General features: G+C 33.5%; 1 protein-coding gene across 1 annotated transcript; it reads right to left on the bottom strand.

Moving 5' to 3' along the window:
* Positions 1–4537: 4537 nt before the first annotated feature.
* LOC149784188 (low-density lipoprotein receptor-related protein 2-like) lies at positions 4538–29568 on the bottom strand. The gene is made up of 15 exons (XM_089932954.1): positions 29411–29568; positions 28291–28418; positions 21126–21302; positions 20208–20375; positions 17608–18058; positions 16953–17233; positions 14249–14497; positions 13661–13811; positions 10012–10135; positions 9464–9620; positions 8495–8614; positions 7480–7704; positions 7010–7187; positions 6537–6602; positions 4538–4634 (listed from the first exon to the last, which is right to left on the bottom strand). Exons 1-15 carry the CDS (start codon positions 29566–29568, stop codon positions 4538–4540), a joined length of 2730 nt encoding a protein of 909 aa, XP_089789080.1.
* Between the last annotated feature and the right edge of the window lie 42521 nt (positions 29569–72089).

Genomic DNA, 72089 nt, shown 5'->3' on the forward strand with positions numbered 1-72089 from the left:
GACACGAAATAGATTGATCATCTCCGGACAATGAGGAACTAAAAATGAACCGATGTAAAAATCTCTAAATCTTTTTGTACTTTTTGTTTTAATCCTGACCAAGTTGTCGTCTACACACACACACACACACACACACACACACACACACACACATATATATATATATATATATATATATATATATATATATATATATATATATATATATATATATATATATATATATATATATATATATATTTGCAATATCACCCTAGGTTATGTCCATTGGAACCTAGAAAATGTTGTACCAATAGAAATGAACAAAGAAAGTTTGATAAATGAGACACTAATTTTCTTTCGACAGACACAAGCAAACTCTTTGATCTGCTGTTTGCACTTAAAAACGATTACCGTAAATCATTATATATTATGTTCATTCCAAAATATCTCTGTCGAAACTTACGTAACGTTTAAGATGAAAGCAGATAAACTATGGCTAAATAATAATTTATGAATACTGGTCTTCCTGTGTATTTGTATCACAGCAAGGCAGCATGACTATGTTGGGGTACATTCAGTGCACCCATTTTAAAAATCGAATGTATTGGTGGAGATATTTGACAACAGTCGGGAAATACATGGTCAAGTCTTTGTATTGGTGTTGTAGAGGATACCATTTGATATCAGTGTCGAAGAATATGAAAAACAGGAGACAGATCCATTAATAGTAGAGTTCTCGCCCTTTACATGACAAACACAAATGCAGCATCTTCTGTCTGCAGATGTGACAAATATTACTGAGTATGTATTAAGTTGTGTAGGAATGTTACCTGTACATAGCGTTTGAAGATCTTCAGCCCATCCATCGAGCAAACAGTGTAGACTAGCTACTGTGCGTGCTTTAACAAATCCAGTGTCACACTCATAGCCACATCGTGTCCCGACTGTTGTGGAACACGCTTGTCCAAACGAATCTTGAAGTAGAGCTCCGTTTGGAATCATCTTTGGACAAGTTATCTCTGAAAATCAATATTAAAGAATATGTAATGTCTCAAGGTGTTTGTTTATTATCTACATCTGATATATTTGTCTTATATTCAATTGCAGACTTATGTGTAATTTGAATTTAATATATATATATATATATATATATATATATATATATATATATATATATATATATATATATATATATATATATATATATATATATATATATGGCGTAAATGACAAACATGACGGACATAGTTATAACATTGTGTTTGTAGATGACCCGAACACAAGGTACGAAGGCAAGGATATAAATCCAGAACATCTACGTATCATACGGATTTAACTGACTAAAGTTTGATACGCAAGTGTTTGGTTTGCTGAGTGATTTCTGAGGTTAGATATTTGATTAAATTTGGACGATTATATGTATTAAAGGAGAAGGAAATGGATATAATGAAATCAAGTTATAAAGTCCAAGTGGCGATAATCGGTGTCAGTAGGAAATAGGCGATAAAGTTAGTTAGGTTTAACTAGTTACAATATTTTTACGATGGTAAGTGTGCAAAGGGGTATGAAAATACGTGAGAGACACACAAATGCCAATAATGAAATTAACGGTTGGATAATATAATTACTTTCCATTTAATCAGACCCGTTAACACACACACACACACACACACACACACACACACACACACATAGTTCGTATATTCAAACTGACGGATGGAAAGATCCTTGCACTGGTCATAGTTCTTATTACTACAAAACCGAAATATTTCATATAAACTTACGGTGACAAAGACTATATGTGTCTGTGCTCCACGTGCCGGACTCCATGCACTCAATTCTTGAGATACTTTCGTTTTTCTTGTAACCATATGCCGTGCATTCGTAATCACATTGCTGGCCGAGCATGCCTGCACAAGTGCTTACAATATTTCCATGAATGAATTGCTTTTGACAAGTAATAGCTGTAATGGACAATTCAACGATGAATTAAAACAAATATGAAAGCTTAAATTTTATTTCTTCTTGGCTGCAATATTTGTTGCAAAACGTCATTTAACAATATTCAAAACACAGCTTAAGTGTAATCCTTTGATTGTTTGCATGCACAACATTTCTATATTTCTGTGAATATGGTAGTAATATGTTCAAATAATATCACAAACTTTGTATGTGGAATTAACCATGTAACGTATGTGCTTATTAACTGTATAGGAATAGACAAGGATGAAGACATATTTCATTGGGTTTTGTTTACGAACAAGAACACAGATTTTCTTCTTTGATTTGTAGCTACCATTTATTTAAGCGAATTCTTTGGTAACACCTACCGATCATGCAAAACAGAAGTAGCATCTCTACTTACGTTTACAAAGGGCATCGGTGCTAGCTAATTTCCAGTTACCGTTGATTTGACATTCCGCTTCGGTCACTGCATCGTTCCTTGTGTAACCGTAGTTACATGTATAATTACACGACGTTCCAATTGAAAAATTACAATTTGCCCATTTACCATTTGCAAGTGTACCAGGGCATTTAATGTCTGTAAAGGAAAGCGTGTGCATTTGAGAGTGAAGGACAGTCTTAAAAGTTTTTTAAAAAAAGTATACAGGTTAAAATGATATACTTTTTAAGCTTGCACATTTAGAGAAAGTAAATGTAAGTTTTTGCAGTTTTGAAGAACGTAATCTTTATGCTTGTATAATTCCATAAGGATCTTGTTTGTGATTAGTATAGTTTTAAAATATCTATTAAGTACCGTTTGGAAAGGATATTATTTGGGAAAGTCACTGTTCTCGTAGACAGCAACCTTTAATACATGTGTAGATCTAAAACTGATAAAACCATGTTAAAAACAAACGGAAGTATACAATAATGCATACATGCGTTTCTATAGTACGGGCTGATAGATATAAGGACGAAATAATTATGGAAGACGCACAAGAAAGAATGGAATTATGGGCTTGTTATATACAGCTATATATCTACCAGGAAAACTATGGTTATAATTCAAAATCAGTTGACGATGTTAACGTTGGATGAAGAATAACTAAAATGAAACTCATACGCTGTAGAATGGACAGACAAACTGACATACGAACCTTCACACGAATCTTCCGGTATGTACATCTCACCATTACAAAAAACTGTATCTACACCTGATTTCGCTTTATAGCCTTGCATGCAGCTAAATGTACACTTGCTTCCATTCAGACGAGGGCAGTCGGCAGAAGCTATAATTTTCTTGCTAATCTCAGGGCAATAAGGAACTACAATGAAACAGATACAACTTGATACCAAGAAATATTGGAATCATTGCGGTCTTTAGATTAGGTCACTGTGCAATTGCAGTCATCTCATACTATCACCAAACGTTATGTTCATTTGAACGTATTTCAAGTGGTATGCATCAACGTATAACCTATATTTTGCACTTTGAAAAGAATACTAATTCGCAGTGAAACTTATCACAAGAAACCTTTTGAAAGTCATGTTATAAATTAGAAGAAACTACAAATGATTACTACTTTATGATTTCTGGTATTCCTGTTCCAGATGAGAAAATTTGACAGCTTACATATTCACATTTATATTGCATAATCTTCGCCATTTTGTTTAAGTTATACTAGCTTTATAGACGATTATTTGTCATCTTTGAAGATGCTTTTCTTTTAAATAATCCGTCTGAGAATTCAATAGCTTGTCAAAGTAACTAGATTGCTTACTGTTAGAACAAACTGTTTTGCTCCCTTCCTTAAAGTTTACACCATCTTCACAACCGCATATACCACCACCCGGGATTGGAAAGCAAAAGGTGGAACAGCCCCCATTGTCAGCAGAACAGAATTCATTTTCTATAAACAAATCATATGACATTATTTAGAAACTATCAGACCTGATCGGTATGAAAGGAACAATAAGTTTTATATTATCTTTAGTTAAGGAGATAAATGTTTTTAATTCCCGTATTTTCGATGGCAACGACAACGTAGAATTACTATTGCCGTGATTATGTATTATTGATATTTCCACAAGGATAATTGTTAAGTAACCTTATCTTGGTACATTAAATCTACATGGTAACTTTTTGGATGCATGTCACTTTAAATAGTTATAATATACAATATCGGTGCACAACAATTAAAGAACATTAAATTATGAAACAAATCATTCAGATATTGTTTTTGTACGATTTGTATGGAGCTTACGCCATAAATATATATATGTATAATGAATATAATCGTCATATTGGCTGTGTACTCACTGTTCTGGTCCGTGGAAGAATAAATGCTGATGAACTGAATTGTCCCCAGCTCTCCGTGAGAAGCAAACGCTGCCGTTTCATTCGGGTTGGATATCTTCAGTTTTATTATATGCCTGTTCGTTAGAAATAAAACAATCCTGGATGTATTATGCTTTGCCACGAACAGCGTCATTGGTCAAAGAGAAGTCGTTAATATGTTGCTTTTGATAATGACTACTAGTAACTGAAATCACGTATATTGGACAAATCCTTTCGAAAAGAGAAAACCGACTGTGCTATATGCATCGTTCATCAAAGCAGAGAAAGGAACATGTTAGCAATACAGACGTTGCATTTAGTAATGTAATCTGAATCAAGGTCAAGGCGAATTTCCAGCATCAAGGTACAACTGGAAAACAGAATGCGTGATGTAAGTTATAATGATGATACATCCATTATAGACCTACTTGTAGATCTTATGTTACTTGTTTAAGCTCGAATAAACAGTGCACAAGAAACAGTGAAAACAAAAGGCTTTGCAAAATATAATAATTTACTTTCCTGGAAAAATTATGTTAAATTTAAAAACCATGAACTTACGGGTTTTAAGAATCAAATCCAAAAATAATCCAAAAATAATCCATGAATACAATTTTGGAAGTCCTAATAATACAATTTTATAACTATTTCAAGTTCAAGTCCCGACGTTTCGAAAATCCCCAAGTTGCGAAACCAAAAATGGAGGTTCTCGTGATCGTGTTTATATCATGTATCCTTAATATTACGAAAACCAATCATTTTATTCGAAGAAATAAAAATCAATGTTTGCATCTTAAATGACGTAGTTCCATCATGACCTGGACAATAACCAATCATTTTAAAATAAAAATAGAACTTATTTACGTGGCTGCTACTAATTTTGAATCAAGATCAAACTGTTTTCGAAAAAAGTATTAAGTTCCTAACAAACAGAATTATATTAGTTTGACATATAATGAAATTTAAAAATAAAATAAAAATATTTTAGAACTTACAAACAATTAAATCAGATATAATTAATTCAAATATACATAACATAGAATATGACATCATGTTAGAATCATGCACTTTACGATGTAGCAAATTAATCACAAATATATGTATCTGATGTAACTAGTATATATTATTTTTTACATGTTCTTTTAGTGATTCATCTAAAAAATCCTACAGTCCCAATAAAATGAGACCTTCAGATTATTCCATCAAAATTATACCTGACACTTTGATCACGTCATTTCAAAGTACGGGACTATTCACGTGGAAGGGACTCAAACCTGTTTATCTGCGTCTCGGGTGGACAAATCATAATACAGCTAATAACCTACCTTTATTTCCACACTGGATGAAATGCATTGATAAACACTCTAATTAAGGATTGATTAGGAGAGCCACTCTAGTTGATCTAGTTGTAATACATACGAATGTCCATCGGTGGAAATGAATAGGTAATCGTGGTAGAAAGCTATTCCTTGTAGACTGGTGCCCGGATACTTGGTCAGTGTGTTGTGATTAGTTCCGTCCAGGCTGCAGTATTCGATACTGTCTCCCCAGTAGCTGATCCAGTACAAGTAGTCACCTAAAACCATGGCAAATGTATTGGAATGTACACAAGTGATTTTCTATAGATATAACAAGGTATAGGGTGCTGTGAATATTACATAACGACTAGTATTATACAGAAGCCTATTGTGAATGGTAGACTTGCTTATTAACCACATTTGAAAGCTTGTCTTGTTATAGCCGTTTATCATCAATTTGTATTTTAAAGGAAATAGTTTTATATCTTTCAAGGCATACTGCTTAATTAATGGGAGGCCAGTCCTTGCCTGAAAAAGATACAGATCCATAAGAAACGATTTATTTGATCTGCGACCTGGGAACAGTTTTGAATTGGGTGCATGTTTCAAAACCTGAAACTATCAAAATATATTGTCATGTATACAGTTCACATTATGTTTCTCCTATACCAGAAAAATGATAAATTATTTGAATGATTATGACATCGATAAAAGCCTAAGAGATCTGATTTTAGCAGCAAAGCATGCAACAATTGTAGAGTAGTCTCACAACTAACGCACTCTATCCTTAATGAAGTCATATGGTTATTAATGAAATATTTATCTCTTACACTATGAATCTACAAAAATTGTACTCGAATGCTAGAAAGCGCTTTTGTGTAAACTTTTTGTATAAACTGTAAAAGTCATTACTTTTGTAATCGACGGTGAGATCAGTTGGCCAATTGTTATAAATATTTAGAAGGACTGCTGACTGACTACCGTCCATATTAGCTTGACCAAGATGCGAGCTGAGACCGCTATCAGTGTAAAACAACAGCCTGAAATGGAAACATTAACTCCCAGTTGAGATTATACAGATTGGTACAGTATAGGATTAATATGGAAAATATGGTTTAATCGGAGACTAAACAAAAAATTACAATTTATTGCCTTGGAATTCTTCATTTTTAAACATTCTTTGTCATTATATTTATTCGCATCCAGTTTAAAATGTTAGGATATCACCTTGGGATCAAACCTTAAATGCATCTTTGCAAAATAAGGGTTGATAGTTATTTAACAAATATGAAACTATCTAGGTCTGATGAAGACATGTTACAAAGAGTTTAAGCATTCTAGCTCTGCCACACAAGCCTTCGCATAATACAACAGGAAATGTTGTAATCGTAATAGCTTAATGTGACTATAAACGAATACATACCCCTTGGAAGGATAAACGACCAACCCGTCGGGATTATCCAGCCCCTTAATAAGGACTCGATGCTTTCCTTCCGTCGATAGAACACCGATGTAACTCTCAGATTTGATATAGTATTGCTTGCTGATCGCTGTGTAGTAAATGTTCCCAGTCGAATAGTCCACAGCAAAGCGATATGGGTAAATATAACTGCCGTCAGAGAGTGCTGAAAATAAATCATATGTAATAATCTTAATTTGCACATGAGTTACTACATTATTGCAACATGAATCTGAGCCTGTTTATTTAGCTTGGAATACGGCATACATTACTTTCTTTATTGTAGTGAATTTTGTTTGTAGGTAAGCTTTAGGTAGAATAAGAAAATGAGCATATAATAAAAAGGTTACTGCGTTTGTATGGGAAAATATGATCTCGTTTTTTTTGCATGTATATATTGCACTCAAAAGGTTATATATTCCCATACAAATGCAGTAACCTATCAGTATGATACCTACAATTTGGCAATAATTTCTTCCCTGTGCCGTTAAGGTGCATGATGGATATTTCAGACTCATCTGTGCCCCATATAACCAGATCGTTAACGGGGCTGTATGTAAGACCCGTCAAAGAAACGGCCCCTCGGTCGTTGACTCCCTGAACACTCTGGTCAGTTAAGCTGATTTGGTAGATGTGGTTATGCGTAGAGTCACTAACCAGCATGAAGTTGTCCTTGATAGGGTCTTAAAAATAAAATATAGAATTCAGTGAATTGGAACGTTATAAATACGAAACATGATTCATATTTATATTTGATTTCAATCCAAACTATGCCTAAATGTCACCAGCATAACAAAATCGAAACATAATATTTAAGTCGAAAACCACTATATTGATTGTAAGGTATTTTAGTTTGATTTAAATTTGACTAGGTACATTTCTTAAGACAACACTTTTTTAAGGATTCTTTAGTATGTTTTAGGACAGCATGTATATACAAACCTATTTGTCTTCTTTAGAAAACATATTGTACGTTATTAAAACATTCGAATTCAGTTTAATTAGTCTTATTTCAAGTTTCCTTGGGAATTAACTTGAAATAGATCTTTATCAATGTTATGGAACACACGTTATATAACACGGAAAGAGGTGATATATCTTATGATTGAATTTCTAGGAAAATATTGTATTAGTACTTATGGAATTGACAAAGCGTCAATTTTATATACAAAATAGATGTTTCGGTCATTATAAACATACATTATCAGTCATATTTTGAGACAGGCAGTCATATTTTTGGAAAATGCACATGTAGCAAACCTACACATCAAAACTTATATTTGTTTCATTTGAGGTAGTTAAGACTTGGGACAGAAATTTCTAGGAATTTTGAGTCAAGTAATCTTTTGTTTATGCTATGAATCATATTTGCACAAAAATGTCTTCAAAATATACTTGGTATTGCAGTGTTTATTTGAAACACGTGTGTCTACAAGACTGAGCAGCTAGTCTTGTTGCATTCAATTCACCTACCTGAAGTACATGTCTTTCCATTTCCTGATAGCTTAAAGCCAAAGGTGCACCCACATATCCTCGACTTCCCGTTTGTTATACAAGTCTGCTGACACTCTCCATTCAAAGCGAAACACGGTCCTAAAAATATTTAACTTTAACTATAGAACATGGGAATTAGCGTTCATTTATTAGACAAAGGGTCTAATGAGAGGATGTAACACCTTTGTGATAATGGCTTAAGTGAATCGATTATTATGTTGCGTTGTTGAGGACTGATTAATGAATATTAATAAATATTTTTACGTTTGCTAGCACTTTTGAAACACGTTCAACATTAACACATTACGAATGCTTATGACTACAAACGTTTCGCCGAAATCAGCACTGCATCTATTAACATATACTTTAAAACTGGTTCGACAAAGGAAGAAGAGAAAATCTCCTTATCTTTTACAATGCCAAAGAAAACCCAAGCTTCAGTGACACAACGGGACAATATATAGAGGAATGTTGATAAATTTCATCTTGGGCATTCAGTAGGTATAAATTATGTGCTGATATTATTTGTGGCGGAATTGGTGGTCGCTACTGGCCATTAGAAAAAGGATAAAAGAGGAGTGTCTATTCATGACGAACTCACCATGCAATAAAGATACGTAGTAATAATAATTTAATAGTAAATCAATGCTTCAGTTTACAATACAAAGTAATAAAACTCTTTAGGAAGAGCGCTTGCATAGAACATGAAAATCCGTCGTCATTGTCCTCTTCTGCAGAAGGAATGAAAAATTGTATGGTGGTACTACATAACAAAATCGAAGATATAGAACGTACTTTCACTTGCTCGCCAGGCGTAATTACCGTTCAAAAGTAGGTTCGTCTTTATAGAAAATATAATCATTTTAAGTTGCTCTCTTAGCCGTGGAAACGGTATCGTGATTGAATGAGTAACGTAATACAGAAGTTATCGATTGTCGAAATCTTTACCTGTTTCATTTTGACGAACATTTTCATCAAAAACCTTTATGCTTGAAATAGTTCCTGTACCAGGAAATATACCAGATGTTGTAAGTCTCCCAAGATCTACGGAATAAGACATCATTAAAGTACCCTTGACATCACTGGCAGTAACCAGCAAGTGTCCCTGAAATAAAGATCAGTTTTGGTTTAGAACAATACTTTGGCAATGAAAACCCATCTAGATATAGAAACCAATGTTTGAAAGTCAAACGAACGTCTTCTGATCAATATATACATATATAGGTTTCATAATGTTTATTGTAGATATAGAAGGTCAATGTATGCCAAATCTGAATTGGTTGATTTATCATAAATTATATTCGAATACAATATATGGTTTTCCAAGATATTCCTATTAATTTTAATATACTTAATTGAAGTTGGATAATAATGTATTCCATAGAAAAACGATTAGGCTGTAATAATAATAATAATAATAATAATAGTAATAATAATAATAATAACAACAATGACAATACTACCAGCATACGCGCCACGTAAGATTGGACATTTACCCTGTATATTTCAAGTTCTTCAAGGCTTTTGTCAGATGAAAGAAAATTGACCAGGTCTGCGCCATCTAGGTCACAAGAGCTAATATAGTTGCGGCCTACAGGCGAGGTGCTCAGGAAATAGATTCTAAAATTAAAAACGAAAACAATACTGATATAAATATAGAAATAATAATTTAAATATTTGCGAAGGTGTCTTGTGCGTAAATTTATAGAAAAGTGAATGCGAATTCAATCCTTAAAATTTTTATTATTTATCTAATAATACGTTTTTCTGACTGGACCATATGTTTACTCAGATCGTTTTGGTTAAATCTGGTATCAGCTAAAATAGTAGGGAACCGACAAAGTGTTAACAATTACTGGAAGTTTTAGTTCTGTATAACATAATCTGCAGTAGTTATATATCCTTACCATTTTGTCTGATTCGCATTGATATTTTGACGGCAAATATTTTCTATTGTAAAGGTAGATAGAGAGGAAACATTTGTTGATTATATATATATATATATATATATATATATATATATATATATATATATATATATATATATATATATATATATATATATATATATATATATATATAGTTTAAAATTTGTCTCTTCCAATCTATTGAAGAGCATATAGTGTGGGCTAGTATTTACTCTGGTTAAGGTTGTGATTTACGAAAAAAGATATCATTGAAATTTCGTTTGTAGATGATACTGAAATAGAATTTGAATATCAACATGGAACATGTCTCTTTTTAAGTTAACATATCTACATCTCTTCGTATCTGTATTTAAGATACTGTAATTTGTTTAGCATATTTATGTTACTTTCCTCTGGCTAAAATTACTGTCCTTGTAGTACCTAAATTAGATCATCCAATATGCATTATAAAAATAAAAAGCCATCACAAAAAACAAGCATAAATAACGAAAATAAGTGATCGGCATCCTTTAACAGACGAGAAATATATCAACGTGTCACCTGTTTCAATAGTTTAGCAGTAACCCAATTTCTCTTTTAAACTTTTGGAAAAAACCACCCAACGCAATATACTCACAAAACCAAATTCAAGGGTAGGTATTAATGCAGTCGCCATTTCAATTCCTGCTGTATTCATTGCTCCCAGAACTGTTTGAACTGGAGCGTCTGTCCAGCTTAAACCTTTGGATTCTACATTACATTCTTTGGAATACGTCTTTTTATATTCGATGTTGTATCATTAAATCATAGTAATCTTATCTTTCATGTAACTTGAATTGATGCCATTATTATTGTTATCCATCAAATAGACATATACATAACAGAGATATTTCACTAGGAATGGTAAAAGGTTTTATTAACTCTAGGGATGTTTTGCATAATTTGCTGAGCTGTTTAAACTGAACTGCAGTGCACATTTTGGTACAGATTGACTTTATCGTCAGAGTATGGAGAACCAAATGCACCGATGTTGCAAAGGTGATGGTGGTTTTGGGTACTTTAATGGGGCAAAGGCATGATGTTTGAATGCCACGATTCATCTGAGATGCTTGTTAAAGCTGTGCGTTTCCTTATGACCAGACTAATTATATTATGAATGAAGCTTCAAGGTTTCTCCGAATGTGCAGTCGTTTATCTGTAGGCATAAATTATGACCTTTATTGAATACACTTTTGGCATGTAATAACCAAGAGCTATTCGGTAGTCTAATGTGATCTGGAGAAGAAAAAACCTAGAATGGTTTGCGTTAGTCGTCAATATCCATATCTCATGTAGGATCATTTATATACATAAGAAGAATTTTGCAGGGCATATAAAAGGCAGAGTTTGATGATGCCAGCTAATGAGTTTTATTTGTTGTTTTCAGTTTGCTTTTCCTTGCAGATAGGTGCTATGCTGTTTAATTAGTCATTATAAATAAACCATCTTTATAATCTAAGTTATATGTTTTTGGACAATATTAACTTAAAATTGTCCCTGTCCCTGATGAGCGTTAATGCATCGATCAAAAAGATTGGTGCAATGTGAACTATATTAGTGGTATGACTAACAGAAAAATACATATTTACTGTTTACAATTATGCTATGCATTTCCACTACTCAGTAACTTTCGTATAAATCGGTTTGAAAGTATTAAATATGTTTCCTTTAGAGTAAATCAGTACGTTTTCTAACATTAACATGCTTTTTTGCGTCACCAAGCATTAGTGTTTGCAGGATTTGGCTCATTAAATAGGCATCAAAAGGTATGACATATAATTTCCATCTGCGTGTTCAGTTTACGAGGCTATCATCATTTTGCAACAATACACATATATCACTCCGAACATATTGGTATATTTTTATTTGTATGCCTGTTAATAGACCACAATAGTTCCTTTTGTTTGTATTTGCATTTCGTGCTTGCCTTTTAATGTGTAGGTTCATTATTTGGTAAATGATCGCTACATTTCAGTGTATTTTATGTTCTATCATGTCTTATTAAGTGGTTCCTACAATTGAATGGCATTCGTGCAAACATCTGACTTGTAGTATCGCAGACAATATTCATCGTTGTGAGATACAAAACGGTATAGAAAAATAAAAGAAAAACAAATACATTGAGCTTGAGATATCGTGTTTGCGTGCCATACACCAGCCAACAAACCACCCACCTACATCTGGTACTTCATTCACAACAGTCTGCAACGTTTATTTCCACTCTTGGAAGTATCAAGATCATGATTATCAAATTTACAACACGGTTGATATCAGTGGTGACATTGCAATTATCACACTTTTCTTGATTTCGAAACGAACTTACTTCAATAAAGGTCACACAAAGCACAAAGCTTCTATAGCGGGCATATTAAGCAAATTCTTAAAGGGTTTGTCAAGAACGGTTAACGAGGCCTCACATATGAAGACCGAGCAATACGGCTGTATGTCTTGCATACATATCTGAATACAACTTGTCACTTGTCATTTGATTTGTGAAATGTAATTATATAGTGACCAATACAACCAAATTATGCAAAGGTGCGCATGGAATAATCTTGCTTGTATGTTTGGCTGAGATCCAAACCATAAACTGATAAAATAGGTTTTTAAAGAGGCCGACTTTAAAGACAAAGCCTAGAGATCTGGAAGACAGCAACGTCATGATACACCTCTTTTTGTGCGGGTCATAGCTGAGTGATTTTGGATCCATTAAATCGCCAGAGTTCAGTACAACCTGAAGGTTTCTGCCATCCATGCTGGAAGATTCTATTGTGCTCCCGTTCCTGTCTGATATCCAATACACCAGGCTGTGAAGTTAAACAAATACGAATATAACGGCATATCTGATTTAACTATGTACTTACGAGTGAAGCTATACTGAAGGCAAAAGAATACAGAATTATTGGGAAATTAAGGATATTGAAGATATTATATAAGATTATAAAATGAAAAATCATGTATGATCAAACAACCATGCCAGCGGTGTTTGGTTAGAAGACACACACACACACACACACACACACACACACACACGCATATATATTTACGCTCTTGAAATTTATTTCCCATGAAATTAGATAAAATCCAGTAAGAGACACCTGTAATTGTCATTTGCATTGTTGAGGCATGCCGTAATATTGAAACACCAAGAGCAAAATACCATATATTTGATGAATATAAATACGTCTAAGTGTCTTACCGCTCATGTGGCAGTATCAGGATATCACGTGGGTTATTAAGACCTTCTAGGAAAACTTGTGCAGTTTCAGATCCCCTAGACAGTCTCCAGATGATTCCCGTGTTGCTTTCAGTCCAGTATACGTTTCTGTCGTATCCATCCCATGCAAGACCTTAAAATACATAATAAGAAACAACACTATTATTATTGTTCCTAAACGCCATGTACGCGTTTCTAATCACGGTCTGTGCTGACAGATCCTCAAGGAGGATACTCATGATTGTTTGGTTTTCCTTTGATTTGGACTGGCAATCCCAAAGCCTGTGTAGTGCATGTTACAGTTGGCTTTGTTGGTAAACCTTACATAAAGAAAAATGTTAATTTCAAATAATAAATCTTTTGTGATCTCATTGTCGCGAAGTTTATAGATTTTGTGTACTGTATAATCAAAATTGGGATTAATTTTCCAACCTTTTTCTACCTATGATCATCTTGAAATATACTAAATGAACTCTCGGGGCAATAGTAAATAGGAAAACTATCATATTCAATACAAACACCTTACAAGTTGACGTTTAACATAATGAATTAAATTAAATGTAAAGTTACCACTAATTGTTCCGGATGGTTCAGTCAGTCTATGCAATTCGGGATCATCTACTCTGACCCAGTAAATAGCAGTGTCATTGGCGAGAATAATCTGCCTATCGTCTGTATCCAGAACCATATATTTAGTGCCATTAGTTTTCAGTACACAGTTTGGATAGAAGGAAAACTGGGTCACAACTCTAATATCTACGATACAAATACTGCTTTCGTTACTATACAACAGTCCGCGATGAAAGAACTCGTTGTTCACTGAAAATGGAGAGGACAGGTTTCAGTGATGTAAGTAACAGTGACGTTAATCAGATCAAATTATATTTTATCATTATATACGTCGTACAAGAAACATTTTTGATTTTCGTTCAATATTAAATGCTTTCATTATATGGAAACTTCTTTCCCCATAATAAATGCTAACCTCGTCCTGTACAGGGAGACTTAGTCCCAGTATTTAGTCATGTATCATAAATCATATTCTAATTTAAATATATTTGACTCATACTCAAAACATTGCACGATGAAACATGGATAATTAAGCAGTATTCATGGTGCAAGAACATTAAACTTCACACTAATGCATGTTGTGGTTGATAATTTATATATATAACTACAAAAAGATTATACTGTGTGAACTATAAAAGGTTTCCAGTTTAAAGTCGGTATTATTCTGGATGATATATTAAAACGTATTGGTTTGGCAATGAACACACCATATAAACATATGTTAAAAGAATGTATTTCAGATATAAGCAAACTCTATGTCGTACAACATTCTGATATATATGCATGTTCTGATGGATAAGTAATATAAGAGGTGCACCATTTAGCTAAATAAAGATTTTTAACCTTCAGAATCACATGGCATTTGATATTTAGAAGATTAAAATTATTTCTTAGGACACATGCCGAGGCAATATGACATAGTCTGGGAATTCTTCTTAGTATATTTACATGAACATGTTTTCATGTCTTGGTTGAGGGTGTATCCATCTTTGCAAAGGCAACTTGCGCCATTTATCTCCGTCACACAGATCTGTTCACAACCATAGCTTAGACAGTGGGCTATTAAAGGACATAAAAAGTAATATTTCAATATTACGTTGTAATATATAACTCAGCGATACGATCCCACATTAATGCATTGAAAAAAATAGAGAGAGAGAGAGAGAGAGAGAGAGAGAGAGAAGAGTGAGAGAGGAGTTGTTGTCATGTTGAGGAAGAACTCAGATTAAACCACTTTAAGATCCAAAAACTCAAGGAAAATTACTGGCAGGATAACACGCCGACAGAGGTCTTATGTCAGTGCTCAGTAAGAGCTTTACTCCATTTGTCGTTATTCGTAATAGAGGTTGTTATATAACTTTATTTTTTTTTGTTGTACTTGACCATTTTATGGTTGAGCGTTCGGCCGTTCAGTGTTGTATATATTATTCAAAGTTACCGAGATGATTATGTAGCGATGGTCCAGGTCATACATGTTCGCAAAATGACCAGGCCCATTACTTTTTGCGACATCAGGTCCAGAGAAATCTACCGGAGTTGATTCATTTATGATCTTTCTCTGGATTTGTTTATAACTTTTTATTATAGATATTTCGAGAAGAATTATTTGATCAAATTATTGTTTTGAATTACTAAGTGTTCATTGACTTTGTGAAGTAAAACACTACTCAGATTCGAAATAATACAAACATACGAACCCGTGACAGATGTGTTTTGGGCATCAGGATGGAAGACAGTTACACCTAAGTACGTTACACCTGCTTTGGACAAACCCGTGTGTAACTCTTTCCCATTTGTTTTATTGAAGAAATAAAGCGTTTCATATTGCACTTCAGTCACATACAAATAATCCTGAAAATCACAAGAAACGTTATTTGAAATAAAACTGTATATTGTCAGACTCCAGTTTTGGAGAGAAAGGAAATGTATGAGCCACATCTTTCATATTACAGAGCCCTCATATGTGCTAACGTTTCTGAGAACTATTGCTTGACTTTAAGCACGTGTAAACGGATAAACAAGATTGAAAAATCCATTGTTTTGAACTGAAATAATATATAATTGTATAGACCATATTACATTTTGTAAAAATTAGTAAACTTTTGTGGTCCATTGTGCCAGGTGCTTGTTATCATTTAAAGCATCCAGGCATGTTTTAGCTATGCTAACCTTATTATTGTATATGTTTCATTACTGAGATATTGTGTATGCTCCTGGTATAAATTTGGACGGGTTCCGCTTTTATTTTTCTTCGGTTTTATGAATAATAACTGGCAGCGTTTTGCATGTAACACCATGGGCTGAGAATCATATTTCAAGTAAAGTAACAACAATTCATCTTACTTAATAAGGTTATGAAAACAAAAACAGTAGCTTTTCATCTAAAGCAAAGACATTGCAAAGAAAGATTTTTCTGCTCGAATAGGATTATTGTTATAGAAATGAAATACAATTCATTAAGAAAGGAGGATATATCGAACCATATTAGGGCAAAATGCCGTTATCTAAAACACAAGATTATAACCTTAATAAATAACAAGGTAGACAATCTGGGTGCAAAGAGGCGTTGGATAAAATACAAATTTAGATACCAATGCAACAAGTGGTGTTATCCTGCGAACATCACCCTGTAATACGAGTAAATCGGGATATAATCTTTGTCATATATTAAGAGATTTGCACTAGCAGCTAAGGTTTTGTTTACTGTGCTCTGAACTATTGGGTTTGTTTACCTTGTATACTGCTATATCAAAGAAGTAGCTGTATGTTTTCTTAAGCAAGACTTTCCTATCCTTGCCCTCGTAGGTGACAGTTTCCACGGTTTCTCGACCAGCGTCGACGAAGTAGAGGTGTCGGGATTCGTAATCAGCAGCCATACTGTATGGGTGCAATAGGTTTGAATATATCAGGGACTTCCGGTTCCTACCCGATAAGCTGGACACCTCAATCTTGACGAATTGTCCAATATCGCTCCAGAAAAGAAGGCTATTGCATAAGGAATGAACGTCATTTAGATGTTGCAAATTCTGCTGCTTAATTGTTTCATTTCTTTAAGGAAACCGTCAGTATTTTTATATTTCATGCATACCCTAAGCCAGTATCGGGAAGGAATATATACTGTATATAATGACATTTAAATATTTCAATTAATGTATAATTGGATACACTAAGGAACACAAGATTATCGCACTGTTTATTTATCATTTTCAGAGAATATATGGGTGCCGGGATTTGGCAATGCGAGTAGAAATTATTTTACCTTTGACGATGCAATGGGTTTATTGACCTTGTTCAGGGTGTCAATACCTTAGTGAGGCTATCTAAAAGTAATCCAATACCTTTACAATATGTTCACTTACGCTTCCATCGGATCCAGAGCCAAGGCATGGGGTCCTTCAAGATGTTCATGAATGAGAACACGGCACAAGGATGTATCGTTGCCTAAAAGTGACTGAACCATGATCCACTTGTACTGTGGGTCGGTCCAGTAAATGTTATGGCTGATCCAATCCACCGCCAATTTGACATAATCCTTTGAAAGTCCTTGATGTAGGGTTGTCCATATATTCTCACCTGAGAGACCAATAGAAAAGTTGGAGTCCTTGTATATGGATTTAGTGTAGTGATCGTACACGTACGCCTGGTTTAATCTGTAGTCTCCTTCTACGCTGAGAAACTCAACGTCGATGGGAAAGACAAGAGACCGGGTGTAATTCAGGCTGGGTGTTCCGTCTGGAGCCGTTGGTACTGTATGAACATGTTCTTGATCATTTTCTGGGATCAAGGTAACAATCAAACCCCGATCATTCTCTGGAACATAATATATTCTTTGGTAAAGGCTGATAAAATACATACATTAAATTAAAAGGAGTCAAATGTGAATAGTCTTTGCATACATGATACCCTAAATAAAAAAAACTGTAAACTGTAATGAAAATATAATTCTGCAAGCTTAAATTATGATTTTGTACAGACAGGAAAGATGAAAATGTTTGCGATAAGTATTTTGGAAACCAGAAATATGCATATTTGGATGAGTGACATGTTTGATGTAATTAAATGTTCATTACGTGCCATATAATTTTTGTTATGTGAGAAACTATAACCCAGCACTAACAAATACATAGTCCAGCATACCTTTGCAAAGCAAATGTAGGTCAATATTCCACTCCGAGGATGATGTACACGTGATATTTTTTGTGATGTTCTGGTTTTTATCAAAGCCACCATCACACTCGAATGCGCATGTCTCATCTGCATTAAAATGACAATCATCTGCCCATTTACCATGCTCGAAGTAGTTTGCGCATATTCCTTTCCTCTCTGAAATAGTCAACATAAGTCTTTGCTTAGAATGTAGGGCGCTAGACAATCGACTGACATACTCTAAGTACTGAAATACATTTACAACAATAATGTCTTTCGAGTGATTGCGAAAAAATATTCATCTCCCTTTTTTCTCTGAATGTTTAGAATGTATGGATCAAGACATTTGATTTGAATCCTTTGGGTGCTGATCATGTTCTTCGTTTGACAATCTTCTCTCAGGCATAATACGAGCAGTATAGTTCTCACGATTGGCCATAACGATAGCTGATACTTCCAAGTACATCGATTCTTACTATTCGGAAACCTTTTTGTATCATTATTGATGGACTATTAGAAGACGAGAACTTCAATTTCTAGTAATTATATTAATATGAATATATCAAAAACGTTGATGATACCTAAACAGTAGGGTATATTAAGGTCGTCCCATTTTCCATTTAGTTCACAGAAGACCTTATTGTTTTTGGGATTAGGGTCAAATCCTTGATTGCAGATAAATGGACATTCCGAGTAGACGCGTCTATCACACACAGTCTCGTTAACTGTTCCATTTGGAATTGTGATTGGACAGAGTACCGCTGAAATAATAGGGATGCAAAAGAAAGAAATCATTTTAAAACACCATGTTTACTATATATATATATATATATATATATATATATATATATATATATATACTGCAGTTTTAAGACTTGAAACCGATTGTTCTTCTGTCTTTGTTGAGTATGTAATAGAAAGAACTCTACATAGAACGTTTTTGTGAAACACGATTGTTCATATATTAAATTTCACTTTTACATGCAAGATCTTTATCATGTTACGGGTCCAGCTAACGAAATTAAGCACGAACAGGTTTTGTAAAATGTAACACACAATTTAGTTGGCAATATTATAAATTAAATTAAGAGGAACTTACAGTGTTATGAAATGATTCCTTTATAAATATGAAAAGGTTCCATTAAAATCCAAAGAAAGTCATGTTCCGTATACATTTTAGACACACGAATATACAAGATCGCCAATGTCCCGACTTGTCATGGTGGCGTTGTTCAGATCTCCGTTGAATAATTCACCATCATCCCAGGACAATATTTAAGCAAATAAGTCTTTTTAATTACACTGAATAATCCAAACTAATGCTGTCCCTCGAATAATATATAAATCTAACTTACATTACGCTTGCGGACTTGATGTTGCAAGAGATAATGCATATACAGGGAAACGGTTAAAACAGACATATCATCACCACTTCTACGGGACAATTTGTAAATCTTCAACACCTTAGAAACTCATGTAATGTAACCCTTCCTGTAGGAAATAATTATATTCTTCATATATACCATCCGACCGACCTTTCCAATGTGAAAAACGTGTGACTATTTTTAATACTAATATCATTAACAGGAATTGCATACACGAACGGAAACATCTAGTTATAGATCCTATACTATGTTACATTCTATATTCATTTAAAACATCCAAAGTGTTATTCTAAACAGGACATGCTACAAGCATCCAAACATAATAGCGGGCGATATCAATCTTTGTATAATATAACATACCGATTGCTTATATACTAAAGAATGTTGTGAGGGGCCTAGACTCCTGATAGTCTTAAGAGTCCTTTTACCTGCACAAGGCTCCTCCGGCGCCCATACACCATTTTCCTGACATTTGACTGTAGTGACACCAGTGGCTATCTCAAATCCTTGCTCACACTCAAAGCTACACACATCACCAATTTCAAGTGCACATGATGAATTTAGAAAGCCGTTTTCGATTTCTAGATCACATCTGCCTGTAAAGATACATTTTAGACCCAAAAAAATCACAAATAGCAATAACAAACTGTAAGCAATATAAGTATAGTTCACACACTTTAAAACAATATATTGATTTATTTTTTGTTATCGAAAAGGAAAATACTCATTGATCAGTTGTATCTAATATAATTATCTGGTTAGTTTCCAATTATTTGAGCCTAATGTCCAATGAACGTAAAGAGAATTAGTTCTTTTTTGTATCATTAACTTCAATTTTGCATGACTTAAACAATCTCCATCCTGTGATTCCGTTTTAAACTTACACTCATTATTCAATAATCGTTATTGTCTATTTGACATACGTCTGCAGAGTTGCTCTGTATTCCGGTTCCAGGCGCCATCTGGTCCACATGTTGCGTTCTGTATTTTCGGGTTCTTGTGAAATCCAGAGAAACAGCGGTACGTACAAGTATCGTTCTCCCTGTTTTGACAGTTGTCCCATCCGCCACCTGGGAATTTGTCTGGGCAGACGACAGTAGTTTCTAAACATAAATAAGATATTCTAAGGTAACTGTATGCAATTTTAAGATTAACGTAGGATTCGAATTAGGTAAATTGTATGTAGCATCCGATTAACAATTGTTTCCAACATGGATCTATGCCGCTTAGATGCACGTTATAAACTGCTATCATTAGCTAATATTAATTCTTGCAGGTGTTTAAATAAGGGATCAACATAGTGACAACAGAACAGCCGTAAGCTGTGATGCCTCGACGGTACTTACTTGTACACAGGAGCGTAAGGTCAGCATTCCATTGTCCATCCTCATCACACTGGATACTGGATATGTTGGGGTTCTTGCTGAAGTGATCATCACAGTAGTAAGAGCAGGTTGAACCACTATCCAGAGTACATTTGATTGGCAGGGAACCATTGGGAATGGTGGCGTTACATATACCCACTGTAATCAAACAAACCAATGACTTGGAATTTAAGTGAGCATTTCGCCAAACGTCTTTATGATACGCAGCCCAAAGTGTCTAAAGTAAAATTAACAAGGGAAATAGTACTAAAAAGAGATACCTCTAGTTTACGAAATAAATGGGTATTACCTCTATTAAAATATGTACAGGTATCGTGACAATAGGATTGACACTTTACATATAGATATATAAACTCAAATTGAAACATAAAGAACAGTTAAAAGTACACTTATAAGTAATACCACCAATGGCAAAAATCAAAGTCACAACAGTGAAGGCAGAAAATGACCAGGTCACTTTGTTTTATAGTGGAACATAAATGACCAAGTCACGTCAGCCCGTAACCAGGAGAGGAAATGGTACCTCGTCCATATTTAGGAATGTGAACCAGTTTAACTGGTATTTATGGTACGATTATCCTTGTCCTATATGTCAGAAAGACGTCTACTTCTTGGGATAAATTAATACTCTTGTGGCGTAAAATGCATTTCGTGATTGTAAGATGAATAGGAGCTGTTCTTGAGAGATGCAAACAACAGCCATATAACTTTCATTGCACTATTAAAAACCATAATTTCAAAATTACTCACCTGACACTTTTCACAGTAAGTGTATCTTATTATCTACTTACTTGTTTGACAGACTTGTTGTCCTGTTCCCTCATTAGTAATAACCACATGTGCCGGACAATCTATAACCATGAGTTCCATCTGACCACATAACCCAAACCATATATAGCAATTGTCTCAATCTAACCTCATGATCCGGACAATTCCTTACCAATGGGTTCCAACTATTAATCTAAGTTCTGTTAATACTATGTTTCAAGGAATATGTCTTTTCTGTTCCGTTTACATACTTTCTGCAGACCATTAAACACAGGAATAACTGAAACCAGCTTAGGAAATAAAGAATGGAGTTGGATGGTTTGTCACTTTGTCATGATATAAATTGAAACGGATTTATATTTATTTTTTCTCATCTTAATGAAGTAAATAGAAATGTGATGGATTTGGAATAGAATCAGCCAGACAAAATGAGATGCACCTCGTGAGTTGAAATACGTAACAAAAATGCCTTTCAAAGACAATAAGTTGGTTTTAATCGTCATTTCACATATCCGCATATGTGTATGATATATTGAAATAGAGAAGCAATATACGTGAAACGTGGAGAAACTAATAAAATTAGGGTAAGTGAAGCAAATATTCAAACACTAGTTTACATGTTAATTATGCTTGAATATTTTGGTTTGGTGCTTTACGGCACAGAAACACAAGTAAGATGTAAGATATTTATTTTCTATGCAATAAGAGTATGTGCATAGCTCATATAAACGCAACCATAGATTTTACATTGGTATGACTCAAACCAGCAACATTTTAATCATGAGTCTGACACGCCAACCTCTGATCATGGATAAATGAATGCACTGGTCCTAACATATATGATGGAGGGCGGAAGGCACCATTACTTTGAAGAATAACAAAAATATGACCGCCATAACTTTGTGTTAGTAAATATTGTCTTCTTTGAATCAGCAATATTACCAACGATGTTTCTTCGCATGCTTCTGATTCATTTACGAAATCAATGTTGATTAAGATAGCTCTTTATCAGGTTGATACTAAATGAATTACGCATCATTCGAATAGCTGACAAAGTACATAACAGAATGACTGTAAATTTAGTATCGTCTTCATATTCGACAGTATTAAACATACAACCTAAATTCTAACATATTTTGGAGGCTGTATTTTGGAAACGTAAAGGTATGGCTATGAGAACGTGTTCATGTCTTAGTTTCCCGATTTTAATAACTTTCTCGTTTTCTTTTGTCATATCTCGTTTGAATGTTTGCTGCTCCATTTTGTATGTGCATGCGGTTTGGAAATGTTGAACTGTTGTTGTCCTCGTTTTCAACAATCGAATATACTTTCACCTCGACTATTTCAAGATATTGTTATTTTAATTTAGTATTGTACTATCCAGTGTGCTATATGGTAATCAATCATAACCAGTCTGAAATAAATCGTTGTAATCAATTACATTACTTCCTTAAATCGATGGAATCTGATGAGCGAACTAAAATTGTAAACAGCCCTTCAAAAGTACGACGTAACGTATTGTAACAATTAAGCTAAGGCTTAGATTGTCGACATTGTAAATTATATTGTTGTTTCACTTTACATTCAATACTTTGAAATCCGAGAAACTGTTAGCTTTGCTTGAAATCTTTCTTTGAGAATCGGCTACTTGTGTACTGTTGAACTTGTTTTCTTTTCTTTTAAAACATATTTCAGAAATTTATGTTAACTTTTTGACCCACTAATCATTGATGTGTTTAGTTTACACTTATCGAACTTGTGTCATCGTCTGTAGTTTTGTGCTGCTTATCTCAGACTGAGTTTGAAAGAAGCAATGGTCAGCAAAAGGTTTGTCACAGGGTACTTAAGTATAACATGCTGATAAAATTAGGATTACTATAACAAATGGCGTTAAGAGAAGAGTACATACTTCAACGATATCCAAGGGCAGAAGCGTATAATTAATTCGCATGTCATGAGTTAGATATGTACGTGCAATAAAACAATAACGACTAAGATAAAACGTCATATATGGCAAAATTTGACAGGTCTGTATATATGAGGAAAAAAATCAACAGTTAGATTATATAATTCCATTCCAGCGTTTCCTTTAAATTAATATGACCAAGCGACAAGGCAAGGTGTGCCGTACTGGTCAAGCATTATAAAGACGTTATGGATTAAATCTTCCTAGATACCAACTGACGGGTCTGTTCGATGTGAAACTGCTCTATTAATAATAGATTTAACTATATCATATACAGATCACCCAGTACTAAGAGCAGTGCTGACAACGATACTATGTTCCAAATACAAGCACGCAGTATATATTTATTCATCAACATTAACAACATACCAGTTTTCAGGCTTGTTTGAAGTTTCCTTCCTCCACTGTCATTGAGTTAATATCAGTGATCTTAAGCTAATCTCAGTTATCTCGAGGTAATCCTAGACAAAAATAGTGTAGTAATATAATATATCTAACCTAGTTTGGTGTCATAAAACATCTGAGAATGACATAAAACAGACTGACATGTATACTTTGGTCACAGAATCGTTCCTTGTGTAACCGTAGCCACATTTCGTTTCATGTCTTATTCGTGGAAAATCTGCAGTTTACCCATCTCCTATCTGCAAGTGTAGCAGAGCATTTATTCTATGTCAAAGTAATGTATATACATTTCCATGTTTAGCAGACTATTGAGTTGGGATACTATATACTTTTGTACAGCCCCACAGGGCTACTTCTTTAATTATAGAATATTTTTAATCAACCATTTGTTTAATATATAGTGACATTTAAAGGGATACTCATAGTTCTAGCAGAAGGTAACTTCTATCCTTTATCCGGGTTAAATACTAACAGATCATGTTTAGTAGAAAGATAAAGGATGGTAACAACTATGAAAGAATGATTTACGTGCCTACGAGTTTACGGAAGAAAGGACTATATATTTATGGAACACAGTAGTAGACATGATATGAATAGTACAGATAAGTATTAACAGCTCTCGTACATCGTATAAACGCTTATGGTGAACTAAACTATATCATCAAGAAGATCAGTAACTTCTGAAATAAGTTACTCTAGGTGACGGTTGATAAAAACAGATCGGTGCTACAATATGACTTATTAGATTCCTTTTCCTGATGAGACTGTTTTGATTTTGTTATGCAGATTCGTTGTTATATTGCTTAACCTTTATCGTTTTATTGTAAAAGTGTTGTGTATGTCTGTAATTCAATTTCCAATGCAAATATTGCTTACTGTTTGAACACTCTTTGTCACTTCCTTTCTTAAGATCAACGCCATCTTCACAACCGCATACACTACCAGCCGGGGTCGGAAAGCAAAACGTGGAACATCCTCCATTACCAGAAGAACAGAATGCATTTTCTGAAGAAAAGCACGCAGTAAATTTGTTATACAAGATCAGCTCTTACTAGTATGAGTGGAATATTCATTTATATTTGGTTTTGAAGACAGATATTAATATTGTTCTTGGCAAAACACATTCAGTATAATTCGTAGTGTCATCAGCATGTTTTATTGGTCTTGCTACAAAATTGATAGCGACGTAACCTTATCATGATATACTAAGGAGCTCACAGTATACTGATGGATGCATTCTACTTATATTAAGTAAACCACAAAGCTCGGTGATGATGATGATGGTGATGATCGTGATGATGGTGATGGTGGTGACAATAATAATAATAATAATCATCTAGTAATCTAAGATTTCGTTGGGAACTAAAGATGACTTCGTCGACGATTCTTTCTATCTTTTCTATTCATCACTGCTATTTGGGAATCTACGACCCCATGTCTGTCCACTCTTCCCACCTTTTTTCTGTGTTCCTCTTTTTCTGCACTCTCATTGTGACTTGCAATATTCCCTCTGCTTATCCAGATGATCGTGACCACTCTACTTTGCAATTTTCACAGTGTTCAGGAGGTCTTCGTACGATCCAGTGACTGACTCGCTGGATGCTATTGTGGACCTATTTGTTTCATGGTCAATGTATGAAATGCCCAAGATCACATTTTGAAGGAATGAGTTTAATTTTGTAGATCTGACGTTATCGTCGATGATTAACAAGCATACATTAAAAATGGATATGATACTGGTAAATATCATTTTAAATAAAATCGGAAATTATATAACAAATCCCTTAGATTTGTTTGTTACAATCGTATGGAGATTAAACCATGTATATATATAGACAGGATTTTTCTCTGTACATGTCAGTTTACTTACTGTTCTGGACCGTTGATGAATATATACTGATGCCTCCAATTGCTCCCAGTTCTTCGAAAGAAGCAAATGCTGTTGTTTCGTTCGGATTGGATATCTTCAGTTTTATCATATGCCTGGTCGATACGAATAAGAAAAACAAACTGCATGCATTATCAGTCCTATTAAACTCCTGACGAGGATTATTCGTCAACGATAACGCTTTGCGAATGTTTCTTTGATAAAAAAAGTTTGAATAATTGTAATAGACAAAAACGTATGTAACATTGGATGTTAAAATGGTGCACTGACTAGACAATCGAAACAATCATGAAAATATAGCAATTAGCTTATCACAGAGTAGAGATCACATTTTGCGAGGGATCCTCAATCAAGGGCAATTACAATTTAAGAGTTACGATAAATTCTCGTAGATTGTCGATGAGTGGATCGTGAATTTATGTTATGATGATACTTCTTTTTCAAACCTACTTGTAGGAGGGAGGTTATACATTTATAGAAGATTGCTTTTTGAGAGGAAGAAACGTTGAAAAAATAATGTAGTAAATTAATCAAGTGTATATATTTTGAGTTGTTTGTTGTTGCCCCTAATTGAATAGCAGATGACCGATAAACCTATATAATTTATGAAAATGAAAGAGATTAAAAATATCGATCTAACCATCAAATATGACGTTACTTTGCTGTGTCATGAACTTCACACATCGTCAAGGTCATTCCATATCTTTTAGTCTAAAGTTATTTCAAACTGAAGCGCATTATGTAAATATTCTAATCATGGATTGATTGCGGAGGACTCTTTAGTTCATCTATTTATAATACATACGAATGCTCCATCGTGGAGATGAACATGTAATCTTGGTAAAGAGCTAGACCACTTAGACTGATGTCATGATACTGGGCCAGGGTTCTGTAATCTGTTCCGTCCAGCTTGCATGTTTCAATACTTTTATCCAATTCGTTTATCCAGTACAAGTAGTCACCTGAAAGCACGGCATGATGCAAAGTATTGTAATCATTGGCAATACTTATACCGTTACTATAGCAATATATAAGACTAGAAATATTACATAAAGTATGCATCATATTATGTTTTTTTTTAATGTTTTTTTAAGCACATACTTTATTTGGTGGAGACAGATCCTTGTCTGATGAAGAAAGAAAACTTAGCCATTAGAAAGTAATCATCTGATCTGCCATGTATGTTTTCTTTTTGTTACTGTTTCAAACCTAAAACGATGAAATTTTATTGCCATTTATCCATATCACGTTGTCCTATATCAGAAAATGATAACTGATTTGAATGAGTATCACTATTATGTATATTTAAATCACATTGTTTGGTTCATATTTGTTCATAATTGATGGTTGTAGACAGATTTTACTTATCTGACTTATGCCATAGAGTTATGTAATCAACCATATATAAAAGACATTGTACTGAATGGTTAGTGTACTTTCTATAAGGATTATTAGTTTTACAGAACATTGAAACCTATTTCAATTAGAGATGCTTAAAAACTAGACAAAGTAAATAATTATTCATTCTTCTTGTAACATTAGTTCATGGATTCACTTACAGCTGTGTTTAGACATAATTGTAGAGAAATTAGTTATTTAAATTATTCTTTGAAATTACAAAGTGCTAATTGAGTATGAGTCATAAACACTACGTTGAGATTAATAAATCCCGGATTTTAACATTGTTATATATAGTAACATTCAACACTATTAAAACTCATTCCGAACACTTGATACTTTTGGACTTATAATAGGACATTAAGGAATATATTGTTTAAATTCACAATAGCTTAAGCGTCCCTTAAATTGTCATAATGTAACTTTGAAACATAGATTATTAGCGGAATTTCCAACACGTGTTGTTTTCGTGTTTTTGTGCTATTTAGTTGGAGACCTTTTGAGGTAGCCCTCACATATATGGTACACATTTCGAATGCAACATGGGCTTTGTTTTGAATTTTGTGATTTAAGATGCTTTATTCATGATTTAGGTCCAATGAATATTTGCCAAACCTTTATCTTAAACATGTATGAATACGACTCACATACTAGATAGCTGCTTTTGTAATAAAGTATGTTCATATGGGAAAGGGAATTACTTCTGTAATCGATGACAAGCTCAGTGGGCCATTCGATATCAAGGTCCAAGAGAACAGTAGACTGACTTCCGTCCATACTGGCCTGGCCAATATGAGAATCTGTTCCGCTCTCAGTGTAGAACATAAGCCTGAAATGGAAACGTTAAGGTTTTATTGAGACTTCACCTGCTGCTAAACTGTGAGATTAATAAATAAATAAATGGTAAGGATAATATAAATAGAAAACAGCTTTTTATTTATTATAATTATTCACGAGTAGTATATAGTTTTGTTTGTAACGAAAATTCCTTTTCTACGTTCTGTTAATAACGCTCAGATGTCAAATCAGATCAAAACAAAAAGCATGCTGTTTCAAAAAGATCCCTTAGTTGTTTGGCAAGTATTCAAAAAAGCGTATGAGCTTTCTCTGATGGCATACACACTTTTGCTGTCATACAAGTCGTTGAATATTATAAAAGGACATATTTGTCATCTTAAAAAGGACGTAAACCGCCCACCTACCCCTTTGACGGATAAACTACCAGCCCGTGGGGATATTCCAGGCCCGTAACTAGTACTTTGTGCTTCCCGTCTGGCGATATAACACTGATGGAACTAGAATTACTCAAATAAATCATATAGTCGACTACTGTGTAGTAAATGTTTCCAGTTGAATAGTCCACAGCAAACCCATTTGGAAAAACAAAACTGTTATCCGAGGTTGCTGAAAGAAATACGTGAGATGATTTGAAAGTGTGTTAGATTTTCTTCAAGATTTCACATAATATTTTCTGTATCGTGTTTCTCTATGTATGGACTTTTAAAATGTACTATCCAAATTCCCCCACCTTCATGTCTGCTTTTTTTGTGTTGCAGAATTTAGCAAGGAAAAATATGTCCACCACATGTGTCACATGCCGGAAAAAACTGAACATGTGATAAAATTAACACGAAATCGTTGGAACTGGATTATTCATTTTTGACATATAATCGTCTACTGCAATAATGACTCTTCCTTTTAAGTTCCAGTGCTGAACATTCGCAACAGCTGTTGCTCCTTGCAAATTATATTTAGGACGGTACATAATACATTCTTTGATGTTTGCGTAAATAACTTTCGTTATAATACTTACCGACTGACAATAGTTTCTTATCTGTGCCGTTGAGGTGCATGATGGATAGTTCAGACCCATCGGTGCCCCAAATGACGAGATCGTTAAGGGGGCTGTATGCCACTCTAATCGGAGAAGACATCGTTTGGGAGCTGATTCCTTGAATGCTCTGATCCCTCAAACTCATTTGGTAGATGCTATTATGCGTATAGTCGATGATAAGGATGAAGTTGTCCATGACAGGATCTTATAAATAGATTATTTAATTCATTGACTTGAATCGGTATCATGCCATGTCCGAATGTCAGCACACGTCTAAGTATCAGAACCTTACGCTGAAAATCTACTGATTTGATTGGCTGAAAGTTCACTTTGGACGTGTTGTACATTTTTACTTTTTCGTTAAAATAAAACAGTATATATTCTAGATCTAAAATGCTTAATATAAAATTAATTGATTTAATTGACTGAAGTTTTAGTTTAGTTTAATCTGACCAGAACAGTTTCCTAAAGCTACACTTTACTGGGAGGATCAGCTAGTCATGTTTTGGCGTGATAGTATTACAAAAGCTTTATGTTTTCTTTCCAAAATATAGTTTTTAAGAAATCTATGCTTTAAGTTACATAATATAACTAAAACATAAACTGCTTCAAACTTTAAAAACCAAATGCATTTTCATAGAATAAAAAAGTAAAACGTTTGAAAGAACATACAATATTGTGAATTAAGTCCCAAATAGTCCTAAATCGTCTAGCACATGTTTAAACAAAAGGATGTCCACATGAATTCTAAAATTGTTTATAATAACTCCGAATATTGAATCTGACGATGTGCCAAAAGCACCGAATGTGCTAATGTGCCAAAAATCTTGATCTATCACAATACTATAATCCAAGTAAAATTATTTCTAATTAATGATTTAGTCCAAGAATTAGTACTAAGCAGAGTGTAGGTATCGTGAAGATTTTAAATAAAACTCTCCAATTAAATGTCTACACAAAAACAATTTTGGTTCTGCTGTTAAGATAGGAATGAGTAATTTGGAAGTAAACAACATTATTATAAAAAGGATGCTTCACAATAGCAGAACCAACACGAGGGTTAACTTACTTTCTAAAAGTTCCTAAACTGTCAACAAGGTCATCAATTTCCAAGTGAAAAACTAGTGCTCTAAAGTCAGAAACAACTTTCGGTATCTCCATTACTAAATATCTGAATTTGTTTTATCTATAATTATAGTGAAATATTAGCTCTGCAATATGGGTTGTTTGCAAAATAACTGTCTCTAATCAATTAGGATGTCAAGGTCAATCAAACACAATAGTATGATGTCTAGATGAAAAACTCACAATATATAACATTTAGCGGAGCAAAATATAATAAATATGCCACCGTGACCTTTCAATTTATAAAAGAAATTTTGGTCATTAGAAACAAATGTTATGTATTAATCGTATTTCCAGGAAATGCACATGTAAAAGAATACATATAAAAAATGTTATGTTTCATTTCATTCCTAGCAATTACTCTGGAGTGTTTATAATTGCCAATGTTAAGTATTTTGCGTTTGGGACCACGAATTGCATTTACACAAAACATTTTTTAAATATATCTGCTAAGCTTACTTTTTGTCTCTGGGGAAGATATATAAGGATGACAAAACAGCATATTTGGTTCTCTGAATGTGTGTCTGCAACAGACAGCGAAGAGTCTGTTTTTATCTTTAATTTACCTACCTGACATACAGGTCTTTCCATTTCCTGCCAGCTTAAAGCCAAAGGTGCACTCACATATCCTCGACTTTCCGTTGGCTATGCAGATTTGCTCACAATCTCCATTCAAAGTGAAACACGGCCCTGAAATAAAATTTCAACTTAAGACTGAGAAGGAGGTTAATATTCAAAACTGTGTTCATACAAGTGTTGTTGTGTCCCACGACCTAATGCCTACAATAAGAACTAAGCTTTAATACGAAACGTTACTACGGAAGTTGCTTACACATACTGCAGAATGACGTCTCATATCTCCTATTATGATTCTGCAAGTAGCAAAAATAAAATTCTATACTGATAATTGCTTGTGTAAATCAAATTTATTTCTTTCCTAAAATGTTTGTAATGAAGATTTATACAAAAATCTCAGACGTTTGATGGAAGCAGTGATGTATGAATGAGAATAAAGGTTCATTTGATTCTAACAATCTTGCTGAGATCAGCACTGTATCGATCGGCATATCGTTAAGTGCTGGTTTGGCATAGACAGACACACAAAATGTTCTTGTATATTTTATTACATTATAAGATCACATTATAGTGATAAAACAGGACAAAACATACATGAATGATGACAAACTGCACCTTCAGTATTGAAAATGTCGTGATATTTAGTGTGCCGATATTATTACGAGACCACTATTAACTGCTTCATATTCAAAATTGAATAAACTGAGACAATATTATTGATCAAATAACCAATTAATGCAGCAATTAAGAATACAAATTAATGAAATCTTTAAGAAGAATATTTGCTACAGCACATGAAAATCATTTGTCCTCGTCCTCTTGAAGGAATGGAACGAAACATTGTATGTATGTATTTTTATTTATGACTGAGGGTTATGTACCAAAGGGCTTGCTTGCCTGACTTTGGTCATGATTTTCGGTCGTAAACATCATGAACATTCAAAAAAGTTTCATTCTGTAAAAAGATAATTTTAAATAAATATAACTTATTTCATAATAATCTAAGCTTCCGAAAAAATTTCACTTTGTAGCTTAGAGAAATAATTCATTTGTTGAGTTTTCCACAAATGTTTGATTTTGCTGATCTTTACATAGTTTGAGTCCTAGTGGTGTACGTGTTTTGCATATCTATATTTGCATAAGTATTGGTATATTATTTTACCTAATTGTTTCCCCCATTTTATTCATATATGTGAATCGTACATAATATATTTAGTTATATATTTTTACATACGACACATGAGTATCTTATTGGAGGTGTAATTATATACGACCTATATATAGATGCTTTTGCATTTGTTGAGAATGATGAATGAAAATAATCGTAATAATAGGAGTTAGTGGCGCCTATGGCTTAATTTTACAGTGTCCGATAGGTTTTCGAAGTGTCTAGAATAACTCTTCAAATTCGCAATGGTTGGTCTAGTGCACATGAATACGCCAAATCTACGCAAAATGTCTAGTGCTATTTGTCACGTGGAATATATTGCGAATCATAGTCGCAATAGACGAGGCATATAGAAAGAATAATATAAATAAGTTTCATTCCAATTTTGGAGTCATTGACCTTTCTTTTTGCTCCTGTTCTAAGTCTAAATATTTGTTGTATGTTGTACCTAGATGTTATTCGAGATGAAAAGACATTTGTTTGGACTGTACAGTGGAAGCAGAAGGTGCCCATTATTCGGACCATAATATTATTCTGGAAGTGTGACAAATTGTTGGAAGGATTTATGGACAACGTCATCCTGACAACATCAAGGTGCTTGAAAGACCTGCACATTTCCGGTTTTGAACATTATCAGTAACTTTTCATTCATTTAGGACTTTCATAGACCTTTATAAGGATTAGTTTGAATTCGATTCATAATACTATAAGTGATCCCAAATTTATATTTATTACTTAGATAATTAAAGCATTTGTTGAAGTTATATAAAACTTGCTGGTTTCGCTTTTTTCTGTTAGTTACTTTTATAGTTGTGTCAGTAAAGAAATGACCGTTAAGAGATTTAAGAAAGGTTTACCAAGTAATATTTACCTGTTTCATTTTGACGAAATGTTTCATCAAAAACCTTTATAGCTGAAATATTTCCAGAAAAAACGCCAGATGTTGTTTTGCTCTTAGAGTCTATGGAATAAGATTCTAATGATGTTCCGTTGGCATCTTCAGCAGTCACCAACAAGTGTCCCTGCAAGAAAGACCAGAAGGGGGCATGCAACAATACTTTCTCAGGACAAGCAAACATATAATACCCATTTAAAGAAAGCTTTAAAATATTTAATAGAATGATTAAATATAAACATCGAGATAAGATATGCCAAGTGTTTAAGGCAAAACAATGAAATCTGAATTATATATGTAGCACTATCTTCGATAACGTTATTTGTAAAGTGAAATTACTCGTGTGGGGCATTACTGAAAATATTGAAATACTTAATATTATAATCGAGGGAAGGAGTTGTTTAACATTTACTGAAATTCAATCTAAGTCGTGAAATATTATTTGAGACGAACGCATTAATACTACTACTACCATTACTACTACTACTAATAATAATAATAACGAAAACAATAATAGGAATAATAGCAATACTACCCGCATACACACTACATAAGACTGCACATTTACCCTGTATATTTCCAGCTTTTCAAGTATTTCAAGAGTTGAAAGAAAATCGTACAGATCTGATCCATCAAGCTTGCAAGAAATAACATAGTTAAGCTCTGGATGTGAACTATCAAGGAAATAGATCCTGCAATAGAAGTAAAATTATGTTTGAAAAGAGAGACAATAATTTAAGTATTTTGAAAAATGTCTTGTGTGACTAATATCCATACGGATGTATTTATCAAAGAAAGAAAGAGTGGATGACGAAGAAATCTTACACTGATTTAATTATATGTTTAATATTAATGGTCTTTAAATGTAACATGGATAAACACCTTGTCTACCGCTCCGAGGTCCTAGTGGTTTGAGCGTCCGCCTTGGATGCTGGATGTCGCTGGTTCGAACTCCGGTAGAGACATACCAAAGACATATAAATGGTACTAACAACTGCCTCTCTAGGCGATCATACTTAAGACGTTAGTGTTAGGATTAGTCGGCCTGGTGTCAGGATAATGTTACTGTTTCTGAGACATCATGCTACATGTCTGCGGCATGATGCCCCAAATCTAGACATCACTATAAACTTCCACACTGCTGATATCTTAGCTATGTGACAGAAAAAATTGTAAAACTACGTTAAAATCCAAATAAAAAATGAAAAAAATGATACCATGTGGTTGACATGAACTGTCCAAGTTAAACCTAGGTACATATAAAGGGAACGAGGGATTCTGTCCTGTATTTAGATTAAAATCCAAGGTTGGTAGGCATTCTTACCGCAATGATTAATTTTCATTGATATTGTGATGGTAAGTCTGCAGTGCTAAATGTGGGAGAGAGAATTATTTTTTACATAAGATAAGACAGATGCATATAGTATTTTATACATTTTATTTAAATGTGCTTTACTTTTGTCTGCGATCGATGGTAAAGTGATTATGGCGTTCTTAATTTTCGTCATGTTTATAAATTATAAATAAATTTGTTACTGATATACGATCTCAAGTATAGACATTTGTATGCACTTTATTATTCTGGAATCGATTTTCGATCCATTGTCTGTTCAGTTTATTGTCTCCAAATAATTAGCACCATGTCTTAATTATTAACGTGTCTAGCTACAATATTCGATAAAAAGTGTACGAGACATACTTCCAATAACAAAAGATTTAGTCGAAAAGATTTCGTCTGTTTTAAGGTTTGTATGAAGAAGAAAAATAATCAAGCTAGTGTAAAATCACCTTTGTATACTGTATTGCGCTGGCAGGTTAGAGTATCCACAATGAGTGTTATACGGTATTGTTTTAACAACCTGACGAGGAAACGATGGTCCGGCAGGTTATGCAACAGTTACATCGGATAAATCATTGACGTTGAAGCTAATGCCAGTGAAAATTATTCTTGTCTAAGTAATAAAAGTCGACAGATAGATATCACATGGTATAAACTGCATTATATAGATATAATTAAAACATAATTTGTCGAGGTGGATGAAAATGATGTTAATTAAACTTATTAACACATTCAAGACCTGAGGGTTGAAGAGGTATAATATGCAATGTTCATTCAATATGTCCCGTGTACGTATTTGGTACATATGCATTTGACTACTGAAACGGCAAGGTGGAAAATATAATCTAAGAGATGTAAAGCTGCCCTTGAAGAATGTCTTTATCATGAACTGAAACAAATAAAACCTGTACACCGTTCATTGTAAAATGTCGTTACCATGTCGTTCTTGTATGTTAAGGATTACTACAATAAATGAATGACAAGAATCCGATGTTAATGAAGCCAATTTAAGAACTAGGCCAGATAGTCTGAGACACGGTATCTTCCTGACTCACCTCTTTGCATACGGGTCATAACTGAGTGATCTTGGGTCAACTAAGTTTGCTGAGTTTAGGACCATCTGATGGCTACTGCCGTCCGTTTTAGAAGATTCTATTGTGCTCCCGTTTCTGTCTGATATCCAGTATATCAGTCTGTGAAGTTAAGAAACAAAACGTGAATTATGCGAATAATTTATTTAAATTATCCGATTACGAGTTATTTTAATTTTTTCTGCTTATAGAATAACAATCAACAGTTATAATTACAAATGAACAACATTTGTCATTGAATTGTTTGCAGTGGTATAGACACGTACGCTTCCAAACCACAATTAAAGATAAACTCATGAATTGAAATGTGGTCATAGGATATTATATAAACTATCGATAGTTTCCAACATACAATATAACTCTGCGATGTATGTGGAATGGTCAAGGTCGAAAAGATCCCACGTATCTGATTTGCATGCTGTTGCTCTGTACGGTAATAATGCTAGTGTCGATGAAAAAACGTTTCGGTAATGTAAACACCTAGTCTAACATGACTATATATATATATATATATATATATATATATATATATATATATATATATATATATATAACGAATAGTAATATGTCTAAATATCATACCGCTCATGGGGCAGAACCAGGACATCACGTGGTCTATTAAGACCTTTTATGAAAATCTGTGCAGTTTTTGATCCTTCAGACAGTCTCCAAATTATGCCCGTGTTCTCCTCAGTCCAGTACAAATTTCTGTCGTATCCATCCCATGCCATACCTTAACGAAGAAATGCAATCAAGGAAATTATTATTATTTCCTTAATTTCGTGAATGTCTTTTCTATATCAAACTAGATACTCTTTACCTATCTGTCTAACTATCACGTATTGGTTTGTCCATACCTTAAACCTAAACAAATATTTCAAAAGCAGTATATAGATTAATCACACAATGTTCTAACTTCACTGCCTTATATTTGGCAATTTTGTTTTTTGTATATTGTTGAAATTATACCATCATATAACTGACTCTCTCTCTCTCTCATGCGATAGTTCTCTTCAATCTTTTGTGACGTAACCAATACCAGGTAAGAAAATTCCATGGCCCTGGGTCTTGTGTCAGCTAAAAATTAACATTTTTCAACCATTTTCCCTGTGTTTTACCTCGGTGAGTCATCAGAAGAAACATCAGTATAAACTGTTCGTGAAAAAATTAACGGAATTGATGCATCTATATATTCCGTTTTTGAGCTATAGTTTTGTGTTGTTGGTAAGTAGATACACTAATCGACATATATTGCTTATTGTTTGATTATGTAATCAGTGTATGGTACCATTAAATCACGGAAGAAAGACTAGCTAATATTTGTCGTTTGTCAACACACATACATTTGTTGTTTATCTTTGGATTAACACATTAAATACCAATGTAAAGCCTTTGGCAGTTTCCTTGTTGTAGCTATAACAATACGGAAACTACGTAAATAAACCATCAATATATATGCTGTTTCGTACTACACTGGAATTTGGATAATATCAGAACAAAATGTCGCCGGGATCGTAAACATGTCATTGACAGGATTGATACATAATTAATCGTGTAGGATTAGCCGTTACAACATATATATATATATATATATATATATATATATATATATATATATATATATATATATATAGATAGATAGATAGATAGATAGATAGATAGATAAATAGATAGATTAAGCACCTGCCTTCTACCCACTGAACAGACGACACAAGTCCAGTATTTGTTCATTATTGGGTTTATTATGCTTTGAGGTCGACTGTTATTTACAATTGAAATCACTAAAAAATTCACGTGCCTTTTCCCATCCTGACATGTATTAAAAAAACTTTCCGTACAAAAAATATAACGTCGGGAGAATATACTATTCAATAAAATGTCATAAGATATAAATTGCATAACATTTAACGTAAATAACGAACGTATAGACAATCTTACCACTAATTATTCCAGATTGTTGAGTCAATCGAAACAGGCTGGGATTATCTACCCTTGCCGCGTAAATAGCCGTGTGGTTGGCGAAAATAATCTGTCTCTGATCCGTATCAAGAACCATGTATTTTGTGCCATTAGTTGTCAGTACACAGTTGGGACTGAATTTAAAATCTGTGACAGCTCTAATATCCACAATACAAATACTGCTTTCATTACTGTACACCAGCCCGCGATGAAAGTACTCATTATTCACTGAAATTTTAAAGCAGGACAGGGTTAAACTGTCATATAAAAGGAGGTTTAAGCGATTTTCCTTGGTCGTAATCATTTAGGTAAGCAATACCTTTAATATCGTAACTTTCGATATTAAATACTATCCATGCACTGAACATACATTCCGTATATGGAATACAAGAATTTTAAGTTTCCAACAGTTAGAAACTTACCATAAAACAGACTTTAATTTACTCTGTGCTTTGTATGGAGTAACATGAAAGATTGAGCAATATCCTTAGCACATCTTTAAATGGCATGATTACATTTGTTCTTCTTATAGTTTGCATTTTTAACGAAAAAGAATATAACATGCGAACCATAATCAATTTTAAGTTTAAAGCTGGTGTATTTCAGGAGTAGATAACAAAAAATGTTATCTTTCGCACTGCAAATTTCTTATAAAGATCAGCAAATATATCTTTTTATATACACGCAGAATCTATGATATGCAAAATCTATGACACTACCAGATACATAAATTTTGTATTAGCTTCTTCCATTAAGATCTGCACAAATTACCGGAGCAGTATACCTTTAAATAAATAAATAAATAAATAACATAAATTATTCCTGATATAATTCGGCACGTTTACTTAATATATTTACATGAGCATGTTTTCATGTCTTGGTTGATGGTGTATCCGTCTTTGCAAAGGCAGGTGGCGCCATCTTTTTCCGTCACACAGATATGTCCGCAACCGTAGTTTACACAGTGGGCTAAAGTAAACATACATGCATACAAGTGTTATGTTGTAACATGAAACAGTAAATCTAATGCATTGAAAGTGTATCGCTGGTGTGTGTGTGTGTGTGTGTGTGTGTGTGAGAGAGAGAGAGAGAGAAACAGACAGACAGACAGACAGACAGAGAGAGAAACAGAGATATACAGAAAGAGCAAGACAGAGAGACAGAAAAATGGGTGTAAATCCTGTTTCAAAGAAGTCTGTCGGAGCAGAGACTAACATCCGAACCTGTTGCAGATGTGGGTTGGGCATCAGGATCGAAGAAAGTTATTCCTACGTAAGTCGTACCTTCTCCGTGCAAACTCTTTTGTAACTCCTTACCATTCGTCTTATTTAAGAAATAAAGCCGACCATATTGCGCATCGGTTACATACAAATAATCCTGAAAACGAACAGGAACGTGGTTAGAAAAAACAATAATATTTATTATCATTCTCCAGTTTTGAGAGAAAGGCAAGTAAGAAATCCAATATTAAGAATTTTAAGAATTACCACAACATCTCAAGGGAATAATTAGAAATCATTGATTAACTTTACATACACTAATTATGGGTAACAGGTCTGAGAAATATTTTATAATGAAGAAAAAGATAATGGTTAAACATAATACATGTGACAAAATGACTAAACATGTGCATCACGTTGTACCAGGTTTTTATCATGCAGCCATGTAAAAATGGTTCCATTATGTCCTCCTCATTATCGTATTAGTACTGATTATTGAAAAATTGTCAATTCTGTCGGGTATATGTTTGTCAGGATTCTACTATCAATCGTCTACTAAATGGAGACTTTATTTCGAGTTTAAGATCGCCGGATGAGAAGTACATTCCAAGTAAACAATTCATCATATTTACTATGTTTGTGAAATTCAGAACAAGCTTAGGTTTATTTCGATTAAAAATATTAGAAATCAAGACATTTCTAAGAGTTTGTCATGGAAGTAAAATTCATGTATCATTGAAGAACATATGTGTTAATGGAAACAAATTGATTTATAATTTGAACGGATATCTAATCTCATTATGTCAAAACACTATTAGCTATAATAACAGATTTCCGATCTATCAGATCCATAAAATAAGAAAATTGCATACGAAATTATGTTATGTTCTTTCTAATTCGGAGGATTCTTTCATAAGCATTGTGATATGTACAGGCAATGGACTATGAATAAATTACATAATAAGCTATCACAGTAAAATTGGCGTTATCTAGGAACATTTTTATGTCTGTAAATATATATATATATATATATATATATATATATATATATATATATATATATATATATATATATATATATATATATATATATATATATAAACTTTGCTCAGAAGCTATCGGCTTTGCTTACCTTATATATTACTATATCAAAGAAGTAGCTGATTCTTGTCCTATGAAAGACTTTTCTATCCCTACCCTCGTAGGTGACAGTTTCCACGCTTCCTCTACCAGTGTCAGTGAAGTAAAGGCGTCGGGATGCGTGATCAGCAGCAAGACTGTGCGGACTCGCTAGGTTGGAAGATATCAGAGACTTCCGGTTTCGACCCGATAAACTGGACACCTCGATCTTGGTGTAAGTCCCTATATCGCTCCAGAAGAGTAGGCTGTAGTGTAGGGAATAATGTTCGGTTAGGCTTTGTACAATTTGGTTGCTTATTATGAAGGCTCATTTTCGTTTTCTCCGTGAAAGCATCGATACTCGCATCGTTCGTGCTATCAAAACTTATTTATAGTCCGAGAAAAGTTTAAATGTTTCATCACTTATTTTTATAAAATGGTTTCCTATATCTATCTTGCCTGATTTACCTTTAGTTTATAATTTAATGCATGTCTTTTAAAGCTACGTTTGACTTAATGCTTAATAGCCATTTGCGCTCTAACCAGTGTTGAGATTATCTTCCAGCTAAAAATACAAGACTATATCAAAAATAACTCAGACAACTCGATCGCCACACCTTTACGACTCGCAGTCTATAAAACAGTGAAATGTGTCGACTAATTGCATGCAGATACGTCCAAATAAAGGCAACGTCTGGTTGCAGAGAGTGCGACCAGACGTTCGTAATATGTTAAGCCCATTCACTGCTCACAGTGATTGATGCCAAACTGGAAACTACATAGACGACCTCTGGAGCGTACAAGGTAGCACTGTTTTAACTAAGGACTGAGACTTTCTTCTTGAAATTATCTCTCGTGTTTGCACGATAGCATTAAACAGTTCGAGTTTGATTGACTGGCTCTTGATAAGTTAGCAAAGCGTCTTTGCCAAAGTTGATTGCTCTTGTGCGCGCATCGTCTAGACCTTCTGGACAGATTTTAACATTAATTTATATTTTTAGAGTCAATATGCCTATAATTATTGCATGTAATGACATAAACCTTTCAAGCAGAAAATCAAATCATAAATCAGAAGTGCAAAATCATTACCACAATTTAATTTGTTTTATTTATTTTATTTGCATTATTAGTGATAGCTCTTATAACAAATTTAATTGTTTTGTTCTTGATTTCATCACTTCAAAGATATATTGGCATCGTGAACATCCTTATTCCGTCTGTCCATCCATCACAGTAATACTATAGTTCCCTCTATGTTAAACTATGTCTAGTACGATACACCATAATTAACAACTCCATACTTGATGCACCAAACATGAAACTAAATAATACATACACAACAGATGTCAGTACGTTTTGTTCCTTTAACATATTTTACAGGACGAATTAAAAAAAATTAACTATATTTGTAAAGAAACGACTAAGAAGTTCAATTACTTTTAAGTCAAATATATTTCAAGGTTGATGTCATCACAGACGGTTGGTATTCAAGCTGAACATATTTCATTGAGATCAATGAATACAATATAATACAGGAAACTCAATCGACATAATAGGTGAAAAAAAAATCAGTGACACCGGAAAAGTAGTCTATAGCGAATTAAAATCGGAATGTCCAAAAATGAACGATGTTAACAGATGTAGACTGTCATTATTTCATAGTTATTATTTAATCTAATACATGCAAGATACTCTCAATGAAAATAATATAAGCCACCGTATCATCTAAGAGGCAAATATGAAGGTCGAGCAGATGACGAGTAAAAATCGAAATTTAGATAACAATGGAACACTGTTCGTTCATAACCTTTCCATATATGACAGTCATATTCTAATCACAACAATGCTCCAACGAATACAGTTAAATATATTAAAATCATACCAAAACCATACAAAATTATATTTTACTCAGTGCCGAAGTTGCAAAAGAAGAAACATAACCAAGACTGATAGGATAGTCGTACCTACAAAAACTTTTAGGATATGGAGCAAGCTATACAATTATGGCAGAGAATGCTTACAAATGTTACATTCACATAATTAATAATAATAACGATAATAATAATAATATTAATAATAATAATAATAATAATACGATTAATAATAATTACAATAATAAGTAGAAATAAGTAGAAATAGTATTCGTAATAAGTTCAGCTGAACTTCATGGGTCTCAAATTTCTGAAGTCAAGATGCAGATTACAATTCTGATCAAAGATCCTTACTTGCGTATAACATAAAGCTAACTGCTGTCTTAGAACGTTTGAAAGTTTTTGACGCTAGCTTCTGTTTCCAGATTAGAAAGTGCCGATATGTGAAAGTGTAAGTTCCTTATGTGTGATCATGCTCGAATGTATCTTGATATTTTCCTTGATCCTTGAGATCTTTTGTCTGCAGCTCACGTCAACAAGCAAGTATGTTGCATGGTCATTATATATATATATATATATATATATATATATATATATATATATATATATATATATATATATATATATATATATAATTTTTTCGTTTCCTTTTTCTTTTGTTTCTTTTTAAGTGTATTATGTGTGCTTATATACCTAAATATAACCAGTACTGTACGTTATCCAATTTTCAAATAAAAAATAAATATGTTACTAGGAAATAACTTTTGAACTCGTCAATATTGGACGCAACATTGTTAAGAAAGTCGACAACGCGACACATATACATATAGCTGCACAAGATTTGGAGTTTGGCCACTTATGTGATATGGAAGTGATTACATTAATATATTAACTCCACAATTTTTGAACGTACCCTTCAACTGGATCGAGAGACAAAGCATGAGGTCCTTCTAGATTTTCATGAATGAGAACACGGTACAGGGATGTATTATTGCCTAAGAGTGACTGAACCATAATCCATTTGTACTGTGGGTCGGTCCAGTAGATGTTATGACTGATCCAATCCACCGCCAATTTGACATAACCCTTTGAAGTACCCATGTGAAAAGTTGTCCAATCATGGTCTCCAGAGAGGACAATAGAAAAGTTGGCGTCCTTGTAAATGGCATTCGTGTTTTGATCGTACACGTACGCTTGTTTTAACTTATAATCTCCGTCTACGCTGAGAAACCGAACTTTGGTAGGAAGGCGAAGTGACCGGATGTAATCCAGGTTGGGAGTTCCGTCCAGAGTAGTAGGCATCGTATATAAATGTTTCGTATTGAATCCTTCGAGTACCGTAAGAATCAAACCACGGTCATTCTCTGTAATATAATATGTTCATTAGAATAGTAGGTAACACAAGTAAATTTAGATACGGAATCATAAGTAAGTACATGAAGATTGACTGACATGCAAAATACCCTGAAATGAACCATTTCATAATGGGAATATAATCCAACATGCATGCAATATGTTTAAAATAATAATGCAAAACAGAAAGTAGCATAAGGTTTAAAGATAGACAGAGTACGATAAAATTGAGGAACATAGTTTCCCATGTAAGACAAAATTTATTTTGCAACAAAATAAAAATCGGCCGAATACAAAACTGGCGAAAACAGATGTTGCTTCAGCGCTAAATTAGCATTCACAATGCATATTATGGAACACAGAAACATGATTATTTGAATAAATGACAATATTTATTCACTTAACTGTTCTTTATGCGCCATAAGTATATTTGCGTGTGAAAGATGACAGCAAAGCGATATTAAACATACAACACAATTTCATCAACAGTACAACATACCTTTGCATAGTAAGCTTAGGTCAATATTCCATTGGGTGGATGATGTGCATGTGATATTTCCTGTAATGTTCGGGTTTTTATCAAAGCCACCATCACATTCAAATGCGCATGTGTCGTCTGCATTAAAATGACAATCATCTGCCCATTTACCATGCTCGAAAACGTTTGCGCATATTCCTTTCCTCTCTGAAATGGTCAATATAAGTCTTTTTTTTTTTAGAATGTAGAAAGCTAGACACTCGACTGGCATTCTCTGGGTACTGAAAAACGTTTATATCAGGAAGGCCTTTTGAAAAATGCTTGCAGACATTATCATAGTAGTTAGCTCTACGGATATGTGGAAACGAGTACTCAAAGAGCACGGAAAACCTTTTTAGTCTAGATAGATGGATTATAAAATAGGACTAATCATATTTCTAGTAAACGTATTATCATGAATGTATTGATAACGTTGAAGCTACCTAAACAAGAGGGCTTATTAACTTCGCTCCAGGTTCCGCTGATCTCACAGATGACCTTTCTTTGGTCAGGATTCGAGTCAAATCCTTGGTTACAGATAAATGGACACTCTGAATAGATGCGTCTGTCACATGCAGTCTCATTAACTCTCCCGTTACTAATTCTGGTTGGACAGAGTACATCTTAAGTAAAAAACAAACAAGCAGAACACAAAACATTCAAAGGCTGATTCATAAATAGCATTGCCCTCATTGCTCCCTAAATAAATTGTATAGCACAAAAGCATGTAAAACATGTGCAAGAAAATGTTTTTGTCATATACTCTATTCAGATGTATCACTAAATCTGAAAATATCAAAATAGTTATTTGCAATGAATTTATTAAAGAACAAGGAGCATAACAATTTTGGTGCACACTGATATTTTGCACATCGCTTTGAGCACAATCGAAAGGTCATGTAAATGTGATTTTGTAACAATGATTTGAAAATGTCTAGTCTGGAGTCTGAAATTTAATGAACGGAGTATATTTTTGGCTGTTTTCAAAATTCCAGCCCTGTTTACATGTCTGTATTGCTTATGTATGAAATAGTTTGATTTGATTTGTGCATTTAGAAACACATTCATTTGATGATTAAAACATTTAACATAGTCATGTAAACTTGAAAGGAGCATTTTACAACAGTCTTAAAATACAAAGATCCGACCATCACAGGGAATGCAAGGAACATTATGTATGTCTATCAAAAAGGACCTTAAGGACTGTCAATTCTCATAGTTTATAAGTACTCATGTAATCTTACTTCTTACCGTCACACGGTTCCTCAGGCGCCCATTCGCCATTTTCCTGACACGTGACTGTACTGATACCAGAGATTGCTTTAAATCCAAGCACACACGCAAACGAGCATGATTCACCAATGTCTAGCGTGCATATTGAATTTAAATAGCCATTTGTGATTCCCATGTCACATTTACCTGTAATGATACAATTCAAAACTATGAAACAAAATTCAAATAACAAAGAAAACAAAGAAAACAAATAAATATGCGATACATGTCTAATTCATTCATTTTAAGACTGTGCAAGTAATTATATTTCTTATGGAATAAGATACTCACTAAATGAATGGATGAATGGTTGTTAAGGAATATACCATGCATCTGGAGTAATTTAGAAAGAATTCGGATATTGCACTGTTCTTAAAATATTCCAAATATTTTGACTAAAAAGCTTATTCAAGGAAATAATTATCAATAAACGTCCCATATCATCTTGATATGAAGATTATATATTAAAGATGCTTTACTGCTGCGATTCCTCCTTTATTCTGATGTTTATTCTGATCGTTCAATAAAATCGTCATTGTCTGTCTTTCTTACGTTTGCAGAGTTTCTCTGTGTTTCGGTTCCAGGCGCCATTGGGCAAACACGTGACGTTTTGTATTTTTGGATCTTTGTGAAATCCAGGTAAACAGCTGTACGTACAAGTCTCATTTTCCATGTTTTGACAGTTGTCCCAAACGCCTCCTGGGAATTTATTTGGACAGACGACATTGGTTTCTGAAACATCAGGGAAGATATATAAATATAATTGTATACAATCTCAATTTTATATTGGTCTAAAATTGAAAAGAACTCATATATGTACTTAGCGTACCTTATTACAGCGACCGTAAATATGGACATGTGTTGGTTAGAGACACCTCAAAGAGGTGCAAATGCAACACATGAAAGGATGGTGAAACGAAAGGTAAAGAAATATATCACATTTTTTTATTTATGTGTTATGTTCAATCTATTTTAAATCAAGGTTTTGAAATTAGTAACAAGTAGTTTGATACTGATTTGTTCTAATGAATTGTATTCCCTTAAAAATATCATAAAGCAACAAAAAACAATTCGAATAGAATGAACGAGCACTTAACCTTATAGGTACCTAACTTGGGAATCAAAGTTAGAAGTGTACATTGGCGATAAGCTGCGAAACCGAGATTTAGGCTTACTTGCACACATGACTCTGAGGATAGGATTCCATTGTCAATTTTAATTCAATTGCATGCTGGATACTTCTGGAGTCCATGATGAAATGATCATCACAATTGCAAGAACAGGTTGAATGAAGTTTCAGATTTTCATGTTTGGTATATAAAACATTTCGATAGTAGCGCTGTATGTAGCATTTGTAATCAAATAAATCGCGGATGTATTGGCAGCCAACCTTCTATTCAAGAAATGAGTATAACATTCTTTCAGTTATTTGAATACAAATCTTTCTTGCAATAAATCTATTCAAGTGTTCGACATTAGCAAAGAAACATCTATGTAAAAAGACACACCATATGTGCAAGATGTAAATAGCAGTATCATTCTTTACATGAATGCCAAACGAACCAATAATTTTTGCAAAAACACATCCCATGGAGCGTTGGACGGTACCATACACAAATAAATGCTCTAAATTGAAACACGGATAAAAAGCACAGATATCGTCCCCTCCCACGCCGACAAATAAAGCATATTTAAGACAAGAAAGCGAAATGATGAAGACATATAAAGACCATATCTGTTTGCTTCCTACAAGATCACATATTGCCCATTCGTTTGCGGTAAATATATAGTTTATCCAAATATACATCCTGAATCTTACGGAAATGCAGTACAGTTTATCGTTGGTCAAATTTATTTATATTATGTCTGTCCTAGTAGTTTACATTAATAACACGCCATGAATCATTCTTAGTGCTTATAGTGCATTTATTTGACCTTGAAGTCTTGCGAAGGTCCAATACAATCCATGCCATTTAGTTTGGAAATTTAAAAACTTAAGTGAAACATAATTCGTCAGACACTTTGATCAGTAATGGATGTGTTTAATCTGCTGGGCATCTATACAAAGGATGTGATGGTTTATTTGCTATAAACCGTGATCAGGACCCTCTATAGAAATGACTTCAACTATTACTTGAAAGCCATTTACAAAGTATTGTTTCAATAAATCGGTTTATTATGCTAGGTTCAAACGTCTTGCAGAAATTTCGAACATGAGAACAGTTATTACAACTTTAGTGAATCGAGATCGATATGGTTTTGCTTTCACTTTGATGCAAAATGAAGCAGTTTGTTAATTATCTTAGATACCTATTGTTGACTAACATTGATATATAGACGAGTATCATAATTTCGACAGTATCAGCCCGGTAAAATATATTGTATTTCGTTTGTTAAACTGATTGTGGTCGGTAGGAAGACAGCTATTTTGTATACCAATTCTTTCAAAATATTAATTGTTGATGTTTTACTGTAAGTCATCCTATGTCATAATTTATCACATCTTTTTACAATTTGATCTAGTTGATCAAGATCTCCAGGTCACATTATCCTGATACCAGTCCTAACACCAGCCTCTTAATACTGAGAGCAAAGCGAGGCAGCTGTTAGTACCATTATTGTAAGTCTCTGGTATGGCTTTGGCGGGGGTTCGAGCCCACGACGTCCCGCATTTGTGGTTGACGCTCTGACCGCTGTGCCACCGGAGCGGTCACTTTAAAACCCATGTTATATATATATATATATATATATATATATATATATATATATATATATATATATATATATATATATATATATATATATATATATATATATATATATATAAACAGTGTTTGATAGTTGAAAGCTGTTTTATTGAAATATGTAAGTCTGTCTACATTAATAGGCATACAGCCAGGAGAATGCCCAGATGGTATATATTGATCTTTAATCTCATTTTGAAACTTCATTTCGAGAGGAGTCAATGGGGAATAACTGATATCACCATTACTATTTCAGTTTACCGGTTGCCTTTGATAAGGTCATCAGCAATTTATTCAGTTGATTTGTCATGTCCTTTAAAGCCATCACATTGTTTATGAAAAAGGTTGCTATATACCCACTGGCTAAGTTGTTTATTGTTATCATCCTCCAATCATATCTTGTCCAGTCAAGCGTTTGATAAACTTTCTTTATAGCGTTAGTGTTCGCCTCTCAATAAAATTTTATTCAGTTAAATGATTATGTTTTAAGACTTTATTTTTGTTATGGCCACATCAAAATTCTATGCAATGGAAGTGTGGTGAGAGGGTTTGAATCATTGGTCTTATCGCAGTTAATGTGGAATATAAATCAAAACGTGATTTTGCAATTGTTTAATAATAATAATAATAATAATAATAATAATAATAATAATAATCCATCCTATTGTAAGTATAACAATCCATTATGATCTGAATCAACACTTATCCATGATTTGGGATTAATGATCTTGTATATTTAACATGTGGAACCTGTGTCCTTGTTACCACTGACAAAAAACAAAAAATAATCATTGTGCCATGGCTTTTTCCACTATGTTAATTCTGGAGCGTTTCTCTTATCATTCAATTAAACAAATATACATCATTGATAAATCAGCATCCTTTCAATTGGATAAACGCACAACAGATGAACAGACAGGAGACGGATATCACAGCTTCTTGGTACCAAGTTGTGGGGTAAATAAGACCAATCCACATTTCCTTACCTCTGCATTGGACATCAAAATAGACCTCTGCACCAATATCCTCAATAATCTTGTTTCTGGAACCCATTTCATTGCTTGCATTTGTTACCGACTCTTTTGAATATAGAACCTATAGTCTGCCAGACCAAACTCCTTAATATTCTATTTTTGATACGGGACACACGTTAGAGCAACGAGGTCATGCGTTCTTTTCCATCCTCGCGTAATAGTCTTGTTCTACGTACCTCCATCGGAGGAGGAAGGTATCCTTCCAAAACAAGACTAAAGTTGATTCTACACTGCATATATTGTCAGTTGTACTAGACGATTATAGTGCAGAGGAAAGAAGAAGAACAAGAAAATAACAGAAAATGACAAATATTTAATATAATTAATACAATAGGATTTGACGCGTCATCATTTAGAGGTGGGATAATATCAGTGTGCTTTGGTACGAAATGCTAATCATTCAACCATATTTCTGATCTTCATCTACAATCTAATGTGGGTAACGCGGTTGAGTCAGAGTGTGTTCCCACTAACTTAACACTAAAAAAGCTAGATATGACTTAAAAATGGTTGAACCAAATCATATGCGTTAGTAGGATGGTTGATTCGGTCCGAGAATTACTAAGTATATATACTTCACATTAACGACTTTCAAAGTTTGTCATAGAGAATAGTCCCTGTGATAGTGCATTATGATATGATGTACTGCTTAGTGCTGGAAATGACCAATGCATTAACTTCTCCTCGGGAATAAATAATGTTCTGATGCTTTTTAACGGAGCTCCATTTAACACACAGTGTGTCCATCTATACTTTTCAATTCCAAGCACACATTGTCAGGTGATATTATTAAATCAGATTTGATGCTTTTGTAAGGTGATATGGTATCGAAAACTATTTGACCGAGGTCAGTCCGTACAATAAACTCCTAGTTTGGTAAACATTTATTTTGTCATTGATAATATGGTGGCTATATAAGGTCATTGGGTTCATGGATTAATTTAAGACAATTTTCTTATACCATGTTGCTAATAATCTACGGAAACATCTGACCCGGGCATTTATTGAACCTGCGACCCTTGCATTTTGAGTGCGATGCCCTCGAATCTGAGATACAACGTTTCCGTGGCCCTTTTGTAGAGGATCAAACAAACTTTGTGAACCCCGAACACACCTTGAATGTTACTTGCAGTATTTAGATTGTTGTTAAGTCGGTTAAATTAATGATTGTCTTTGAGTTAATGCCAGGAGGTGTAATGTTCGCTGTCGCAACTCGTGATGTATTAGATTGGCTTAGATCTGTCTTAATTAAAAGATTCTACATTTCCTGTCTTGGTCAATCGTTATTCTATCTAACAAGTAAGTAATATACACTGATTGTTATATGTGCTTACAATTCGTAAGCAAAATTCTATCTTTAATCCGTAACATGAGTTTTCATAGTAAACGTCCATGGATGTATTATTTGCAATCACCGTTCAGCTGAAGGCAGTTGCGCAATTGATAGAGTGTCTTTACATTTTACCAACGTCAAAGATGTGAAGGTCCACCTGACATTCCAATCGCTTAATTGTTTGCTTATGTTCTTAGAGTTGTTTTTAAAAATATGGTTTTAGCTATTTTTATGTTTCCTGATTATTATTGTCGAACCTGGAAAGATTTATTATTTCTCTAGTAATATCCCAGTAGTTAAAGAATAAATATGTCCAAATTCGTTATGAACATATTGTTTGTATTCATAAGTTAGTTGTTAATTATCATAAATTTCATAATAGTGGTAGTAATATTTGTAGTAATCTCCCTTCACTGCCCACTCTTCGCCTTTAGATAATTAGTGGTTTATTATAACCAGTATAGATTCCTATTTTACATAAGTACTTGAAGAGATTGTAAAAATGAGCGAATAGTACAGAATGGACGTTTACTTTTTGTTATCTTCTAAGCATGTATATACACGATATTAGTTTTTGTACATTTTCTATGTGTCAAAAGATTTATGTTTACACAAACGCTAAAATGGAAACAATTAGTCTCAATCTTATAGTAAAATGATATTATACTACTTCTGCAAATATATTAATTAACTAAACAAATGAAATTCTTTTAGTTCACAAGTATCAAGCCAATAGTTAGATAAATTATGTCCAACTGTTGACATTTTGCAGAAAGCTAATTTGATACAATGTATTTGGAATATTTATATAGTTATTAAATCAAGGGGGTAGCTACTATACAGCGGGAGTATGCAAAACATAGGGCGAGAGGAGTTTTGTGTAACGTTATTTATTAGCAAGGGGTCGCCCGCCGGTAAGCTTTACACTGGGACCCGTATAGGGGCCGAAATATCCCAGCTACGCAAGAAAATCAAATTTAAACACAATCTAGAACAACCTTATTTATGAATGAAAGATATTGACTCACCTATTGTTGTTCCAAACTGAACTGCCCAGGTCGCAAGTATAAACGTCTTTTGTATTAATATCAGCATTTCTTAATAAATGCTATTTCCCTAATATGATCGAATCAAAGCAGAGAATTGAATGAATTTGATCTCATTCCACATGCATTCAGCTGACACAATGTATTTTATATGTGACTTCGCCGATCAGTAGCTGTGAGATTGTAATAAGGCTGTCTGGCGCGTCATAAATAATCACACCTACACGCTTCACTACATTACAATAGGTAGCTATTACTGCATTTGTATTGATCGTAAAAGTAAAAGTATACTATTTAAATTTGTTTATAATGTTTAAGCTAAGTTAAAAGCAAGCCACATTGTACAAAATAAACAGGACAATCCTATGTATTACATGTGAGGTGGAAGTCCGATTGATGTGATTGATGGATATTGGTTGTCCTGTAATAAAACAAAAATAGCTAAGAGCTAATTGCTATACACGCGCTCTAATGTAGACACAGGGTAGAAGGGATACGTGCATGTTTTTCTGTGCATCATGATCAAATTGATTAATTTCGTCTTCTTCTTGATATCATTGCTATGATACAATATTTCAGAAAAATATATATATAATCGACACTTATAGTCTTGTTTTTGTTCTTGTTAATGTTCATCTTGCGTTCTTATCGTTCCATGTTTTGTTCTTGCTCTTCTTGGTCTAGTTTTTCTGTATTGTTCTTGTTCACCTTCTTATTGTTCTTCTTCCATTTGTCCTTGCACTTATTCTTCTTTTTCTTGTTTTATATCGTGGTTTTTTTTGTGTAGTTCCAGGTGGCCGAGTGGTCAAAAGCGCACGACATTCTTCATCTCTGCCATCTCACCTTTATCCGCGTGGTTTCGTGTGCCAGGCTCGTCCAATGTATGTATAAGAAAAAGCTTGCAGTTACCTTCCCCTGGGCAGCGTTTGTTACTGAGATTTTCCAGAGTTCTTCCCCCAGCAGTTATATTTGGCGCCATGTATCATATAGAAAATGGCATCACAACCAAACAATAACCTCCTATTCTTCTTTTCCATTTGTTCCTCTTCTTTTTTCTTCTCACTTCAATTCCTCCTTTAATTCGTCTTCTTCTTTTTCTTTTTCCTCTTCCTCTTCCTCGTCTTCTTCTTCTTCTTCTTTTTTTTTTTCTTCTTCTTCTTCTTCTTCTTCTTCTTCTTCTTCTTCTTCTTCTTGTCTTTTATTAATATTAATTGCAGGTAACTAGTTTGCCAGCTAATTCCACACGAGTGTTTTTAGTATGATTCTTACTCTCCCAATCGCCCCTTTAATCATCTATTATCTTTATTCAACGTTCAAATTTAGCAATCCCAAAGCAAGACAGCTATATCATTTAATTTTACCTTTAACGAATATCAGCAATATATGTTATTAATATCAATACAGTCAGTTTCGATTGTCAGTAACCCACTTGATAAAGTACGGTCAATAAAATCACTTCATTTGATATAGGGCGTTAGCGCTTTGTTTCGAATACGAACTGACCTAACGTCTTGTTCGATAAAACTGACACATGTTTTTCTTGTCTTTGAAATCCCTCATTCGTAGATAATGTATATTTTGTTCCTATTGTCCTTAGCTCAACTTAACATTCTACACGAGCGTGACTGCAGCATACGCGGTGTCGATTTTGGCGACAACGTTAGCATCACCGTCAACATTCATATACATAAATAATAGTACCCTTCTCGTTCATCCATCAGTTAAGTTGTTTAACCAGTGGTAGCCTATATTTGGCATTCATTTTTGTAAAATTGTTATTTTGTATTCTCTGCGTTTGTGTAAGTTCGACCTTTAAACAATCTTTAACGCCAGTTTAACAGCTAAATTATTCTTTTACTACTTTTCGGGTAGAGCTCTTAATCTACTCTGTGCTTTTATCATATTCATATGTAACAAGTCTATTTCAATTATTTTATTTTATGTCCAATAATTTCATTACATCTCTAGATTTATTAAGCTCTTTGGCAGGTCGCCTATTTGCCGAAGGGTTTTTACAGTAAATTATAAATGTATACAATCATTCATCTACCAGATATCCAGTATTGTGTGAAGTTCCTAACATGTACGATGACGGATGGTACAGTTACATTCACATCGTAACAGATCTGACAAAGTGTCAGATTGTGGCATCAACATATAATCTGGATATACAGTTTTTATTCTAATGGAGGTCCTGTGAAATAATATATTTTCCTCCACAATTTACACCGAATTCCACATTAATGTAAAGGCGTTTTACTTCAAGAAGTTCCTAGCAACTGTCATGATGTACGTTTGAACACGATATCACTCAAATTTCATCGCATCATAAGTAAACAGATTTAACAGATAAAATATTATCATCTTATAAGTGTTATTATCTGGACAAACACCAATTATCTTGAGATGAAAGAAACGAAAATATAATGTCAGCTCAACCGAAAATCATAGCTTTTCCCATCGACATCCACAATTAAATGGCAAATACATTATCGAAGATCTATTTGCCTGAAATTTGTATACGGTGTATTCTAATTGCGTAACTCTATCTAATTCTATAAAAAAAACATTGTGATGACATTAGAGATCCTAATGACAAAGGTATTAAGTGTTCATAATGAAGCTTAAACCTTTTTAGATACACTGTTAGCATAATAGGCAGAATGCAAACTGCCTTGCTTGCCGTTTATCAGAGAAGTCCAGTAAACGTAAAACACTCGACAAACTACATACATACATACCTATTAGACTTGATAAAAGTGGAAAGATCAGAAAGAAAACAAGTGTGCTAATCAAAATCGTAAGTTGATTCACAGTCTTACAAAGGAATACATATACTCAGTACGTTCAAATAGGTTAGTAAATAACTAAAATGCGACGCGTTTTGTTTTAGTTTTTCAATACAATTTTTTTTCCTAATGTAGGATTTATCAAAAATATGTTACACAATGGTCCATTCGCTGACCGCGTATGGATTCCATACTCCTGTCAAATATGTGATTAAAAATCACGAATAGAATTATCTTTTGATATATTTGTCATTACTTGGTGAGAGATACAACATGTTCGTAAAAAAAGATCAAATGTTGTGCAATTTTTTAATAAAATTAATACACTGATAAAATTATAAAAGTCGTAAGAAGATTCCTCGACGATTTCCTTACATTCCTTATTGATATAAACTACCGACGTTCTGGTACAGATAAAATATGCAGCAGTACTTCCACCGATATAAATACCGCTGTAATCCGGCAAGCCGGTTATACCTCGCACGCTTGCTGCTCAAAATACAATTTTAATGGTGATGTAGATTGCGCGAAATTGTAGACAAGATGCGATATAATAAACACTTCAACGAATTATATAGAAGACAATGGTGTACCATCTGCTAATCACATTGCAACATTCATTACACTTCTATGTCTTAATTTGCTAGATTTCATCCCCACTCATCATCAATGAACTGATAAACCAAATTGCAAGGATAAAAGTAAACTTCATACAGAATAATAAGGTAAATATGTTTTATGTAGCGAAGACTGCGGTTGATGGGATAGAAAACAATATTAGAACATTACGGGAGAAAGTGGTATTATCTGTTAAGGTATCATTAGGTATTAGATATTTCTGTTTGACAGAAATTATAAAATCTCAAAATATTAAATAATGATTACCAATATGAGGACAATATTATATAACACTTAACCTGCACACCACTGTATACTAGTAATAGGAGTGTAACTAACGGGATTGTTGGACTGAATGATAGCACTACACAATGTGAGTGAATAGAAGTATATGAAATGAGAGTTTTTCAAGACAATACATACGCAATTAGACCCACAAACCCACCCACTACATACGATATTAGACTACCAATCCGAACATTTATAAAAGAAACAGATTAATGTACCAAAACCTATGAATATTGTTCACAATACATAATGAAAAGGCATAATCACGTGTACGATTCACGAAATCATATGACACAACAAATAAGTATGGTTCACATAACCATATGATACAAAGGAAAACAAGATTGGTTCACACAACCATATCGGTTGAAATGGCTTCGCTGCCACAGTTCAGGTCATACCTTCATCATTCTGGTTCTTCCAGGCCATTCTTCCATCCCGGTATAGCTATTCCAAGCTATACATTATAATAAAGTAAATGCAGAGAGGAAATCTATAAACACACGGTAACGTATTGTTTTACGTCAAAATAATTCCTTTGGAGATAAACTGTAACAGACCAACAATTTTGTGTGTTTTAAATTAAAAGAATGAAAAATAAAACATTATATTTAAGGGAGACACTGAGAAGTGGAAATATATCACCTACTTTAATTGATTCTTTGATAGCGCTCGAAGAAAGATGAAGTTGAAATCCGGTATTTGATTCTAAAGCCTTATTTAAATGTTTGAGTTGTGTCTTGGTTAATGATACTTTGTTTGGACCACCACCAGAAATTTGATCATTTTTAGTGATATTTTTATTCCACATTTACTTGGAGGTTTTAATTGTAATGTTTTCACCAGACCCGGAGCCATAGTAATATTAACGTGACTATACATTTTTATAATATGATGAGTGATTAAATTACATGTTTGCTACTGTTGCGGCAGTAACTCGCATTCGTCCACCAACACTTTCAAGTAACATTGCATTATTTGAAAGAATAACTGCAATTGCTCTGTAGTTAGGAACAGCTCCAGCGTCTCTATTTATACGAGCTCGAATATAAACATCAACGAAATATTGTCTAGATAAATCAAGACGTTTAAGTGAAAATTAATAAATCGGATATAGATTTGTAACATCTAACTGTGATATGTGTAAACCAGTATCTGCATTTTGATCACGTCCCATACAAGTCACTAAACGATGATATACACGTGCTACATGATTTAATTAAAAAATAACAATATATCTTGAAATGGATCTTGATGTCCATTTATCCTCAGTGAGACTTATGAAACTCCAAGTTTGTCGAATATCGTTGGACGTTTGTCCTACGAGTTTACTCGTTCCGTATTTTGAAAAACAGTAAAAATATATCAATGCACAGAAACTCTGAGTTATTTGCCATGTAAATAAAAAATTAACATTATTCTGAACACTATCTGTAGCTACAGTTAAACATGATAATAATGATTTACCGCCTGAATCCATTAAAGAGTGTAATTGTTATTCTTCGGTGATCGTTGGAGTCATGCCCGGCATCCACAACGAAAGTTTTATTAGTAATAATTTACCAGCATCGCCTGGAGCTCGCCATATATCATCGTCAGTAGCTTTTTAACAAGTACAGCTGTATGCTTTACCCCAAAAAATCCAAAGATGTGAGACAGTGGAATGGTGCATGAAAATAAATTTTTACCTGTTAACATCGATCAACATGTTGTAAACCCTACGTTGAAGAGCGCATTACCACTAATCATTACAAGCTGAGTCAACGGTGTTGGCAGCATTTCTTAGTTGTCCTATATTATACGGTCTGTTGTCAGGAAAGTAAGAAGTGTCATTAGCAAGCATCATTGACGAGCCGGCTGATCTTGTATAATCATCAGAATATCTTGCTAGACCTATTATTGTTGCAGCAACATCGACATGGTTTTGAATCGTTTCAATATTTCTTCCATCAATCATGTATGTAGCACTGTCAAATAACGCAACAATTCCGTTATTAACAAAACCTTTTCTGTCAACGGCGTTATATTCAATATCGTCTGTTTTTATAATTTCACCTTCTACTTCAATAAATGCTTCGGCGGGTACGAGATTTATACTTGTATCTTGATCTTGTAATACGATTCTTTCACTCTGATTTGCTTGTCTGTGTCATAAAAATAAAACTGATGATCGCGTATATACTGATCTTTAATGATTGGTGCGTCTATATCAAACAGTGGATTAAATATATGTTAGAATATTTAATTATAATTGTTATCGTCTAAAACGAAGACCATTTCCTGCTATTAATCTTGCCGTTATATTTTTTTCTGCTTCACCAGCCAACTCTGATACTTTTTCATTTGCGGTTTGATTTAATTTGTTACTGACATTTGCAGGCATAACTCAGTGCTAGGTAATTTTACTAGTTGTGGCTTTCGTCTAATTAACAGTGATAGTCTATCCATAATTGTCGAGAGCGCTTTACCAGCAAGATTACCAATAGCGCCAATGCCTTTATTACGAACGGTATTGCTTTTCACGCTATCCTTCTATATAAACGATGAACAGCATCTCCAAGTCAATATCCGTAAGTCGCTCTGTAAGTTGATAATCACGAATTTACTACACTATAACCATTACAGGTCCACGTTTTGCATGACGCATAATCATTTTATGTATTACTTATTTATTTAGTGGTCATAGCGTCCGCCTCGGATGAGGGAATCGTGAGTTCGATCCCCGGCCGAGTCATACCAAAGACTAACGAAAAATGGAACTAACAGCTGCCTAGCTTGGCGCTCAGCATTAAGGGGTTAATGTGACTGGGTCGGACATCATGCTACACGTCTGCTGCATGATACCCCAGTGCTAGACATCACTATAAACTGCTACACTGCAGACATCGTAGCAATACGACTGATATTTTTTAAAGCTACGTTAAAAATCCAAATCACACACACACATTTATTTATCAAATCACTGTGATAATCATCATCATTTATTTCATCAATGAAAGAACAATAAACATTGATATCAATAATACCTCCAGTAAATAATATTTGACAAATATCAGATATTTCATTAATGATTTCTGGAGAACTATTTCCAGCACGTTTTCCTCCAATCAGAATTTCTAATATATCTATGTTAGAAAGAATATTGTTAGGACAAGCAATAAAACCGCTTCCTCCTGCAGTAGTTGAGTAAAAATCAGTTCCAGTAGCGCAGGGAGGATCTTCTGGATCATAAAACTCTTCTTTTTCAGCAGTAGATAATTTTACTAACGATTTAAGAAAATCGAAATCTCTTTTATATTTTACAATTTGTTGAAATTGAATAAAATCTGGATCGTTAACACTAGCAGATGTTATCTATCTTTAGCAGCGAGATATAAGTTTTTCTTTAAGAGAATCACGAACAGGTACAAACTTTTTGATTGCTTCTAATCTTTTTCGAGCTAATCTAGCTGTATAAGATTCAGTACCAGGTGCCATTATTGATATAATAATGATTTAATTACAGCAGCAGAAAGGGTGCGACCTCAATGAAACGTCCTATGGGTAAAAAAACAAGCAAGCATACAATATTTAGAAAAACGCTAAGGACAACGAGAAGGTATCAAAATAAACTAACAGAACTCGAGAAACTCTCAGTAAAGTTAGAGGCTATGGTTTAACGTTAGTGACCTTATTTATTTTTCCATTTTTTTCGTAAGGGGTCTTAGTTTTCTAAAAAACGTTTCAGCAAAGTTGCATTTTTATTTCCGTGATTTCTTCGTTCTCTAATATTGGTATAGAGGTTCAAACAAACGGAATGGTGTGCTATTTTGTTTATAGTGGCGTCACACATGATTACATGATTATATCTAATTGTTTGGGTGCGGAATATAACTATACTAAATCCTGATAGTTATGTGCTGTATCCCCAAATACAGGTAATCACTTACAAAGTTATATTCCTACATGTATATAGACATAAAAATAAGTGTAATTAGTGATAAATATACAAATGCGAAAAATATGCCTTCTGCAATATTCGTAACAATGCCTATATGTATTCTCTCTTCACCATTTTAGAATTCAAAGATATTAAAAAACTGAATTTAATACTTGACACGATTATTACAATTCAGAAGCATGAATATCGATTACACAATGATTTGCTACCGCCGTTCGCGCATATGTGCGTAATCCATTTTCAAGCACACTGTCACAAATGATGAAGCGTGAATATCGATTACACACTGATCCGCTACGGACGTTCATGCATATTGTGTAATCCATTTTCAAACATCCTGACGTAAGAAATGAAACTCGAAGTTCCATATTTATATTTACAAAAGTTATAATAAGAATAAATGTAAAAAATAAACGAACATAACTAAATTCCATGCTTTGTGTATAAATTATGTCAACTCACACAATACGGCAGCAAACATACAAAAGTAGTTCTTTTACTGGTGTTGTGAGATAAGAGTTACTAGTTTTCTGTCATTTATTGCAATTTTAAACAATCTAAATAAGGTTATATTAATTGTGTAATAATGTTTAGATGTATAACAGTATGACATAGTAATCCATACAGGCGAAGAAAGTAAGAAGAATATTCTTTTACAGGAGAAACGCTCTCAAATATACACATGTGGAAAATAGTCGAAAATGTGGAAATGAAAGCAGATGCCCCTCTGCAGAAACATCTTCAAAGCAGAAATGCATACTTTTCTACATATGTTAGATAAAATAAACCTGGTGTTTGAAAAACAGTTATCCTTTAACAATTTAGTATTGTCTTCGTTACGTCTATGGCTGCTGATGAAAGATAGCATTGTATATACATAATGGTTTTGAATAGAAAAAATACCAATAATGAAGTGTAGAAGGCTAATAGGAGATCAAATTTTATTACTCTCTCACTTTGTTGCAAAAGTATTTAAGATGACATAATTATTTACTTATGCTAATATTATATTAGTACATGTATATTTAGTATTAAATAACGGTTTTAGTTTTGCATTTTTGGATACAATAAAGTATGGTCCAATATATAATATAGTCCAGGTACGTATTACATTGAAAATCACAGTAAAATTGGTCTATAGTTTAATTTATTTATATCAGAATTGTCGCAAATTATTTTGCTGTTGGTGACCGTCTTTTACTGTTGTGAGCCTTTTTTACTGTTGGTATCCTTCTTTGGTAAACATCCTGGTTACAGTTGGTAACCTATCATTTGAAGTCTGATAGTTTGCCAAAAATACATTTAGCCAATAACTTTCGCAAACAATAATTCAAGTTTAAATATTTTTCACCAATGTTGTGCATTTAAATTTGTCAACTGTTTGCAATTGCTTGACTCAATTCTATGCGATCTTTCATTACAGAGCTCTCACTTTAAAATATGTCTCTTTGCTAACGATACAAAAAGTAATATTATTGACCTTAGAATAACTCCTTGCAAACTGACTTAAAAAATTAAACTGCAACAACACCCGAGGCGGACGTTCTAACCACTACTACACCGGAGCAGTCTCACATAAAGCAGATATAACTGGATCCACCGATGTCCGTTTAAAAGCGAATGTAAAATCCTTAGCAAGCAATTAGTTACAATTTATAATGTCCTTATCCGTAAAAGTTTGCTTATGTTATTACTAATGCTATCCATGGTTTACTTCACATTAGTAACCACATATTTTGTTTGAATAAATGGTTTTACTTGTTATAGTCTAAAAAAAAAGCATTATTATTGTTTCATAATATCTTACAAATAAAGCATTTGCACGTCAAAATGAATAATATTTATTTTTTGTTTTATATTGTCTGGGAGGAGAGTGGTACCGCAGATCTTGGATTGATATTATTTCTTGCGAAAGGTTCCTTCGTTTGGTAGCAAAATAACGAAATGTTGATGTTTTTTATGGATAATCAACGATGCGCTGAGACCTCTTTACGAAACATTTTAAAGAGCTATATTTAACATCGTGATTGTATATCATGCAAATTGTGGTGGAGTTAATGGTTTTGAAATTACAATGCTCTATAGCAATAAGAAAATTCCAATCCATTTGTGACTTGCAGGTATTAAAATCAACGAGCACGAGTTAAAGTGTGTGCTTCTGGGTCAGGAAGCTACAACGACACCTGTTTCTGGGATGACACTGAATCCAACTCCTGACCCAGATTCGGATTATCTAAGGCCAGATCATTTTCTAATTTTCTTCCTTAAAATACGTGATATGATACAACAAAAATGTAATATTTAATTACCATATTAAAGAAAGAAGCTCGAAATAGAAGAAAAAACCTATATAGGCATATACATAAGAACGATTAAAAGTTTTGAAAAGAATATCACCACTTATCCGCACAGACACAGGTTTTTCAATAAAATATAAGACTGATCTGAAAAATATTTATTACATGTGTTGTTTGATGAAATAATAAAATCACTGCATCGATAATCTCACAAACGTCAAGGGGAATATGATATTTCTTACTTTAATGTTGATCGGAAAGGTTCACGTTAGACTTTGTAATTAGTAAAAATATGACAGTGTCTTGTGTATTAAGACCAAATGCAGAATACTGTCTATTTACAACCTTTACGTCCAGTCAAAGGATGGGATTGAGCCTGTTGCATACTGAATTGTCTAGGATGTATTTTGGAACCAATTCATAAACGAAATCGAAGATTTGAAAAAGTTTCTTAATTAAACATCTGAAGTTATCTGAGTATATTCCATAATATTTACACTTACATCCTATACTAGCAATGTAATTCTTTGATCGTCGATATTAAAATCAAATATGGAAAAACGCCAGTTGTTGTCACGGTCTGCAATCTCAATACATCTGCACATATCAATATGCACGAAATTTATATAACTCCAGAAAAGTTAATATAATTTTCAAACGTTCTCTGACTTCCCACATTGTTGACGCACACGTTGATGAATGCAAAACAGAATATCTAACTGGGAACATTCACTGATAAAAAGTCATCCACAGTCAGAGAAAATCGAATTTAAATACAAACAGTTTCATGTTTGTTTGAATCACATTGGTAGTGCATAATCGGTGAGAGATAACAAATTTACAAGAATCGTGTATATACCTTACATATTGTTTAATTTGATACGATATAATACACATATTTAGGGCGTTTTATTTGAACGGATTCTCTATGGCACGCGGCCTAGGAATAGCCATGGCGTTATCATATTTTGTAGAATTTCCCCTGATATTATATTTTGGTGACTGCGACTCCTCAGCTGGCTCTTCGTGTTTAGTGGGACCGTTAGTATTGTCAAGGTAATTATCGTATTCAACATGATCGTATTGCTTGTCCCCCTCGGAACCAAAACTCGTACTCATTTGCATATCCGGTCCTGAAATCAGTTCGTCCTCCTTTTTCTTCAGGGTAAATTTAGACTTGAGGCATTGTCTGCAAATAATAAGCATGAAGTGATATCTGTATAAGATTATAATGCAAACATTGCTTAATCAAAATGAATTGTGTCTGCCTATGACATTCGATAATCACATGACGGCTTTCATTGATATTAATCATGTGAGGACCAACCTTAGTCATTGAGAGGAACATTGCATTGAAATTAGAGGTAACTGCAATAGATTTGCCTGCATGAAATATTTATCAGAACCAACATAGGTACGATAATACAATCTCTCTATGATGCTGAAGGAATGCTATAGAAAGTCTGACTTTTTTATATTCTTTGTTCGAGTAGAACTAGAAAAAAGCTATCTATTGAAACGATTGATGTGGATTGTTTTAAAATAGCAATTATATACTTATTTATTGTGGAAACGGATGCAATCAGTAATTAAAATTCGAAATGTTCGTGAACTAAAAGCAAATATCAGCGGAGAATTGAGGTAATTATGACTTTGGAATATCATTTTCTATCACATGAGAATAAACTCAACTATAATATATGTAATAACTTGTTTAGTTTATTATAAACATGCATTGTTCGCTGTTTGTTTTTATCACGCGCATTACCAGTTGATATAGTGTCCCATTTCTCTCTCTCACTCTCTCACACACACACACACACATACACACACAGATATATATATATATATATATATATATATATATATATATATATATATATACATATACATGTCAAATAACTTAATAAAGCTTGTGTAAAACTAAACCTAATCATCTCATTGTATCTACCTTCTCAAAATTACCAAAATGATGACAATTATAATGATGACACCAATTGCAACTCCAGCTGCTATGGCTGCCGGATGAACGTCACTGTGATGTCCAGAAGAAACTGCAGGTGGTGCTGAAAGCAAAGATACATGATCCTTTTGAAATATGTTAAATAAGTAACAAAAAATTATTTCCTAAAGTTATAAAGCGCAAATTTGTCACATGTCGTATAAACATTTGCTTCCGTTCATTTCCAGAATAGATCACCTGTCTTCAGTCAAGGCATATTATCTGCCTTTAAAAAAATTGTCCCACATCAAGAAAACTAATATTTAGAGGAGTACCGTAGATGCAAATATATTTTCTTCCCTTGTTTTGCTTGAATGGAACTGCATCGGGGAGAGATAAATAAAACTAGTGGCAAAACTACCTGTGCATAATATATGAAGATCTTGAGCCCAGCCATCGAGAAGACAGTACAGACTTTGTACAGAGGGGTCTTTTAAGAATCCGCGGTTACACTCAAAATCACATCGAGTGCCAACTGTTGCGGAACACACCAGTCCATTAGGTCCCTTGACTAGAGCACCGTTTGGAATTTCCTTTAGACATGTGATCTCTGAAAATGAATATGAGGGAAAAAATAAAATCTAAACGTGTTTGTTAACTTATGTCTGATATAATTATAAAATGAATTTATGTAGATCTATGCCATGTGAATCCAGCATGTAATATAACAAATATACTTATGCAGATTCGAAAAATGACATGGGAGGATTAAAACAGTCTTTCTCGTATTGCAGCAAGTGACACTATATATTCTTCATGTTTACTGAACAACAGGGTGTGGAGTTACTCCATACACTTACAAAGTAGTATCCCAAAATGCTGCATGTATAATTACTTCTAATTGATACACAAAAATACTGATACACTCCCATATATATTTATTCGCATGATAAACTAACTGATGGTAATCTCGTAATTATTATTGCACACGCTGTTCTTGGTAATGCAAAAATACAATATTTCATATCTACTTACGTTGACAAAGACTGTCTGTATCCCTACTCCAGGCACCTGACTCCATGCACTCAATGGTTGGAATATTTTCATTCTTCTTGTAACCATATCCCGTGCATTCGTAATCACATTGCTGACCCTTCATGCCTGCGCACGTGCGTGAAATTCTGCCCTGATTGAATTCCTTGGGACATGTAATAGCTGCAATGGACAAAGAAACCATGAAATAAAACAAATATGAAATCTTTAAGGATGTTTCTTCCAGGCTGCACGCTTTATAGCAAAAGTTATTTCAGACAGTTTAGACAACAAACTTTTATTTATGCCTTTGAATTGGATAAACGTTTCTACACTCGCGTGTTTATACCGGATCAATATATTTAATTAATATCACAAGAATTGTACTTCTAATTATCCTGTAGTGTATGCTGTTATTAAATGCACAGATCTATGCAATAAAATGATATGTTGATACGTCTTAAAATATTATCGTTTGTTTTTGTTATTTGTAGCTATCTTTCATTCAGTCGACGGCTTTGACAATTCCTAGTCATCATCTAAAGAAGTAATAGTAGTACAAATGTGCAACTGTTGACAGTAACACATAATATATGTTGTAAGTAATGTCCTCTTTCGTCAACCTGACATTTCACTCTTGTCACTGCATTGTTCCTAATGTAAAGTCGAATCGTCTGTATGGTAGCACGTCTTCGCCCCGCTACGTTATAATGTACCCATTTTACCCATATTCCTATCGCTAAATGATTCTTTGAGTTTATTTAAAAGTAATGGATGTGTACTTTTATCTGTAGTACAGTTCTTGGAAGATTGTTTTTGATTAAGGTATTGTTTTAAAATGAGAATCATTAAGGTTACTACGGTTTTAAATGCATACTCGGTAAGTTTCATAGAGTTCTAAAAAGAACACTTCTTAAGTACAGTACATTATTAAAGAGATACTCGTAAAGTGCGAACTGTTTAAGAAAGATACTTGTTAAGAGTAGTACAGTTATAAAATAGCACACTTCAAGGTCAGTACAGTTCTGAAACGACACTCTTTAAAGTTATGCAGTTTAAAAAGGATAATCGTTACGTTTTGATCAGTATTAGAAAAATACTTGTTTTGTTTAATACAGTTCTACCAGGACAATTCTCATGGTTATACAACGATTCTATTTATGGTTAGTATAGTTTTAAAGGAGTATTATTTAAGTGTACTACAGTTGGAAAATGATACAAAAATGCAAGACAGTTACAGTTTTTGCAGATTCCTGCTCTTTATACCTAATAATTCAAATTCAAGAAAAGAACAGAGCAGGGTCACAAATTGCGTTCATGTATTACTTCTGTACGAGCTGAGAGCATGACCAAGTGCTTATGGAGTAGTAATACAAAGGCTATTAATCTATGTTTGTTATGTACAGGTCTCTTTCTACAGGGAAAAGTATGGTTAGGATGCAAATGTTTAACTATATAATTCAGTCTCAGGGTGTAATGTTAATATTGGAGTGTTAAATGGAATAAACATGAACGGATATACATACCTTCACACGGATCTTCTGGTGTATACATGTCACCATTACACAAAACCTTATCTACACCAGGTCTGGCCTTGTAGCCCTGCTTGCAAGTAAAGGAACATTTACTTCCATTCACTCGCTGGCAATCGATAGAGACACGAAATAGATTGATCATCTCCGGACAGCGAGGAACTAAAAGGGAACCGATGTAAAAAAATCGCTGAATCTTTATGTCTCTTTTGTTTCAAGTTGTCGTCTATATATATATATATATATATATATATATATATATATATATATATATATATATATATATATATATATATATATATATATATATATATATTATATTTGCAATACGAACCTAGTTTATGTCCATTGAAACTTAGAAAATGTCGTAAAATAGAAATGAACAAGGAAAGTAAGTTTCATAAATGAGACAATAATTACCTTTCGACAGACACAAGTAAACTCTTTGATCTGCTGTTTGCATTGAAAAACGATCACCGTAAATCATTATTTATCATGGTAATTCTAAAGTATCTCTGAAGAAAATTGCGTAACGTTTAAGATGAAGGCAGATAAACAATGGATAAATCATACTTTATAAATGCTGGTCTTCCTGTGTATTTGTATCACAGTAAGACATTATGACTATGTTGGGGTACATTCAGTGCACCCATTTTAAAAATGAAATGCATTGGTGGAGATATTTGACAACAGTCGGGAAAGACATGGTCAAGTATATGTATTGGTGTTGTATAGGATGCCATTTGATAGCAATGTCGAAGTATATGAAAAACACAATAGACGGATCCATTAATGGTAAAGTGTTCTCGCCCTTTACACTGCAAACAAATGCAACCTCCTCTATCTGCAGATGTGACAAATATTACTGAGTATGTATTAAGTTGTGGAGGAATGTTACCTGTACATAACGCTTGAAGATCTTCAGCCCAACCATCGATCAAACAGTGTAGACTAACTACTGTGCGTGCTTTAACAAATCCAGTGTCACACTCATAGCCACATCGAGTCCCGACTGCTGTGGAACACGCTTGCCCATTAGCATCTTTAAGTAGAGCTCCGTTTGGAATCACTTTTGGACAAGTGATCTCTGAAAATCAATATTAAAGAATATGTAATATCTCAAGGTGTTTGTTTTTCTGATATAATTGCCTTATGTTTTGTTGCAGACTTGTGAGTAATTTGAATTTAACACACACACACACACACACACACACACACACATATATATATATATATATATATATATATATATATATATATATATATATATATATATATATATATATATATATATATATATATATATATATATATATATATATATATATAGATAGATATAGTTCGTATATTCAAACTAACCGACGGGAAGATCCTTGCACTAATCATAGTTCATATTACTACAAAACCGAAATATTTCATATAAACTTACGGTGACAGAGACTATATGTATCTGTGCTCCACGTGCCAGACTCAGTGCACTCAATTCTTGAGATACTTTCGTTTTTCTTGTAACCATATGCCGTGCATTCGTAATCACATTGCTGACCCAGCATGCCTGCACAAGTGCTTACAATTCTTCCATGAGTGAACTGCTTGGGACAAGTAATAGCTGTAATAGACAATGCAACGATGAATTAAAACAAATATGAAAGCTTAAATGTTATTTCTTCTAGGCTAGAAATGTTGTTGCAAAACGTTATTTACCAATATTTAATATACAGTGTAATCCTTTGATTGTTTGCATGCACAACATTTCTATATTTCTGTGAATATGATAGTAATATGTTCAAATAATATCACAAATTTTGTTTTTGGAATTAACCATGAACGTATGTGTTTATTAACTGTTTAGGAATAGACAAAGATGAAGACATATTCAATTTGATTTTGTTTAAGAAAACTAACTCGGATTTTCTTCTTTCATTTGTAGCTGCCATTTATTTAAGCGAATTCTTTGGTAGCACCTAGTGATCATGCAAAACAGAAGAGGCATCTCTACTTACGTTTACAAAGGGTATCGGTGCTAGCTAATTTCCAGTTACCGTTGATTTGACATTCCGCTTCGTTCACTGCATCGTTCCTTGTGTAACCATAGTTACATGTATAATTACATGACATTCCAATTGAAAAGTTACAATTTGCCCATTTACCATTTGCAAGTGTACCAGGGCATTTGATCTCTGTAAAGGAAACTATGTGCATTTGAGAGTGTAGGACAGTCTTAAAAGTTCTTTTTAAAGTGTACAGATTAAAAAGGATATACTTTTTAAGCTTGCACATTTAGAGAAAGTAAATTTAAGTTTTTGCAGTTTTGAAGGACGTAATATTTATCCTTGTATAATTCCAGAAGGATATCTTTGAGGATTAGTATAGTTTTAAAAGATCTATTAAGTACCGTTTTGAAAGGATATTATTTAGGAAAGTCATTGTTCTCATAGACAGCAACATTTAATATATGTGGAGAGCTGAAACTTATAAAATCATGTTAAAAGCAAAAGGAAGTTTAAAACAATGCAGACATGCGTTACTACAGTACGGGCTATATATACAAGGACGAAATATTTATGGAAGACGCAAAAGGAAGAATATAATTATGTGCTTGTTTCACAGAGCCCTCTATCTACCAGGAAAAGTAGGGTTATAATTAAAAAATCAGTTGAGGATATTGACAAAGGATGAAGAATGACTAAAATGAAACGTCATGCGCTGTAGAATTGAAAGACAAACTGACATACGAACCTTCACACGGATCTTCCGGTATGTACATCTCACCATTACAAAATACTGTATCTACACCTGGTTTCGCTTTATAGCCTTGCATGCAAGTAAATGTACACTTGCTTCCATTCAGGCGAGGGCAGTCGGTAGAAGCAATAATTTTCTTGCTAATCTCAGGGCAATAAGGAACTACAATGAAACAGATACAACTTGACACCAATAAATCTTGGAAGCATTGCGGTCTTTAGATTAGGTCAATGTGCAATTGCAGTCATCGCATACTATCACGAAACGTTATGTCCATTTGAACGCATTTCAAGTGATATGCATAAACGTTTAACCTATATTCTGCACTTTGAAAAGAAAAATCATTCACATTGAAACTTATCATAATAAATCTTTTGAAAGTCATGTCATAAATTAGAACAAACTACTTTATGATCTCTGGTATTCCTGTTCCAGATGAGAAAATTTGACAGCTTACAATTCACATTTATATTGCATAATCTGTGCCATTTGGTTTAAGTTATACTAGCTTTATAGACGATTATTTTTCTTCTTTGTAGATGCTTTTCTTTTAAATAATCCGTCTGAGAATTAAATAGCTTGTCTAATCTGATTGCTTACTGTTAGAACATACTGTTTTGCTCCCTTCCTTAAAGTCTACATCATCTTCACAACCGCATATACCACCTCCCGGGATTGGGAAGCAGAATGTGGAACAGCCCCCATTGTCAACAGAGCAGAATTCATTCTCTAAAAACAAAGCATATGACATTATCTATCAACTATCAGACCTAATCGGTATGAAAGGGACAATAATTTTTATATTATCTTTAGTTAAGGAGATAAATGTTTTTAATTCCCGTATTTTCGATGGGAACATCTTGGTACATTAAATCTACATAGTAAACATTTTGGATGCATGTCACCTTAAATATTTATTATATCCAACATCGGTGAACACAAATTAACGAAAATAATTAAATTATGAAACAAATCTTTCAGATATTTTTGTACAATCGTATGAAGCTTAAGCCAAAAATAGATATATGTATAATGAACATAATCGTCATATTGGCTGTGTACTCACTGTTCTGGTCCGTGGAAGAATAAATGCTGATGAACTGAATTGTCCCCAGATCTCCGTGAGAAGCAAACTCTACCGTTTCATTCGGGTTGGATATCTTCACTTTTATTATATGCCTGTTCGTTAGAAATAAAACAATCCTGGAGGTATTATGCTTTGCCACGAACAGTGTCGTTGGTCAAAGAGAAGTCGTTAACAATGTTGCTTTTGCTAACGACTACTAGTAACTGAAAGTAGTAACTGAAATCACGTATATTGGACAAAGGCTTTCGAAAAGTGAAAACGGACTGGGCTATATGAAACGTTCATCAAAGCAGAGAAAGGAAAATGTAAGCAATACAGACATTACATTTAGTTATGTAATCTGAATCAAGGTCAAAGGGAATTTCCAGAATCAAGCTACAACTGGAAAACAGAATGCGTGGTGTAAGTTATGATGATGATACTTTCGTTATAGACCTACTGGTTGATCTTATGTTACGTGTTTAAGCTCGAATAAACAGTGCACACAAAACAGTGAAAACAAAAGGCTTTGCAAAATATAATAATTTATTTCCCTAGAAATTAAAAATATATGAACTAACAGGTTTTTAGAATCAAATCAAAAATAATCCAAGAATAATCCACGAATACAATTTTAGTGCTAATAATAAAATGTTCTAATTATTTCAAGTTCGAGTCCCGACGTTTCGAAAATCCCCAAGTTGCAAAACCAAAAAGGAGGGTCTCGTGATCGTGTTTATCTCACGTATATGACCCTGACGAAAACCAGTCATTTTACTCGAAGAAATAAAAAAATGCTTACATCTTAAATCACGTAGTCCCATAATAAAAATAGAACTTATTTACGTGGCTGCTACTAATTTTGAATCAAGGTCAAAGTTGTTTCGAAAAAAGTATTAAGTTCCTAACAAACATAATTATTTTAGTTTGACATATAATGAAATATAGAAATAAAATAATAAGATTTTAAAACTTACAAACAATTAAATCAGATATAATTAATCCAAATATACATAACATAGAATATGACATCATGTAATAATCATGCACTTCACGATGTAGCAAATTGATCACAAATACATGTATCTGATGAAACTCGTATAGATTATTTTTTACATGTTCTTTTAGTGATTCCTCTAAATAAACCTACAGTCTCAATAAAATGACACCTTCAGATTAGTCCATCAAAATTATACCTGATACTTTGATCACGTCATTTCAAAGGACGCGACTATTCACGTGGAAGGGACACAAATCTGTTTATATGCCTCTGGGGTGGACAAATCATAATACAGCTAATAACCTACCGTTACTTCCACACTGGATGAAATGCATCGATAAACACTCTAACTAAGGATTGATTAGGAAATCCACTCTAGTTCATCTAGTTGTAATACATACGAATGTCCATCGGTGGAAATGAATAGATAATCTTGGTAGAAAGCTATTCCTTGTAGACTGGTGCCCGGATACTTGGTCAGTGTGTTGTGATTAGTTCCGTCCAGTCTGCAGTATTCGATACTGTCTCCCCAGTAGTTGATCCAGTACAAGAAGTCACCTAAAACCATGGAGAAATGTGTTGGAATGTATACAAGTAATTTTATATAGATATAACAAGATAAGGTACTGTGAATATTGCATAAAGACTATTATTATACAGAAGCTTATTGTGAATGGTAGTGTTGCTTATAAACCACATTTGAGATCTTGTCTTGTTATAGTTGTATATTATCAATTTTGTATTTTAAAGGAAATCGTTTTATATCTCTCAAGGCGTAATGCTTAATTTATGGCATGCCAGTCCTTGCCTGAAGAAGAAAATACAGATCCATAAGAAACAAATTATTTGATCTGCGATCTGGGAACAGTTTTGAATTGGGTGTATGTTTCTAAAACTGAAACTATGAAAATATATTGTCATGTTTTCAGTTCACATTCTGTTTATCCTATACCAGAAAATGATAAATTATTTAAAAGTTTATGTCATCGATAAAAACCCAAGAGATCTGATTTTATCAGCAGAACAAGCAACAATTGTAGAGAAGTTTCACACCTAACACATGCTATCCTTAATGAAGTCATATGGTTATTAATGAAATATGTATCTCTTACACTATGAATCTATAAAAATTGTAATCGAATGCTAGAAAGCGCTTTTGTGTAAACTTTTTGTATAAATTGTAAAGGTCATTACTTTTGTAATCGACGGTGAGGTCAGTTGGCCAATTGTTATAAATATTTAGAAGAACTGCTGACTGACTGCCGTCCATATTAGCTTGACCAAGATGCGAGCTGAAACCGCTATCAGTGTAAAACAACAGCCTGAAATGGAAACATTAATTCCCAGTTGAGATTTTACAGATTAGTACAGTATCGGATTAATATGGAAAATATGGTTTAATCGAGACTAAACAAAAAATGCAATTCATTGCCTTGGAATTCTTTATTATTAGACATTCTTTGTCATTATATTTAATTCGCATCCAGTTTAAAATGTTAGGATATTACCTTGGAATCAAAACTTAAATACATCTTTGCCAAATAAGGGTTGATAGTTATTTTAACAAATATGAAAATATCTTGGTCTGACGAAGACATGCTACAAAGGGTTTAAGCATTCTAGCTCTGCCACATAAGTATTCGTATAATACAACAGGAAATGTTGTAATCGTTAAAGCTTAATGTGACTACAAACGAATACATACCCTTTGGAAGGATAGACGACCAACCCGTCGGGATTATCCAGCCCCTTAAT

The sequence above is a fragment of the Sinohyriopsis cumingii genome, chromosome 14 (assembly GCF_028554795.1).
Source record: "Sinohyriopsis cumingii isolate HCF-2022 chromosome 14, ASM2855479v2, whole genome shotgun sequence".
Lineage (NCBI taxonomy): Eukaryota > Metazoa > Mollusca > Bivalvia > Unionida > Unionidae > Sinohyriopsis > Sinohyriopsis cumingii.

Coding starts and splice junctions, on each gene's coding strand:
- LOC149784188 (XM_089932954.1), bottom strand. CDS start 29,568: ATGAGTTTGAGGGATCAGAGCATTCAAGGAATCAGCTCCCAAACGATG. Junction 9,621..10,011: donor AAGAACTTGAAATATACAGG/GTAAATGTCCAA, acceptor TCTTTATTTCAG/GGACACTTGCTGGTTACTGC. Junction 7,188..7,479: donor GAAGAAATTATTGCCAAATT/GTAGGTATCATA, acceptor ATTTATTTTCAG/CACTCTCTGACGGCAGTTAT.